General features: G+C 39.7%; 2 protein-coding genes across 2 annotated transcripts; one reads left to right on the top strand and one right to left on the bottom strand.

Annotated features, from left to right (window-relative positions):
• Nucleotides 1–17,037: 17,037 nt before the first annotated feature.
• Nucleotides 17,038–40,435, top strand: TEX9 (testis expressed 9; the record flags this gene model as incomplete). Its single annotated transcript, XM_080626436.1, has 12 exons — nt 17,038–17,082; nt 17,188–17,279; nt 18,168–18,231; nt 19,795–19,865; nt 23,248–23,296; nt 24,321–24,406; nt 25,898–26,076; nt 29,465–29,547; nt 31,784–31,957; nt 36,109–36,243; nt 36,724–36,858; nt 40,358–40,435. The coding sequence occupies 12 exons, from the start codon at nt 17,038–17,040 to the stop codon at nt 40,433–40,435; spliced, it is 1,191 nt and encodes a 396-aa protein (XP_080482562.1).
• Nucleotides 40,436–41,772: 1,337 nt separating this feature from the next.
• On the bottom strand, nt 41,773–49,032 carry MNS1 (meiosis specific nuclear structural 1). The gene is made up of 9 exons (XM_080626277.1): nt 48,909–49,032; nt 48,611–48,738; nt 47,649–47,751; nt 46,596–46,825; nt 45,648–45,864; nt 45,462–45,569; nt 44,622–44,879; nt 43,586–43,711; nt 41,773–41,991 (listed from the first exon to the last, which is right to left on the bottom strand). The coding sequence occupies exons 1-9, from the start codon at nt 48,999–49,001 to the stop codon at nt 41,893–41,895; spliced, it is 1,362 nt and encodes a 453-aa protein (XP_080482403.1). The 5' UTR covers nt 49,002–49,032; the 3' UTR covers nt 41,773–41,892.
• Nucleotides 49,033–72,089: the final 23,057 nt, after the last annotated feature.

The following is a 72,089-nucleotide window of genomic DNA, read 5'->3' as shown; positions in this document are numbered from 1 at the left end:
TATTTTTTTACACCATACATAGGTCCAGATTCTTAATGCCTTCATTCACTTGTGTAAGGAAGTTCACACTGTGTAGTCCTAAAGTCAGCAGCAAATTCAGATTTCAGGTGCAAACCAGAAGGTCTGAGTAGAATACCTCTTATATGGAACATACAGGATAATTACATTGCATGCTAAAATAAGGCAACTGGCTCAGCTGCCTGAAGGACAGGGTTTTATTCTGTTGGGCTGAAGCAATCTTCTGTGGGGTTGGAGCCAAGAACATTGAAAAGAAAATGTTGATCATAATCCATCTGGCTGAAATCTTATACTTATCCTATCTAGGCACTGGATCTAGCTCAAAGCCAAAATTAGGCTATCAGAAAAGGTACCACTGAAATGGGGATGAAGCCAGTTCCCAGTTGAGGGAACCCACTCCATGGGCAGATAACAACATGTGAATGGGGGTGGGAGGGAAAGGCTGGGTAGCAGTGTGCAATGAATGAGTCAGCAGTGGTGTTATAGTCTTCTGAGTACCCACAGGGATCTTTGTGGTCCTAATGAACGTGTTTGGGTTGAATGCTCAACTTAGCAAAAAACACTATAGCAAATGAGCTGAGATAGGAGAATAATGGCATCCTTTATCAAAAAGCTTTATCAATGTCTCAATTAGTTGAACAGTTACACTATCACTGCTTTTACAAATCAATACCACATACAGCCAAGAAACAGCCATTCCCATACTATCAGGCTTCTAAAATTTCCCGAACAATTCAAAAGCAAAACAGATCAAGGTATAAACCTCAGTAGGAGAGAGCATGTCATGTCCTCTGCTATTTTGAACAGAAACTAAGACATAATTGGTGTATTTAAATAGCTTTTTAGTAAATATTATGTGTGAACTCATGGAGATTTGGATAAAAGCTGCCATCTTACAACTGATATCTGAGGACAGGAGGAAAGTATGGGGATTATAATTGATAAAATGCTGGACTTTACTGTTTGGGATGGTGCTCAGAGTTTTCCAGCAGTTTTAATCTGAATAACCTCTAGTGGAACAGCTCACTTTACAAACCAGTGCACTTTGCAGCTGGATGTTTTATAGCACCATGAGAAGACTAAAATAAATAAATCAGTCAGTTACCTTCCTAACTTGATTTTCCTGAGGCAGATCATTTTCCTTCCTTCATGAATCAAGGAACAGATCTCCTTCAACATCAGGAAGAAAGGAAGCAGGGGCAGCTCTGCCTTTGCTTTTCATTTTCACTTTAACCACTTTAACAAATTCAACAGAATTAGTTGATCACATTCTGTTCATTAAAATTTCCCATGTTGGGGAGGATGGGGCATTTATTTGTTTGTTTGTTTGCTTCCTTTCTAAATTTCTCCCCTTTCTGTTTGAAAAAGCCCTCCCCCCGAATTCTAGCAGATCCCAAACTCAAAAATCCAACTGTCTGATCCCAGTTTAAGAAAACTGTTCTTTACACAATGCTTTAAGTGCCAAGTAGCCAAATATGACATCATCCCAGAAGTAAGGCTTTTTTCAGATACAGGCTGTGTTCTGTCAAAGTTCAGGGGGCAGGAGAAGTAACATTTAGTCCTTCTGCTAACATAGCAGGCACCCAACTCAGAGCTGTGCCTATTTAGGCTTCTAAAAACAGTTTGCACTGAACATGCCCTCTGGCTTCCTGGCAGGGCTACTCCCATACCAGTAACTTGATATATTCACTAATGGTCGCCATAACACCAGCCAAGCACAGGGAAATAAGAGCATCTTTAGAAAATACCTCAATGGGTTAAAAAACCAGCAGGGCACAACTATCAAAGCCATGACTGAGATTCTTCCCTCTGCAATGCTGAGAGGGGGCTCAGTACCTTCTGGCTGTTTGCTGCTCAAAGAGGAAAAGGATGATTGTGCATATGGCAACTTCTTGCACAGAAAATCTGTTTTCAGAATTGCAGCCGTTGACTAGCTTGAGTTGCTTTATTCCTGCTGCACTGAGGTAGGGGAGGGGGCAGAAAGGTACCAGCTCTGCTAATGGCACACAGAATGGTTAACTAAATGCTACAGGCCCAGATTCTGCCATCCTTATACTGGTGCAGTTTATGGCAGATGATGCAGTTGCACAACCATTTTAGAGGACAAACACCATCATGGGAAAGATACAGAGCTTTATTACTAGTAATTTAACTGTCAAAAAGGAAACAATATACTCCATAAGTGCCTGGTAGGTGGTTAGAAAAAAATTATGGTTTTAACCTTATCCACAGTGTATTTAATCTCAGATTACAGATACAGACATAAAACACACTGGTGTTACTTTTAAACACACCAGACTTGCCTCCCTGTGAGATACTTTTCATAGTTTTTGTTCAGAACTTTTTTCATTTTGAGGGATTTCTTGAACAGAAAATTCTACATCACAGCACACAGTTGCCTGTTGCAAGAAAATGCTACTCTGCTGTTCAAATTTCCTCCCTTCTTTTCTGAAACATAGACAAATTAACAAAGCATAATCATAGCTTAGTCATAAAAACAATCTGTCAATATTTACGTGGTTTACATCCTCTTTTGTTTCTTGGTCTTTCTTTGCTGGTTTGACACTTCAACCAAGCCCAGGATGTAACACCAAGCCCTGGATTTAATAACTTGGGAAGATGGTATTTTGAGATGCATTTGCATTAGCAAGTGAAAATCCAAAGAGGGTGAGGAAAAATGTCCTCAGCATGATTTAATTACTGAATGAGAGGTCAGGATATAATAGGATGGGGGAAAAAAGGCAATAAAAAAAAAAAGCAGGCAACAAGACTCCAACCAGTGAGTTGAGCAGCTATGTGCAGCAATGAGAATGCCTGTGGTTGCATTTGCAACTTCCTTAGACACTGACTGTGAAACTTCAAATTGATTTCTACTTCTCTTCAAATAAAGATGCAGCTAAGACATAGTTATGTCAGGTCCTTTTTAAACTCTTCTGCTCATCTGTGGTGGTTTGGTATCACTTTTTAGGAGTCTAAGGAAATCCTTTTGAGGAAGAACTGGGGATTGAAAACTCCCAGCTACAACAGCTGGTGCCCCAGGCACCGTCTGGAAGAAAGAGCAGTTTAAGATCTATCGGATTGCTTTTCCATCTTGTTGGCATTACAGCTTCATAGCTCTAAGTTACTGAGGATGAAACTTGGATATTGATAGATATTCCAGCATAAATATAATTTCTCACACCAGAAGTGGAGGCTTTTATTGCGACAGGAGTAGGCCCACTGCTTTAGCAGGGGCATCAGAGCAACGTGACTGAATGTTCTGATTCCCTTTCTTTTTAGTTGCAAGTACATAAGCACTGCTGCTTCTGAAACCCAATCGCAATAGTATTGCAAAGAATAACTCAGAGCAAGTATGAAACCAGAAGTACCACCACACAGATGCAGCATCCTCCCTCTTCATACTGAAAACTTCTCAAGATTTTTACAGTTATTGGGGCTAGTGATATTGCACAGTCAGAGAAGGTATCTGGAACACAGCACAATGCTTTCATGGGCAGCATATGTGAATTCACCTAGTCAACTAGCGTCTGAATCCTACACTTCAGAGAGCAAAAATGTGACAGAAGGCATCCCAACTCCCACAAATGGTTCCAAATAGTTTGTTTCCCAAACATTTCCAAATGGTTTGCCTATTTTGAATTTCTCAGACACTTATGGGTGACATAATCTTAGAATCAAATTATTGTGCCAAGTGTGCACAAGCCTCTTCCCAGAACATCTGACCTGGGGATGAATAATGTGCTTGGTGCATTTGCAACACAATTACTAGGCAGAGAACAGTCCTGCCCTGCTCGGCAGTTCGCCTCAATTCAGACACTCTCACTCAAGCTACTTGGGTGAAAGAAGCAGCTTTACAGTTTTCCCCACAGTACACTTCCCTCCTAAAAATCTCCCACATAAGCATTCTTTCTCCTGCAGCTCCACCAATGCTAGCGAGTGTAGGAGGGCTGGCATTTTTGGTGCAAGAATACTTGAACCCTCTCTTCAGTGTCTGCTTTGCTCCCTTGAGTACGTTTGCAATTAATCAGAGGAACATATGACAAAGGGTGGTCTGCTGTGAAAAGCACCCAGTGCATTTGGACTCAATATCCCTTCATTTCATGTGGATAATGATGCTCTCTCTTCCCCTGGACTGCCTCTTTTCCTCAAAACTGCTGAGCAAGGAACACTATAAGTTCTGTCTGAGGAAACCGAAAGCAACAAAAGCTGTGATCTACTTATGAAAAATGCTGTCAGAGAGCCAGGCTCTATATTATATTGTATAATATACTGTAGTAAAACATTATTAAAATTGAAGTTGAAGTTGAATTAAAGTTGAATTCAATTTCAAATAGATGATGTGTGAAGATGCACATTCTTCAGATTATCTTCAGTACTTTCCTATATGCTACACTGATTTTCATATAAACGTTGTATGGTCTTATGTGGCATGTAGTCAAATAGCTGGAATCCATTAAAACCATGCTCCAGCTGTGCAGTCACTGTCCTCACAAAGATACATTTCTACACGTGGTTAATGCCAGGAAGAATCCACAGCTTCAATTATGAGAACATCAAAATATGTTGTTTATTGTAGGAAAAAGCATTTGCAGCAATTTAAAATATCCAGTCGACACCACACTGCTAAATCTAGATAATAGAAATCCTGGAGAAATTTCAGCTAAATCTATCTGGATTGTAGCTGTGGGATTATCTGAATACTAAATTACTGTATATGTTTTACTCACAAACATGAGCACAGACAGTATAGGAAGATGGATGACTATGCAGATCACAATAAAACCCATCCCCAAGAGACTCTTTCATACACTAGGTAAACAGCCCCTCTCAATTTATCAAGCATTCTGGATTGAATTAATGCTGTCAGTCATTTACGCTGCTGTTGCTGTGTGGAGGAATATGGTTTAACTTGAGCAGCGCCAGAAAAATAACAAAGGTTTTCTCTGTGCATCCTTCACAACACAGAGTGCAGGAATATTAATTGGCTGCTGTATTTGTGTAAGTGAATTAAAGAAAATACAACTGCAGTTTACTGTGTTACCAAAAAACCAAATCATATGCAACACTGAAAGAAAAGATGAACCCTGGTTGTCCTGTTAAACCTTCCCTTTCCCTCCCCCATTGTTTACACACCAGTGTTTCTGGCTTTCCAAGGCTGTACAGTGAATGAACCTGGATTGACCTGACACATAGCATCTCTAAAACTTTCCCCTTGAATGATTCACAGATGTGTGAGCTGTGACCAAAAAAAGCAAAGAGGGAAAAGGCAGAGTACTGCAGAGGCTGAGTGCATTTAAAGGAGGCAATTCTGTCCAAGTGTGCCATTCCCAAGCCTCTCCTTCACTGCAAGTGCACAGCTACTGATTACAAATACACATTCCTTCAGTTGCCAGTTTAGCTCAGTTTGACAATTGCAATCAAAATTACCTTCGCTTGTGCTCATGCAGGAATTATTCTAATTTCTATACTCATGTATTAGTTTGTATTACTCTCTAGTGTTTTTTTGATGGCAAGGCTGCATGTCCATGCACCATGCATTTACATGAGGCAATTGGCAGGGCTTTTCCGGGGGAGAAGGCTAGACAGTAATTGCTGCTTCCTGTGAACAGCTACCAGCTGATGTAGATATGGCCACTTTCATTTCCTTCTTTCTCATTCAAATAACCTATGCAGCTCTGTAAACAGATTACATATAATTTTGGATCATGGGAAACTGTCAATATAATCCTCTGCTCTCTGGTGTTTGAGGTGACAAAACACGGGTTCCATCTTTCACTTTTTCTCCCTCAACCAAAGGAGTAATTTCTCACTATTTCTGCTGCTATTTTGTCTGCTTTTGTGATGAATCTGAATACTAGTTGACCTAGAACTCAAAAGCTTGGTGTTGCATGAACTGTCTGTAGACTAACATTCTCACAGAGCTGAACCAGAGGCAGTAACAATGAGATATTTTAAGAGTAAAAGGTTAAAGCCACCTAGACACAGATATCACAGCATGAGTGGAAAGTTGAGTTAACGAGCTCAGGTTTACATTTTGTCGATGACTGCAATACACTAAGACTTCAGACCACACAGCATCAGTAGCAAAGGTGGTCTCTGCATCGTGGTCTCTGCCATAAAAATCATAGGCAAAATAGAAAAGCTTGAATTTTTTTTTTTTTCCAAAATTGAGCTAAACTCATATATAACAGTAGATTCTAAAAGAACTTGGAAAGAGACAGTACACTTTCACATCATGCTACTAATTCAAAGGATAAATACTTGGGGGGGATTAAAACATTAGGAAAAGATTTAAAGAAAAAGAAGAAATCTTATTAATCTCAAACAGTACAGCCATAGATCAAACAATAAAATAGGGTGCTTCATATTACTTGTAGGAATGCTTGATATGCTTCTTCCATCACTTATATATTCATTACAAAATTCGTTCTACTGTAGCCCAGACATAATTTAAACTGTTCCCTCTGCCAGGAGAAACCAAACTTTAAAGGCAAACATTAACTAACCTAGCATGTCTTTCTGGAAAAATAAGTATGTTTTGATTAGCACGAGCAGTGTTTCAGAAGATGGATCAATTTCCATTCAAAAGGAGAGGAAACAAATTTAGAAATCTGATTCAGCAATGTAGTTAGATAACAGCTCACATGCTTAGCACTATATATGAACTTAACCACTTTCCTGAAACAGACTTCCAACATTAGAATAAACCTCCAACAAAACTCAAATCTCTGTCAAATGAGATCTACAAAAATATGCAAGTTGGGGAAAATATGCTTTCAGCTTTACACAAGTGGTGCTTTCTTCAGCGTAGCCCCCTCAGATCAACAACTGCCATTGTCACATGGGTAGCTTTGTAAAAGTCCACTGACACAAACCTGGACACTGCTCTATAAAACACTAAATGCTCGGACACACTTACCTAATAGTTGTTCAACGTGGCCCAGAAAAGAGGTAGTTTATTTTCATTTCCTATCAGACAGCTGACCACATAAGGGAAAACACAATTATACATGGCATGGAATAACATTATGTGCAGCTTTATAGTTAATGTCAACACAGTTGGAAAAGCTTCATGGAAAATAAACCACAACCTTAGTGGAGGTGGTTTCTCTACTACAGGCCAGCACTTAGTCATGATGCCAGTGTAGCACAAGGAAAGGATGCATGATTGCTGTTCATGCTGTACTGACTTCAGAGAGAAGTTAACTTATTTTTCACTGCCATTGCCTGCTTTTTTTCTCTTTCACAAGCAATATGTTACAAAGATTTTTCCAGTCCTTAATTTCCCATTGTGTGCGGGTTAAAGTGATTTCTTCTTCTCATCTTTCCATGTGCTTGATTTGAAAGACAGTCATCAGACAAATCTCCACTAACTCTGCTCATTGCTCTTTCACAGTTGATGTGCTAGATTCTTTACAGCTCTTCTCTTTGCTGTCCCAGTTTGACTTCAGAGACCTTTTCTTTAGATCATTCACCAAGGCTAAATGAGCTCTAACAACCCTTCTTAGGGATCCATTTTCCTTCTCCTCGGTTCATGTGATCTCTAGCATCATTTCCCCAATCAGCCAGAGAAAGTGCCTTCTCTGATTTCCTCCACACATGGGACAGACACTACTTTACTGTGCCTCAAGCCAGTGAATGGAGCAGAAGAACATGTGAGTTACTCAGGCCCATAGCGGATTTGTTATAGAGCAAGAGAACTGAAAACAGGAATGCTGTGAGCAAACCCCTGACAGTTTGATACCAGTGTCAGAAACCCATAGTCTTCTGCTAAGAGCTTATTAGAAAATATGATGATGATATTATTGTACTCAATATCTCCTTACTGTGATTTCAAATTGAAAGTATTTCTCTTCTAATTGAACTAATTCATCTTCTAATATTTAAAACAAGGAGAAAGCTTAATTAATAGACATCAGCAACTTCACATAACCAGCATCACACATTACTTGTAACAAGACAGTCTCTAAGAAGAGTCTCAGTATGTTTGTTGTCACTGAATGCATTAAAATTCATGTCAGAGATAATGACTTCCACTATAAATAATGTTTTTACAGTGAGTACAGCAGCTTTTCATGTTGCACAGTATCAGTTGTGTGGAGTTTTTAGTGCACTTTTGGACTTTCAGTTTGTACTAAGCTGCAATACAGCTGTTAGTTCAGCCTGGTTAAGAAATGACAGGCAGGTGATCCTCACAGAAATGAAGTCACCATTCTGGAGTGCAGGTATGACATTAGCTTATGACAATCTCAGTCTAAAATTGTATCATTTTAAGTTTTAATTCTACTTAAGTACCTTTTAAGACTCAATATACAATGAAAAGAAGCACTACAGAATCACATTTATAACCAGAGCTGTTTAATATGCTGATTTTTTATTTTAAAAAGTATTAATGTAGCTTTATACTTAATGTTTTAGTGTAAATTTTTAAATTTACTAGTATCAGCAAAAATTTTACAATTAGTATCTTCACTATTCAAACTACCTGTTTACAGTGAGAATTCAGCTTTTCTTTGATAGCAAACATTTGCTTTCATCTCCACATTCCACTTTCTCCTTCTTATGCAGTGGCATGATCTTGCAAAATCTGAGTTGCCAACACTGGAGAAGAATGTCCAAATCTAAGCAAACAAAATAGCTGTTCCAATGGATCTTTTCCTTTTGATCAGGTTTTAGGGAAAAGAACCCACAATATAGTCTTTAAACTTAAATGCCTTTGGAGTGCTCTTTTTACTCAGGACAGCCAACGGCGTAAAAGCTGATTCATTCAAAATTAACATCAGCCAGTCTTTCTTCTCTCCTACCTGGTTAACCAAAGGTTCAGAGCATTTAAAGACAAACATCCATTTAATAATGGTAATAAATAATTTCACTATAAAAAGGCATTTAAAGGAATGCACAGCCTTTTACCTGCCACTACATTACCTGTACATCTGTCCTACAACACCTAAATTAAAGTAGGGATTCAACTCTGGCAAAGAGGACATTAAGGAGTGATGGGACAGAAGCAAAGGCATTTTTCCACTTCGTTTGCACACGCAACTAATACGTTTTAATTTGTGTATTGGGTTTTGTCAGGGATTTGAAATCTTACATGTTTTGTTGGGTTCTTTCCTCAGAAGGCCTTCTCAGCTGTTAACTGTTACCTGCTGAGGCATGAATCCTGGGAAAACCTTAGCTACTCTAAGAGATACAAAACATTGTGACCACACAAGAGAAACCTTTAAATCTTTGGGAGTTTAGCACAGTATTCAGCCCAGGGTTATTTTTGCCATAATTTCTTCAAAAGATGGATGTTTCACTGTGCCTGATCATCCCACAATAGTTATGTTCAAATTTTACCCAACAATTCCCATTAGAGAAGCCTTGCTTTAGTTTAAGCTAACTGAGGCTGACTGCTGTGATGATGCCATTGCAGAGTCTATGAACACATTCAATATATGTATATTTCAAAAGACTCACTCCAATTTGAGTTCAGGTACAGAAAACGAAAGTCCCTGTGCTTTTCCTGGTGCCTATCCTTACATCACAGATGTTGCCTAATGTACTAGGATCTCAAATCCAAGGGACTCCTTAGGGTGCTGTAGGGCATCTGCAGCAAGAACCTACTTTAATGGCAATTGTTGGGGCTCAGCATGCCTAAAAGTGAGGCCTTGTGTTTTTAAAAGCTATCAAACATTGTTGTTAAAATAACATCCCTTTTTTGTGTGGCAGAACAACAAAAAGAAAACCCTTCTGAATTTCTGCTGGCTCTGCAATAACAACAATTGCTGTTGGCATTTGTTTATGAAAACAGGCAAAAGATAACAAACTAACCTTCTCCCTCAGCTACACATCTGTTACTAGAGTTAGCAAAAAAGTCTGTACCTCCCTTGAGCTGAAATAATTTTCCAATACAGTTTAACGCACTAACAAGTCAAGTGCGTTCATACTGGCAGTTTACACATGGCTGTGTAGATTGACTTTTAATCCATTTTATTACACCGAAACCAGAGAATAGGCATTAGCAGGGCAGCAAAAGGCTGAACTGACAATATAGACTGAATTAGCATTTCCTTTATCAAGCAACATAGAAAGAGCAAATGCCAAAAGATGTGTTATTCTAGTTTAAGGCTAACATTGAATGCTAACATTGACACATTTGAAATGTTAGAACTTGTTTGTGCTTGTTACATAATATTAATTTCCTTGGTGATGCCACACTATATTCACTGAATATTTTAGTACGATTATGTCTTACCCTGCACTGAATGACAAATTAATAAAAATATGCAAGTTGATAGTAAAGGCCAAATCTGTTGTGGTGGTGTCAACACAGCAGAGTACTTCTGAGAGACTTCATCTGCATTCATCCTTCATATGCATGCTCAAATACACAATGTGGCAAGCCCCACAAAAGCAACAGTATAAACCAGTGTTTTCTAAATGAATTTTACGCTATGCAGCAGAACATAATCTTCCAAGTGAAGAGGATCTGGATACAAATGACAACACACCTATGTAAATAAAATATTCATGAAAAGAGTCTCTTTGGCTCTTTCAGGCTCCAGGGTTTTGGGTTCTAAATACATGATTGGATTTTTTACTGACAACTACATGGATAGGAACAATAAATGCAGGCCAGCAATGAAGGCTGTGATGAACAGGAATAGCATGTATAGATTTGCACTTGCTCCTATTATAACTGCAGGGCTCTGCATCTAGGTGACAAGATTGATTCTTTTTCCAAATCTGTCCTGTCAACAGCATGCCTCTTTGTTGAAGAGAGAGTGATTTCTTCTCAAAAGTAGCTTGTTACCTCTCAAATTTAAGTGAGATGGGGTTGTTTCCTTTAGACAGAGCTCTAACTTGTAAAGTCACAGTCTTTAGGAGTCCTGGTGATCAAATATAGGGAAAATATTAAGCCCAATTTTATTTCTGGTTTGCAATAAGTAAAATGAAACCTGGGGAGGAGAAATCACTGATTCATCTCACTTTATTTAGTCTGTGTTTGAAATAGGATGAGGAAATGAGATTATTTAGGAAAAACAGTACACTTCCAGAACAGACCAATCAACATTTGATAAAACTATCTGGTAGTAGGGTCTAAGGGACTGATTGTGGTCTATGGATGACATGCAAAAAAGGTAGGAAATGTGATAAGAGTTCTAGTTTCACTAAAATTATTACTTTGTATCTTTGGGAACAAGATCTGAAAACAGCATTTGTATATGTTGCAGCAGGTCATTCAGGGTACCTTTCATTAGAAAATGTGTCTTAGTAGGAGGGATTTAAATCATTAGTGAAGAATATTTCCCTTTGACATTGCCATGCTCTGAAATCCTCTGAACCACTGTATTGGAGGACCGTTTTCTATTAATTTTCCATGTGACAGACTGTTGCACTGGCAAACTTGTCTGCTTTTTTCCAAAAATACCAGCTACTACTACAAGGAAAAATCATACAATTGTCATAACAACCTGGCAATATTACAGTGGCCACTTTGAAGAGTGGTCTGAAGAGTATTTGCCAAACCTTTTGATCCCTAGTAATCAGAACAGAAGTGCCCAAAATCCAGAGCTTAAAGGATTAGGCCTCAAGAAAGACTTGTGGTATTTCAAGAAAATGTGACTGATGCTCACCACTTATTTTTTACAGTGCTGATGAGATTTAGTGTTTAAGGTCCTTTCCTGTTCAGACATAAAAGCTGCTGTAATCAGAGTATTACTAGGGAAAACTACTCTGCTTGGGGATTCAATATGTTTAAATTGTTGAGCCAAGGTTATTGTTTGGATTAGATTAGGAAGAATGACACTGAAATAAGTAAGCCCCAATAGTACAGCGAAGCAGAGAAGAACAAAGAAAAATGTATTTTTAAATAGCAATCTGGATAGCCTAAGTATGCTGGTTATAGGTATAGAAAAAAATTACTTAGACTAGCCTGGAAACTAGATATTGTATATGTCTCCACAGCTATTAGAAACAGAATAAACATTTCCATTGCACTTTAATCCATATGAAAGCTAAACTGGAGACACTGGAGATGGAAGAGACTTATTAGGTCAGCTTACCCTTCCCCAAGCTGCAGAGCCCCTCAAAATCCTTATGCTTGGTTCCCATGCCCCTCCCCAAATTCTGTCACGCAAAACTTGACACAGGCAACTAACATCCATCAGGGTCATTCTGCTAGAAAACAAAAGCTACCAGGCTATACTGATGGTAAATCAGCTGTGAGTATTTGTCCAAAGGTTTTTTTCAGACTTCATATATCCAAAAAGCTAGCAGCTTTTTCATAAGAAATACATGGCTATTAATAATACTTGGTCTTTTAGGGAGCCATTAGAGATGCATGAGAAAATACCAGCACAAAAATAGGTTCCAATATACAATCATGCCATTTCAAACACCATTGGATTATTATTACTGATTAGGGAAAAAAATCCAACAGCTGTCTGGGCAATTCCCTCAATGTCTGGATTATTGATTTAATAGCTACACATTGTCTAGATCTTACCACTCCACTACTGTTTGAAAATGCTGTACTTTTTTCTTCCCTATTATTGCACAAAAAATATGTATTTTAGTCTGATTGTAGGTGAATTCAAGATTAGATATTACCTCCACTCCACATAATAGGAATATGAAATAGCAATTGTCTCTTTTGAAGTAAAACCTAAAATGAGTATTTAGAGTTAAAAAATTTCAAGCTTTCAGAAAGCTGCTAAGTATTAAATTTCACCTACAATTCATTCCAAAGTTCTGCTCTTCCCTTTCTCCCCTCCAGGAAACTGGCACTAGGAAAACGAAGCAAAAATTTAAGGTAGGGAAACTATTCAAGTGTGAAGGGACTGTAATTGTTACAGTTGCTTAGGTAACAGTGATATGTTTTGCATATGTTAGGCATCCTTTCTGCTACATTTAGAATAAATAAGTAAACAAACAAACAAACTGCCTGCTAGCTTTACATTCTTTGCCTTCATCTGTGAGTGCTGCAGTCAGCCTGTCTCTGGTTTACTTCCTGATGACTGGGTTCAGCCTGCACAGGTTTTTGTTCTGCATGGGGCTCCCTGTGCATGCTCTGCTTATGAAGCAGTGATAAGAGGCATGGTGCGAACGGCAGCTTGTGTCACATGGACCACGAGATATGGCAGCACTGCGTGGCACACACAGCTGCAATGGAGGCAGCCCGTGTACACATCTCCTTCCTTGGATTGCTTTGGATTCTTGTGACCAAACAGGGGTGTTGACAGAAAAAAGTACCAGAGTTCAGACATGAAAGTGTAAATGTGGTGTGTTAAACAGTCTCCCCATGACTGCTTAACCTGGAGCAGGGTAATCTAAGCAGTACAGACTGTCCTGGTCAAATAAACTAGCTTACATGTAAGAATGACACACTTCGTGTTATATTGCCTCAGTGAAGCATCCCTCCTTCCTAGGATGCTTCAGCATCCTAGGCAGCAGCAAGTCTGATAAAAGACTTTTTCATCTAGAGGTGGAATCAACAGACGTAATATTTTACTAAAGAGGTAATATTTTACTGAAAAATATATATGTTTTTAATCAAATTTAGGTCTACCACACATCAAAACGAATATATAACTCTTATAGTGATTCTTTACTAAATCGTGAGCATTTGTGGAGGGATATATATGATGCTATTTATTTGTTTACAATGTGCCTTATTAAAAGCAAAAAACCCCACACACGAAGAGTTGAGCAAGGGTCTCAGCTGTTGTCTGTTTGGCCTAATACATTTGCAATGATTTTTTATGGAAGAAAATGTTGTCCTAAGCTACGTTTTTTTCTCTGTTTCTGACAGGTAATAGGATATACAGTGGGATCCTGTCCCTTTCTATAATGTTGGCTGTTGGTGCTATTCTAGGTTAGTACTAAATATCACAACTTTTATGAGAAGCATGGAAAATCCTGTATAATGAATCTTTAAGCCAGTAAGATGATACTATGAACAAAAAAACATGTCTAAAAGTATAAAGATAGTAACTTAATATAAAAATATTGTGCTTTTGTATTCTTACTGGGGGAGGAAAGTGAAATCACAGAATTTGTGGCAGCAGAAAGAGGGCCACAGCTAACAAATAACACATGTTCTTTGGTCTAATCAAAAGCAAACACTGAATATTGATCCTCAGCAGTCTTCTGCAATAAACTGTTCTAACATCATACCAGCTGTGCATAACCTTTCTGTCCTGAATCACTCTGACCAGCTTCTGTGATCTACCTCCTCCTTCAATGGAAGAGCAACAGCAATGCAGTGAACCATTTAATCTCAAATCTAACATTTGTGTCAGAGCCATTTAATTCTGAGATATAATAACTCTAAAAAACCCAAACAAACAAAAAACCAAACCCGACCACCGAAAAACATCCACAACGAACCCGAAAGAAAATTGCAACACTTGGAAAATACAGAATGGTGATATACTGTTCTATAACCGTGCAGGTCCCAAGCAACAGGCCCCAAGTACAGCTCATTACGATCACAAACATCAATCTGTTTGAAATCTGCATCCAATCTGATGCACGCTTTATCTGAAAATGACAAAAACATTTTGGTTTTACAGGCACCATGTTTAGGTCAAGTTTTAAGAAATTATTTACATGGAAAATGGGAATCTGCTGACAAATAATGTTGGCTAAATCTTATATCATACCAAAGTTATGCTTTCAAATGCCTTTTTTTCTTTCTCCAGATAAATACTGAGATACATTTTCTGAGGTGCTTATGTGTCTTGCTATTGGTTGTCATCTTCAATATAAGCCTATTCTCTACCCAGTTACCAACTATGTATTAGAGAATTAACCACAACTGTTAAGGTCACATCAGGTCAACTTTAAAGGGATAAAACCTTAATGGAGTAAGGGATCAAGAACGTACCAAAATCTCTTTTTTCTGTTTTCCACATCTCTGAAGAAATACTTTAAAGTTCACTACAAAATACTTATCTAAACATCCTAGTCTTTTCATATTATTTCAAATATAGGTAGTTTAATTCTAAATCCAGTTGATATTTCAATAAAATAAATCCTATTAAATAAATGGCATTGTGAAACTTAGAAAAATTGTTCAAATCTGCAATTCTAATACATATATATGTTATTATTCCCAGAGGGCTCTAAACAATCCCCTTGTGTTGCTGTGTTTGTTAACATATTCGACAATTTATGATATAATAAATAACTCCTCTTTTGTTCATTAAGGCTTAGATAGAAGCTGGCTTGAAAACCATGGCTCTAATCTCTCTAATCTCAACCAGTGATTTTGTTGCCTCAGTATCTAACTAGCAGAGATCCTCAGCTAATACTTTTGGCATTTTTAAGGTGTTATGATCTTATAGCTATATTGGACAAGAACTTTAAATATTGAATATTGCTAAGATGATATTTTAGTTCTACAAAAAGATACAGTACTTTTCTTTTGAAAAATCCCATTTGCTGTGTAGAAAGAGCATGTTTCTCCTTGCAGCTTTCATGCTGCCAACCTTGTTTCCCTTCCTTGGCTCCTCTGTTTCTCTTAAAGTTCTCCAGAACTTCACTAAACCTCACTGAAGAGGCTTCTAAAACCTTGCTTTGATTAGGATGTTTAAATTTCTCATGGAATCTGCAACTTATTTCTTAACAAAATCTGTCTTTCTCCCTTTGGAGGTTTGGTTTCTACTACTAACCTTGCCCTTTCTTGTTTCTTCAAATCAAAAGCATAAATGATGGAGTTAAATTCTGCATATTTTCTTCTTGAAAGGCCACCATTAACCTCTTGCTATCCTTGTTAGTAAAAAAAAAAATAAACTAAAAAATAATTATAATTGACTGACTTCTTGGTTGACAATTTTTTCAAAATCTCTGTAACTTTTTTCATAGGCTTGTTCTTTTCCTCCTTTGTGTCCATACCTTTGTATCAATGTTACTGTTAAGCATTTTCATTTTCTATATTGATATTTCTATTTTTTGCCTTCCACTAATCACATTTGTACTGTCTTTCATTTCACCTCCACTTATCCCATTACACTGCATGTCTCAGTGCTCAAAGTTAATCTCCTCCAAGCATTTCCTCTGTTTTCCAACTAATACTTCTGCAGAGATCCTTCAACTACGCACAGACCTTCCACTTCTAGTCAGCCAAGCCCTTCTGATTTCTCCTGTGCAAATCTCTTCATTAAAATCATATACAGTTCATGGAACTCACGGTATAGAACCGTATTATTCTTGCTACCTAGATACCCAGGTACCTATACAGGCACAGGATGGCAGGGCTGCTGTTGCAATGTTTGGGCAGCATCTGTTAGAAACTCGGGAATGGAAACTGGAGCGAATGAGGTGAGTGGGAAAGCAACAGATGAAGGAGAAACACAGCAAAATCAAACAGTGCAGGGGTGAGCGACAAAAATAATAGAGACATTCAAAAGCATCCCAGAGGAAAAGGTGAAAAACAGACAGCAATCAAACTGGCAACAGAAAACTCAGACTACAGCATTAAATAGTAGTAAATAGGGTAGAACCGTTGTCATAATGCTGCAAACACAAAAGTTTCATACACTGAAGGGATGTTGGTGGGACAATATGTAGCCAGGCCAAAAGGCTCTGACTGAAGAGTTGTAACACATGTTTATTACAACAGTAAGTGTAATGTCCCCTCAGACCTCATCACTTCCCCTCACCTGAACCCACGGCAGCCCAGCGCCATCCCAGGAGCCAGCTGACCCCGGGGCTCTACTCAAGAGTCCCGTGCCCTGGACTGCAATGGCTGTCACACGGCTCCTGCCGTGGGGTCACCCTGGCACCAAGCCCTGCGAGGGGAAGGGGGACGCAGCGTTTCAGCTTCCCACCGCCTGCCAGCAAAGGATGAAACGTGGCTGCCCCGACCCCGTCCCCGTCCCGAACCCAACAAAGCCGGAAGAGGCCTGGCCAGGAGCGACGGCCGCGGCACAGGGGGATCGGAGGAGGGATCGAGCGAGCCACTACCCCCGGCCGCTCCCGGTTGCCCTGGCGAGGGAGACGCCACGCCGCAGCCTCCACGCGAACAAAATGGCGGCGGGCGGCGGGGTCCGGCGGGGTGGGGGTCTGGTCGGGGTAAGGGTCCGCTCGGGGTAAGGCTGCGGGGCGGGCACGGGCAGACGAGCAGGGCAGCGTAGCCGCGCCGTGCCCGCTCCGCACATTAACGCGTCCTCGCTGCAGGTGCGGAGACCGCCTGGCGGCCCCATGCCGCCCGCCGTCACGGGGACCGGCGTGCTGAGCGGCGGCCTGCTGGCCAGGGAACAGGAGTACAAGTAAGGAGGAGGCCGGGGGCGGCGGCCAGGCCCTGTCACTTCAGCCGGGTCCCGGTCCGTGTCCTAGCAGGGTTTACAGTTAACCCCTCAGTTAGATTCACCGAAGCGGAGAGTACCACAATGTTTAACTGTGCCCTTCGCGGTGCAGCCTCCCTGCTGCTGCCGCCTCACACAGGCACCTCAGGGTGGGCTGTGCGCGGAGCTAGGCCTCGCTTCGATCCCACAGCGTTGGACACTAGACTTATGCATTTAAAACACTCACATTACTTTTCAGTTATGAACGTGTAAGTGGGTAAGTCTGTTCAAAAAACACTTAAATGCCCTAAAGCATGTGACAAATTCAGTGAAAGTGATCTAAAAGCACTCAATGTTACCTGTTCTCAGGATGCACAAGGAGCCATGTCTCAACCTCAGGGACTCCCACTGCATGAAAGGCTGCGAAGCATACAAGAACACAAGATTACTTTAACATGTACATATGTAGAGCGACACATCTTAATTATGTGATCAAGAAATGTAGTTGTACAGGGTTCCTGTCCCAACCTCTGCTGCTGAGTATACTTAAATACTGTTAAAAACAGAAAGCATGGAAGAAATGAAGCTGTGAAATGTGTATTAAGCAATGATGTGGCCAAAACTCTTTACCTCTCAGAATTATAGTCTAAACCTTACTATTTAATGGGCATAGGTGATTTATTACTACTGATTTGAGAGAAACCCAGGAAATTGTTGAAACATAACTTTGTTAATACCCTCAAGTATTATTTTGGTGTTTCTTTGTAGGAGTTTATAAAATTTCACTTAGTTCAGGCAGTAGTACTTTCAGGCTTACATTTATTCCTTTTAAATCTTTCAAAGCCTCAGTGATGAACTTTCTTACTCTTTCAGGCGACTGAATGCAGAATTAGAAGCAAAAACAGAAAAACTGGTCCGTCAGGCTGAAGAAGTAATGGTGGGTAGGTTATGCAGGCTGTTATATATGATTCAGCCGTGATTCACATGTACGCAGGGTCCAGTTTCAGAAGTAATTATTTAGACCGTGACAACCAAAAGTGTTTGGTTTTGTTTTTTTCTTCTCCAAGATTGTAAACTTCTACTAAGAACACATCCAAAACCAATTTTTATATAGTTCCATCAGGTAGATCGATATCCACACAGATGCATACAGCATTTGTGCAGATATATACATAAAACCGCGTCAAAAATTTAGCTGTTTAGGAAAAGTATCTGGTTTTATGTCTTAAATACAAACAAACAAAACCCCAGGTATTTGAAAACCAAACACTGTTGTAATAACACTTTAGTGAAATAGGATCTACATTGGTCAAGCTGAAAGAAATACAAAGAACGAGCAGCATAAATAGAAAAAAAATCTGGTTAGTAAGAAGAAAACTTTCTTAAAACAGAAAAGTTTCCTGTCTTTGTCTATATTAGCTTTTAACACTGGTGTGGCTGTATACCAGATAGAGTCAAGGTTTTATAGGAAATTTGGACAAATTAAAACTACGGAATGGGGGAGGTATGGTTTATGCCCAAAACAATTTGGAGAAACTATTCTACATATTAGATACATTCGTTGTATCTAATAAATAAATAAGGCTTAAAAAGCAAATTATTAAGTCTTAAGGAAAGCTGTAGTTGTATGTACTTTTCCTACTGCTGAAACTTCATTTTTATGTTCTATGAAAACATAAGTCTTCTCTTGAGCTGTGACAAGCTGAGGCTAACTGCTTGACACTGGAACAGAAGCAGATGAAGGGGCTAAAATAGCATCTAGTCTCTTTCCTTTAAAAAACAGCAACAGCAAAACCACTTATTTGTTTGTTTTTCCTTCTCCAAATACAGCAGATCAAATATTCTTAGGACACTTAATATACCACATGGCACTGCCAGATTGCACAGATATACATTTAACAACAAAAGAAAAATACTCAAGTTAAAAATGAAACAAAAAATCCCCAAACTAAACACCCTCCCCCAAAAACCAAAACACCAAACAGGACAATTGCATTTTGTTCTGGATTATGCATTCTGATTGTAATTTAGAAGCATAGAAGCTATCTGAACATTTAGACTGAATGGTTCTCTAAAGTACATACAGCAATATCAGTGTCCAGTTATAGTCATATTGAAAGAATAAAGATTTATTTCTAAAGCTTATACAATATGGAAAACTGAAAAATTGTTCTACCTGCTGTGCATTTGCTACTTCGTGTATTTCAGAGAAAAAGGAGGGAGGGTAACAGCATCTCAGATGATGTTAAGTTGGGCAAAGTTTTACAGGCAAAAGACAATTGCATATTGTGGAGCTGGAATAAATGATGGCGTATAGCAATGGCATTTTAACTTTTCTGCATTTTTTCCTGTGTTTGAGAAGTTCTTTTACACACTAGGCTATAGTTTCCATTCTTTTCTGTAGTGGGCTGTCGTTGTGATCTGTGCTTTACAAATACACAGTAAATATTTAATGGATTATATTCCCCCAAAATTGACCTTTTTTCTTTTTTAAATAAAGAAGGGCCAACAGGAGATTCTGTCTAGACCAGTGTCAGTACAGACTGAGTCATCTCAAGATGACAAACAGAGGTATGTGCTTTACAGCTAACAGAGGTATGTGCTTTACAACTGCTGCTTATAATTCATAGGAATATTTACAGTGATCCTGCACACCCTGCCTTGCACCCTTGGTCATGCTCCCGTGGAACCTATCTTTGCAGCATACTGGATTGGTGGAGTCTAATTTTTTCTTATTAGTTGAAACAATTGATACTAAGTAAATGTTATTCCTTGTTATGTCAAGAAAATCTTCATTTTGATGACGTGTTCTACCTAGGATGCTAAGTAGACTGTAAAAAAGCAAGGTAACGCAACAGGTTTATTTGCAATACAAAACACTAGACAGCAGTAGGTGGTTTTTTAACCAGCTCAGCTGACAAAGTGAATAAATAGATACTGGTTCATATTAAACCTGGCCTAAATGTTCCTGGGATAGGGAGTGTTTGATGAAAAAAAAACATACAAACAAACAAAAAAAATCCACTCCCACCCCCACTCCCAACACAGAGAGAAACCCAAGACAGACAACCATTCAGCTGCCACCCTCTGGAACTTGAACATCATTACACTTCAGTCGTCTGACAGCTTTGGCCTATATGAACATACGCACAGCTGTGTGTTTTGGCCTGTTAAAACCTGTTAGCGCTGGAGTGGATACATAGCTGTATTTACTTAGCTGGTCAGGGGCATTATTATTTGCTTAGTTGTTCAAGAGTTTGTATATGGACGGCACAGGAAATGGGTGAATTTAAGATAGACTAATACACAGTTTATCAAGGATCTGATATGGTAGGTTCCTAAATTTCTGATGCTACTAATCTAGATAACAGAGGTACTGGGCAAGACTACAAAGTGTTTCAAAAGTAAAGCAGTTGGGAAACATAGAATAGTATATATGAAAGTCTGCTAGAGATGATGAAATAGTTACTTCTCTGCAGAGCAAAAGCGAAACCAAAAAATGAGGGTTTCTCTATGGACATGAAAGGGTTTTTCAGTACACAAAAAGTGTGACTGTGGTAGAAAGCAAATCTGTGATAGAAGCTTGGCTATACCATCAAAAGTTTGCTGCTGTAGTTAAAATTATTCCTGAGCTATTTAAAAGCTAAATTTGTCAGTTGTAGTGGGGAAAAAAACCCCCAAAACTCCATGTATTATCAGTGTCATCATGCTTTGCAAACAAATTCTGGATCTTGCTTTAGTTTTATGTTCTGTTAGATGGAGTTTGAACAGTGGAAGATTTTTAAGAACTTAAAACTGGAGTTAAGTTATGGGGCTGGTTTATAAGCTAGTGTGAGGGTTCAGCCCCACAAAGGGGGTTAATAGCTTTGATGGTATCCACTTGAAATAAATGGGAGTGCTGGAAGAATTAAAAACAAATATTGGCAATTTGCATGTCAGAGAAGCGGCTGATCTACCAATTACCTTCATAAATTAAAACAGCTTAAAAAAACCACAATCTGTGTGCTGGCAGATATTTATGTGACAGAAGAATTGAAATCCTATACTGTAGTGAAAAAAATAGAAATGCGTGCTAGGAATTAGGCATACTGATTATCCATGAGTGAACATTGATGCCATTCAATTAGATTAGTTCCAAGTATTTAATATTTAATTTAGACCATTTATTTTTTCCAAAATTGTGCAAGTAGATAGACCGTAAATCTAAAGGAAACGTTTCAGAGATTTTTGAAACATCCATTTGAAATTTCCATTGATTTCATTACAGAGAATGAACATTAAAGCAACTGAAAAGAAGGGAAGAAACTGAAGCAAAGAAAGATGTAGGACAAGGGGGAAAAAAGACAAGTTTAGAGAAAAAAATAATCATTAAGCAAAGTGAAAAAAGGGCAACAAATATAAGTCACTCAAAATCAGTGTATATTTTAAAATAAGTGGTTCTGGAGGCTTTATTGCATCATTTTTTTTCAGAGAAACTTGAATTATATAGAGACAAAGCAGCTCCAGTGACACCACACTGACATCAGCTTTTGTTTACACTTTCACTCCTCAGAGCACTGCCAGGCTCATGGCGATGGGAACTGTGCGCATGGACAAGCATGCTATAGGCTTTGAATAGGATTAGCAAACACAAAGGGTTTGCTCATGCACATGCATCTCCTGTTTACATGCAGAGATGGAATTGCTAAACATTAGCTTCTGTTTCAATGTTGCCACAATACTCTAGCTACTTATTTATATACCTTTTCAGGATTTACACATCCATTTCACTTACGACACAACTATAGAACTGTATTATGAGGTTTTAAAAATGGGTTGTCGTGTGGGGAAGTGGAAATAAATCGTTAAGGTTAAACAAGTTTGAGGAATTCAGTGAACAATGAGGGTTTATTTTGTTTCTGTTTTTTAAAGAAGGCCCTGAGACAACAGCTATAGTAGGAACAGATTAGTCTATTGATGGAAAGAACATTAGTGTTTTCTTGAGTACAGAGAGCATTGTATTTTCATATTTTTCAGAATAACATAAAACTGCTATTTCTATGGCAGCAAATCCTCACCTTCTGCATGCTCCTAATGTTAGCCAATAGGAAGGAAGCATGAGGAAAATAGGGTAAATAGACGAAAACTAATCATCCTATTCTTGAAGTCTGTTGCCAGCCACACACAGATGATTTCTCCAGTTGTGTTTTTGTTCTTCTTGTTGCTGGTTGGTTGGGGGTTTTGTTAGGATTTTTTTGGGTTGGTTTTGTTTGTTTGGGTTTTTTAATAAAATATGGAGCTTTATGCAGATAATTCTTGTTGATGAATGGATGTCTGTGAAATTTTTAAAGACAATATCTAAACATTTGCTTAAATCAGCTGGGGAAAAAAAATTGAGGTGACTTGATGTGCTTAAATTTCAATTTTATTCCAAATCTTTTATAAGCCAGCATTTTAATTGAAGTAAAAAATTACAAAGGATAGTAAAAAGGTAGCCTTTCAGTGCAATAGCACAGGTGCCCATAATTCATTCTGAAAGCAAAAAAGCGACATATATGACAAGAAACTGGACTTGAATAGTACACAGCATGCTAAAACTTTCTGCTTTTTTCCAGCAGATTTAAAAAATAATCATTTAACCTGAAGTTCAGTTACTAAGCAGCATGGTTTTCAGCCAAATAAGCAGATAAGCAGCAGTCACCTGAATTGTAAGAGATTCAGATTGTGGTACCTACATAAACTGCTGTATTAGGTGTTCTAGACTCACCAGGTGATTTAGATAGCAAATAAGGTAGAATGGAAGGGCAGAGAATGAGACTGAATTTATGGTTGAAGTACCTTAGCTATATTTATTCTAGACATATAAAATCTTATTCTCTTAATTCTGGCAGGGGAGTGTCAATTTTTATTGTAAAATGTTTATTTTGTTATATGTGCTCAGTTAATTTTTAATTATTTTAATTTTTTTCTGCAGAGATCCACTCTGTCCTCAGGTTTCTTCTCTTACACATTCACACACTAAGGTATCAAAGTTAAAACTATCCTGATTAATTTGTCTTCTAGTATGATTTCCACATACTACTTTTGATTTTGAGGCTGTTCTACACTGGGGACTTACATGGATAGGAAGCCAAAAGGAAATGATGCTCAAAACAGTGCTAGAGGAACTGTGTTACCAGGCTTTCTCAGTGCCACTGGTGGTTAAGTGGACTTACATTTCATTTTTGTGTTCCGAGTTTCCTCTTTTGTAAAGCATTCACCGAAGTGTTCAGTGTTTGGAACATCAAATTAAGTGCAAAGTATTAGAACATAATAAATTTTTTCCTTTCTCCTCTTTCCTCCCCAACCAGTATAATACTAAAGGCAGTGCTACTGTCTTTAAGGTGTAATAATAAATAAGTAGTCAAAATAACTGAGTACAGGAAGGGAAGTAGAATGGAAAAAGGAGACTGAGAATAGCAGCAAACTCAATGGTCTCTAATTACAGTTACACTGAATCTTCTAGGAGGTGAGCTAAAACTTCCAAAATATTGTCCTCATTTATGAGAATACAATAAAAACCCCTTAATTTTGGAACAATATTTGTTTGGGTGAAAGTAACAAAAATATTGTTAGATCTTCCTTCTACAGGGAATTTGTAAGATGAAAATAAAAAAATGCTTAAAAATAGCATGGCTTTGAAGGCATGAAAGTATGAAGTCCTGAAAGAAATGCACTCTTGTGACAGTTCAGTAGTTAATATCTTGATGGCCAAGAGCCTTGCTTATGCCTGAATTTGTTATTCGTATGTGCGCAACATCTCCCACAAACAAATGACCGTTGGATGTATTATAATTTGGGCCTATGGTCATAAAAGTAGCAAGATGAAGATGAGTGCAAATAAAAAATTGTGCTTCTGAAATTTTGAAAAGTATCCTTGAGTCTAAATAGATGAAGAAAACAAACAAAAATAACCCACAAGACACTAGGGGAAAAAAAAAAAAAAGAAAAAAATAATTCCTAACTAATTAAAAAAGAAAAATCACTACTTTCTGAAACAAATTCTAGCCAGCAAACAAGAAGAAATGTGCTTCCATGCCAATGGCTCAGAACAGACCATACTCTGGAAGTAAGGGGAAAAGAACACCTTCAAGGTATATTATACACCTCTTTTTGTTTGTAATAAAATATTTCAGTTGCTATTTTTGTCTATCAGGTTATTTTCATTCATGTATGGTTTTATATTTATATATACTTATGTAAATAAATGTATCAAACTTTTGGTCCTGCTCAGTGAGCTCCAGCATGTAGCGACCTCTGTTTGCTTGCAGAGAGCATACCAAAAATTATTAGGGAACATGTGTGATTAATATTACAACTGTTGCTTTCTGCTCAAGCATTCTCAAGGCTGACAGTTGAACTCTTCTAACTCTTCAAGTGAAAGGATGCCTAAGGAGCATACAGGTGGGAATTACATAATCTGAATCAACCTGAGAGAGCACTTAGCTGGTGCAGACTGATTTGTGATCAGACTTGTGATGGGAAATAACGCTCTTGAGTGTCTCCTTTATGTTGGTGAGTCTTGGACTGACAGGACAGGACAGAGTCAATAATAGTGCTACAGCTTTCAGGAGTTCCAAGCTGAAAAGCTTCAGCTCTGTCAAAAGCAAATTCAAGGTTGTAAAAGCAAGAAATGGAGATCTGGACGGAAGAAAAAAGTAGAGAAAGGCATAAAATCCTGGGAGCAAATTAAAATTGCTACAAAATATGGACAAATGCCAAAACAGGATGAAAATTGGCTGCAAAGAGACAGAACATGTAATTAGCACAGGATGAGGTTGTCTTTCATGACTTGTAAGTCACTTGTGGACCCTCTAGAGCTCTCTTGGGCAGTTCAGGGGAGACTGTCACACTAGCACCACTTCAAGAGATTTAGAGGTAGAATTGTGCAGATGCAGGGTGAACCCAAAGTTGTGGGAGAAAGCAGTGAGGAGATTGGCAGCTGCACTGGGATAAGGATATACTGGAATAAGAATTTAGAAGCTTCAGATCCTGTAGGAACTACTTTATCTTTTTATAAAAGAAAGACGAGGAGATACCCTGTGTAGCAGTTGTGTAACACACCATGTGTTTTGATTCTGTGAAAACTTCCAGGGTCAATGAAGTTTCCTAGGCCAGGCATAATGATACAGAAATTGTGGTAAGGTAGAAGCATAGCTAGAATGGACAGAGTTTTCTAAGTTAACATGGGGGGTAGGGAGAAATAGCAGAATTTAAGGCAAAGAAGAGTAGCTAAAGCCAAGCGAACATTCCTGTTTCTTACTTTTACTCTGATTTAGTTATGAAGTTGTTGGATGAGAAGATCATGCCAGAATCTTCTCAGTATAAAATGGTGCTGGCTTTTCTGCCCTCTACATTATAATATGTAAAGCCCTGTAATTGTTTATGTGGAATACAGTAAAGGCATCTTACATAAAGAAAGTGAGAAATTGCCATCAATCTGTGTTTCATATGAATGCAGGCAATGAAGTTGCATTGGGTAAATAACTTTGCATACTCTTATAAATAACAAATACACTATATTTTTGTAAATATTAAAATTATTATTATACATTTAAAATCCAAGGTCTGCTTTTTTTTTTCAGTTCAAAAGCAAGAAAACTGGAAGTACAAAGTGTTGATGCTGCTGCAGCACTGGGGGATTGCACAGATTTTTCTTTAGCAAAAACAATAAGCAAAATCGAGGAAAAACTAGAGAAAGGAGGCTTACCAGATTGTGTAGATGATGATACTATTCCAAGTGCTGGAAATGAAATTGGAGCAGGTAGGTTTCCTCCTGTGGTTAAGTAGTTTTATTCTTCCTTCCTCACTGTTAGAAATGGGTTCTCCTGCAGGAGGAAAAAAAAAAAAAAAAGGAAGAGTTTCTGTAGGAACTGCAGGGAAAGATCTAAAGATCTTTAGTTAAAGGCAAAAGAACAAGAAGGTTTTTCTTCTTTCTGTAATCCTAGAGAAAGATCAGGTCACATATGAACAATCATGTGAAAAAGTGAATTTTTATCTTGATTACTACCTTCGTAGGAAGATATTTGGGTGGTTACATGTGTCAAATTTGTGCCTGACATTTGATTAATTTCGCTGCGGGAATAGAAGTACATGATGCTAAATTTCTATTTCCAAATAGATTAACTCCGTCCTTTACAAATTCTGCCCTTAGAGGAAAAAGCCTTTCCTCAGATCAGTGCTGTGGATCTTAGTGACTTAAATGAAGTAATGGTTCAGCTGCAGTGCTTGAATGAGAATCCTCCAGCTACTTTCCCACTCCACATGGTGTGTTTCTGTTTGTCCTAGAAATAGAGTAGGAAAGGGGATTGCAGTATTTGCCAGTGAAGCTAAAGGAATGATGCACATCTGTCTTTTTGGCTCAGATGTAATAAAAGTGAGTTTATATAGTTTCTTACAATGCTAAAGTAAGCATGAAGTCAGAGATTCACTGCAGTAGTACAAAATGCCCCAAACCTCCTCTTTTAATCCAACAGTTTGAAATAAAGGTAAAAAACTAAATGGGCCCTTGTAACAGAGCAGGCTGATCCCTTAGCTGGAATCTCTCAGTAAAGTGATTCCTTGGGCTTATGTGCCTGTGATGGTTTTTAGGCTAATGGCTGATAAGGTTTGATAGCATTGTCCTTTCCCTCAGCTTCTTGCAGTGCTCATCTTGGATTTAGGTTCCATATCTTTATTTCATGATCAGAGGTTGTCACAGTGCTGCCAACACAGGATTTCACACATCATTTTTCTCAGGGCCTGTTTTTGTGGATTATAACTCAATTCTGTGGTAAGAAGCAGTGACAGAAGCACACAGACACATAGAAGGCTAAACATGAAGCTCTATTTTTATCTAATATAGCCACACACATATGAACAAAATACCTGATGGTGTTGTCACACTTCATGTTAATCTTCAGATTATCTCAGGAATTCAAGACAACTATTCATTCAATCAAGACACTAGAATCTCTCAGATACCCCTTTTCTGCCTACCGTTCTCTAAACTGCTGGTTACTTTATGAGCTAAGACCATCCTATTAAGTGATACCCCTCCCCTTGTCAGCCTCATCAGGTGATTAAAAGCAACCCATTAGGAAACTAGTTGTTTAATTATCTTTACCTCTTGTGAGAATTCAAACTAGTTTTGCATCATAGCCACCTCCAAAAGCTGATCTGGTCCTAGTTGTGCTCTAGGTTTTTCAACAAGGCTTAGTAGTAAGTGCTCTTAATGACACAGAGCTGTCTAAAATGGAAGAGATGTTGTCTGTGGACTGAGTAAAAGAGGAAACAAAATGGTAAAAAGAAACAACCATGTTTTGCAGGTACTGGTATAGCCATGGAGTGCTCTGCATGGAGCTTATATTGTTCAATATAAAGAAAAATAATCTGGAAATAAAGAATATAGCTGGTAAATTTGTATATGAAACAACGCCTTAGGCTAATTAAAACTGAAATTGACGTGTTGTAGAGGAGTCTCACTACTGAGTGAGGTGATTATATTCAGCATTAAAGAGTGCAAAGTAATGCTGAGAAACCACCTCCAGTTACACCTACTTCTGAGCTGGACTTTGTTTAGTTATTACCAGTTAAGACATCTCCAAAAGCATAAACTTAATGCTTAACGGTGGAAAAGGCAAAGTGATTGTTAGAAATCCTTCAGAAGATAACAGGAAACAAAATATTGTGCTATTAGAATTATGCTATTCTATAATTGATACTACCCCATCTTGAGTATGACACACAGTTCTGCATAGCCCATCTCAAAACCAGGATCTAGGACTAGGAAGGAATACATAGTAGCAGTTAAAAGCATGGAACAACTTGAATCTGAATCTTCAGTTTGAAAACAAAACAAATGAGGGCAATATGAAAAATTCCGCAATGAAAACAGTAATGGGAAGGGGAAAGCTTTTTTGTAATGCAAACATGGGTAAATGCCACATTAAATTGGATTTAAAGCAAGCTATACAAAGTGGTTTTCTTTCACACAATGTATAATTAAATTAGCCAACTTATTGCCACAGGATATTGTGAATGCCAAACTACAATACGTTTTATTATGAAGAAAATCAAGCAATAGTATAGAAATACATGAAAGAGCATTAGCTTGATGGCTTCAATATGGTCTCCATCTCAGAACAGCTATTTGTTACTAGAAACTAGCAAGGATGTAACAGGAGGAAAAAAGTTGGTCTGTATCTTCGTTTTTTGGTGGTGTTTTCCTAAATCCTACTTATAATTGGCCTCTGCAGAGTTACAACTTAATCTGCAATTAGCAGTTAAGGGAAGATGGGTGAAATTAAAAGAATTCCTATTCCAGCAAGTGAACACATGCAACCATCCATCCCTTTCATGCAGTTCTTGATAATCCACCTCCACTTCATTCTTTTCCCCTTGTACCTACTACTGTGAATAATGGTTATTCCTATGTTGCTCAACCTGAGCCTCATACTGTTTCCGTGCTTTGTGCCTCTGCAACTTCAGGGGGAGTTCCATGTGAGTGATCTGGGGAAAGGGTGGGGAATACAGGGTAAAAGAACATAGCTGTTCACACACAGCTTGTTTTGTCATGACAGTAGTACATTTCTTAGCTGTCCAAGAGCAATAAAGTACTTCATTTGGAAAAAACCATCTGATTAAATTAATTTTAAACTATTAATTGAATAATGTCAGCAGTGTACTTTAAAAAAGCATAGTTTACTCTGTGGGAGGGGTGTTTACCTGTTAGGAGGGTTTTGCATTCTACATTTAATTCCTTGTGAACAGTTTAAAACTACTTTGAGTGTAACTACATAAATTGCAACTACAGATTGACTGCAGTGTAGATATACCCTACAATATAGTTTTCTTTATGTCAATCTCAAGGAACGCTGTAATGTATAGCATAGTATGCCAGAAGTTTCAATTCTGAATTATGAGTCTTTTATATTTTAAAGATACTGAGTTCAGTCATTAAAAGAAAAATCTATACAAAGCTTTGCCGAAGAGTGAGAAACCTGAAATATTTATTTAGAAATCTGAGATATTTTCCTCTTAATAATTAAAACCAGTGTAGTGTGTTTTTAAAAACAAGATGATGAAAGTGAGTTCTTGTATCAGTCTTGCTTCTTTACTGCACTGAATAATGAGTACGTGTGGATATTAAATGTAACTTTTTATGTTCACAGAAGCTCAAGTAAGATTTCTTAAGGCAAAGTTACGTGTTACGCAAGAAGAGCTGGCTAGCGTAGTACGTGAATGCAGGAAAAAGGTGAGAGCTGAGTTTTCTTGGGATTAAGTTCCCCTTTAACAAATAATCACAATGGAATTCCCTTAACCTTTCCTTTTCAAGTATTAAGAGATAAGGTTCTTTTTATTTTAAGATTTCCTAAGAATTTAGAATCAAGGATAGTAATTTCTCTATCTGTGTGATCTTGGGCTAAAAGCTTGCAGGCAAGAAAGAACCACTGGGAACAAAGGTATGCCCCAGCTGTAGGAACACTGGTATTGCAGAATGCCTTAGCCATCACTGCTGGGATGGAGAGCATTAGCAGAGCCTCAGAAAAAGGAGGAGGATAAGCTAGCAGTCAAATATGAATTTTGATACACGGAGAGGAGTGGTGTCTGGAGCTGATCTGTGATCCAGTTCAAGTGGAATACTGTAATCAAAACAGAAATTTGGCTTTCTCCATTCTTCAGGTTGTACTTGATGCGGAGTATTGTATTTGGAATTACATGTTTGGGCAGATCAGGCTGAAGTTAAGGCATTGTTAAGCTACACTGATATTTTAGTGTTAGAGTGTACTACAAGTGAGTTTTATGATCTGCACTGTCTAGCAATATGTTTTTAGGTAATGCTTAAACATCTTTTGAACTGTAAAACCTTAAATAGTTTGTGTCTGCCTGCCAGAGGGATCACCTCTTTTTCATGTATTTGTAATCAAGGAAGATTTTTGAACTAACTTTCCATTTTCCAGTATTAGATCATTCTTAGTTGTAGTCTCTCAACTTCAGAATGCTTTTTTGTGCCTATTCCTCAGGTCCAAACGTGATGATGGCATTCAGAACATATGGCAAACCACCTATATTTTTTCTCTCAAGCTTTTAGTTTAGAGTTAAGGAGAAGGATGGTATTAAATAAGTTTTGTGAGATAAGTACCTGGAGAAAATCTTTGGAAGGAGTTAGTTTTTGATATTTTATATCTGTACTTTATCCTTTATTTCACTTGTATCAATACAGGTGCTTCTGCATCTCAGTACTTTCATGCTGTGGTCAGGAGAACATTGTTATTAGATTTTAAAGACATTTTCATTTTCAAATAAAATATAATTTTGTCAGTAGCTATTGAACTTCATAATTTCATGCCAAAAATACCACAGAATTCTGTTACTATAGCAGGTGACAGATGGTGACCCGATACTTATTCTTGTCCTGGTCCCATAGCACTCTGTATCTAAACATATCGTCTTGGATTCTGGTTTCTCTGGTCTGAAAATATCTTAATTACATTCAGAAGGTCACAAAAATTTCAGATACACAAAGCCTTGCGGTGGATTCTGGTTTTGTTCCAATTCACAGTCTAGTTGTTCTAAGGAAGCAGTAAATCTGTTTTAAGTCTAAAGAACTAAGAACTTCTGAGGTGCATGTGGGCACATGAAACTTAGAATAAAGCACATATATTTCCCAGGTGAGAAGCACGTATTCCTAGTTGCTGGGAGAACAGGAGAGGAAGATCTGTTTTCATGGAAATTCCATTTCTCTGTGTGCCTTGATTTCTTTTTCTTAAAGAAATGAAGGGCATAATGTACCTCTGAAAGAACTTAACATTAATATTCACTTATCATGTTTAAAAGGTTAGAAAAGAAAAATGCATTGAAATTATAATGCCTAATGTGGGATGTAATTGCCAGTAAGGTCATGAATCTAATACAGGATTTACTTGATGTTAAGAGAATCTTGAACTTGAATACTTGATGTATCCTGGATCATTAGCTTGCTTTTAAGTCAAAACCACATAATCTCCTAAAACATAATGGATTGGTTTATCAGTAGTTATATTCTGTTCTTTTTCCAAGAATTTTTCCTAATGAGTGCATTGAGCTATTCTCACAAAAGTGTCACAAAATATCTGTGCGCCTTTGTTATTCACACTATTCTGTAACATTTTCATAGTTCTCAAAACCTTTGAACTAGGAGAAATTAAATGTTTTACATACTGCTATAAGACACTTCCAATTAAAAGCCTGCAGAAAATTAAAAAAGGAGGAAAGCGTTCCTATCTTTTGAATTGTTGTCCTGGTAAATCTGTGTTTTGTTTTCTTAGTTTCTCATAGTTCCTTCCTCTCTTTGAAATTGTTGTGAAATCCATCATGAAGGATCTCGTGATCTCCATATGTATAATACATATATATTTACTGTCTTTTATTTACAAAATGTTACTATTGCATTATCCTCCTGCTTCCTTGCAATAATTGAGTTGGGGTTTCTGTTAATTACTGTGAAACAGGATGATGAAAATCGGAATTTAAAGTCTCGGCTTAAAGAAACTGAAGCAGAAATTGCCCGACTGCAACGAACCATCAGTGTGCAGTGTTCTCAGAGCGAGAAGTACAAAGCGTTGTCACAAGAAGCAAGCAGAAAAAGTCAAGGGTTACAACAAGAAGTCACTGCGCTAGAAAAGGTAGTGCAGATGTTAGTCTCATTTATCTCACAAAAGGGGAAAAGTACTGCATCACATCCCCCTAGCATGATAGATACGTTTCCACTGATCTCATTAGTGTTTCAATCTCTGATAATAGTTTCAGAAATTGTAATTTAAATGATCTAATCACTTTTTGAAAGGAGGAAATAATGTATTTTACAAATTGCTTTTCTTCTGCTTCCATCACCATACATTATTTCTGTATTTTAAAATAATTAAGTTCTTGTGTAAAAGACCCACAAGAGACAAAACAACTGTTTCAGAAACCACTGTCAAATTCACAGAGGAATCTTGAAAAATATAGGGAAATTTTATTTCTCTGGTTTTAATTATAATGGTCAAAAATGACTTCTGGTGGTAAGAGTTTTATTGTCAACTGTGGAACCTGGTGAACTTTAAAAAAAACAAACCAAAACCTCACCTGTGGCTTACATGTGTCTCTGCAGGTAGAGGAAAGGATGTGTCTTTGGTCTTGAAAATTAAATAATCAAAATTAACCTGTCTCCTGCTGTAGGCCACATATGCAAAATTGTATATGTGCCTAGTTGTATCAGATGGCTGCATACACAGCTTTGCTTGTTTGGGCACATGTAGTATAACTAGGAGAACGTTTCTCTTAAAAGACTGGGGAAAACAGAACACAACTCAGCCTGACACAGTCTTGTTATACTTCCATTAAATCATATTACACATTTGTATAGGCATGCTTTCATCTTAAGCTTTGTAGTTCTAGCATTGTAACTTACCATTTAAGTTGTGTAGTTCTAGTGTTTTTAAACTAAAATGTTTAAAGTTTGTGTGTTCTTTTGTGCAGATTCTTGGAGGTTTTAAGTTCCCTCAAATAAGTACCCTGATGGTTGATTCTGTCAGCAAAAAAATGTTCAATAGAAGTACTTATACTGTTCATCAACTCACAGTAAATAGGACTAAGAGATTTACAAAGTCATTTAGGCCATTCTCTTAAACCAAGACAGGACAGATGATATCCAAACCCTCCTGGAAATAAGTTCAGCCTATACTTAAAGCCTTCTGTGATGGTAATTTCCATAATTTCTTTAGACAATCTATGTTGGTTCTTATACACAGCCACAGTTAGAAAGTTTATCCCAGTATTTAGATGTCTGTTGTGATGAAAAGTTTATTCGCTTCTGCTGTACTGCTACTATATCCAAAATATGGTCACTTTGCTCTGCATTTACCATCCTCAGTTGCTTCAGTTGTTCCTAATAGGTTTTGTTTTCTAGAATTTCTCAAGGTTACTGATCAGACATGGTCATGACAAATACTGGTACTTGTTTAAAATGCTAATAAGGCATAAAAAAGCAAGTGGATGTAATGAATGGTTCTCTGCTAATTCAGAAATTATTTTTTTTTTTTCTGATATTAAAAAATATCTACCAAACCCATGCATTTAAAAATAATTTTGCAGAAACTGGTTAAATCTTGTATGGACTTGGAAATCTGAAAACTGGTTTATTCTTTAGTTATGAAGTATTATTCAACACCATATAATTAATGTAGCTGTAGATTAATTCTATACATATGCGTAAAGATAATTTCCTGTGAACATGGGCCTGAATTTGTACTGCTGTGCCTGTAGACTCTCAAAACTCATACTTTCAGTATGGAGAAAGCATAGTTGAGATAGCACAAATATAATCTCTGATTTTTGGGCTTTTATTGCTTTTGTTGTGATTCCCGCTGCAACATAAATGATTGACGACTCTGATTGTGATATGTGCTTTCCCAAGCTTCCTCAGATTTTCCACAATTTCTGCAATTTCATTAATGCCCCAGCTACTTTTTCTTTCGTGTGCCTCGGCACAGATTATCACCTAGTTTTCACAATTTACCTAAAACATGGTAATGAGTTTATTTTTAATTCTCATTCTTCTGGTGATTGGTCTCTGTGAATATTTCTGCTGGAACACCCACCTCGGGCAGCAGTTGAGTGCTGATGCTGCACGAATCTTCCACCTTCTTCTTTCCCACATCTTCTTTTTCCCCATCTCATTGATCTAATAAATGACATCACCTTTTCTGTCTTTTTTCACTGCCTGTCTACAAGAACATTCTTTCCTCTGTGTTCTCTCTCACTTGTTAGTTCAATCTGCCATAGTGTTAGATAAAGATCAGGGAAACACTAATGTTGTTCTCTTACTCCTTTTAAGGCTTCATGCAAGGGTTTTATAATTTGCCTTGAAGGAGGGCTTGACATTAAGCAAACATCATCTCTCGAATGTTTTTTGGGGTGGACAGGTGTTGCTGAGCTTTCTAAAGATAGAAGTGCTGTATATGCTTGCTACTGGGAGAAAAGCAAGCCTGCTGGGCGGGTTACTTGTGGACGAGCCCTCTGGTATCACAATCCCTACTGATATTTAAGTGCTTCAGCCATGCTAGAACAGGGGAGACAATCCAGGGATGGAAATGGGATGCAGTTTTAAAACACAGTAATGTGCTTCCCCCCCCAACTTAGAGAAACATTATATGAGAAAATTAATCCAGCTTTTACTTCAAGTATTGAAGAATTGGCAGAAACCTGGCCTACTTACAAAGTTAAATACTTATTTCAGGTATTTTTAAGATTAAAAACATCCTCACTAGATGACTTGCAAAAAAAAAAAAAAAACCTTGATAAGGTATTATGTATGACAGTAAATGTCAAAAGGCCCTGAAAGAAAGATTAGAATTCTTTCAGTAAATGATATGGTTAGCTGATACGTAATTTGCATTGCATGGAGACTGTGGTTTTGGTCATTAAATGTTTGGAAGGCTGCATACCAAAGCTTTTCATATTAATGCAGAATAAAGTACATAGCACAAAAGGTTTTGTTGACTCTTTAGAGCTTCATCCTCTTGATACAAGACAGATTGGTTTGCAGGCTGTGCAGCTTGTTTTCTTGGGGTCGGTCTCCAGCAAATGGATTTGTATTCCCTGATGATGCAGGTGCTGCAGGGGTGACTCTGCTGCTCTACTGGCCGGGCTCTTTCCCATGTGGTTTGTAATCAGTCAGATGGACAGGTTAGCGACAAAATAAAAACCTTGAAGCCACATCTGGTTTTGTGCACTCTTAGAGGAGGCACAGTCACCAACAGATTTTGAAGGGTCAGTGAGATGCGTCTTACTCTCCCATTTTCTTCATCCATTTTGGAGAAAACTGTGAGCTTCCTAAAAATACCTGTTCCCATCATAACTTTACCAAAATGTCTTTACTGCACACACTCGTCCCTTAGGATGTATTTCTTGGATAAGTAATGTGGAAGTCATAAGTAACCACTACAAGAGGTGGTGTGAAATAGAGAAAATATAACAGTTACTCAGAAATATGGCAGTCTGAGGATAAAAAGTTAACAACAAGCCCCATATCTACCCTGATTTGCTTAAAAGAATCTTTCTGTGCCCATTACTAATAATTTGATAAGACTTTAAAAGGTCTTGTGTCTTTTTCACAAATGACAAGATGTTCTCTTTCTGCCAGAATTGTTTATTTCTTCTACTTTGTCTTTTATCTATATTCCCTGATCTTTAATCTCATTATTCTGTTCCTCAGCTTGGTCTCTTTTTCTCATTTCCCCACATACAGCACTATGAAATACTATCATCAGAGACAAGAGAGAACTGTTCTGATTGTTGCCATAATCGCTTGATGAGCTATTTTCTGCTAGATGAAATAGTTCCTACCCTTAGCCACCTTCAGGAGGCTGTTTTAACTTTTTGGCATGCAGTGATCTCTGGGAAAAAGAGGTAAAAGGAACATGTAAGAGAGAGCAGCTGAGGATACCAACCACCCTTCCAGAGTCTGCCATAGAGGGCACATACTGATGGCTTTTTTCTGACTGAGCATACAGGTTTTCCAGTCAATCCCGTGGTCTTACTTGATAAGCTCCACAACTCTTCTGAGAGAACTTTGAAACAAAGATTATAAAGGTCCCTTTTCAAGATTTCAAAGGAGAAGGGGATGTTTTGATGGTGTAATTGTCTTTGAGACAGATTCTATCTGCAGGTCAAAGAAGCCCACAGGCTCTGCAGTTTTTAAGAGTGAGCCTTGCTGTAAATGTGATGTCTGTATGGGATTCAGTAAAATAACATTATTCATAATGTTTGTTTTTATTCTTTCCTTCTTAAATAGGAACTGGAGAATCTAAAGCGTGTACAAAAGCAGGCCACAAGCAGTCAGAGTGCAACAGAGGTTCGCTTAAACAGGGCCCTTGAAGAAGCAGAAAAGTATAAAGTGGAGCTGAGTAAACTGAAGCAAAGTAACAAGGTACAGTGGCTTAGGAAAACACGTTCTGATCTGTAATTGATCAGTAATGCTAAAAAGAGACAAATGGCTCAATCAGCTTTGGGAGCATCATATCTCTTACAGTCTTGAATTAACTTGGAGCAAGTCACCAGAGGGCTTGATGAGTTATCTCAGACACTACTGCAACCTATGCAGGAGGAAGAAATGCCCAGAATAAAGTTACCACTTTTCTAATTTTCCCCATTTGTGTGAAAATTAGATGTGTTCAGAAGAAGGGACAAGTACCCCCCCACACCTGATACATACACAGGCAAACCACAGCTTTATCTTTGATATTTCTGTTTTTTAAGTTTTGATGTGGAAATATTTTGATTTATCCTATTTCTTTTCAGGAATGTCATGTGTGGCTACTGTTTGTCATTTTGTGATGTAATGCCAAGTTTCATTGGTTAAAGCACCACTTCCACAAATTATGCATTTCTCCTTTCCTTCTCATGGTAGGATGCAACTAACCAAGAACTCAAAATAATTGAAGAATTAAAAGCAGAGAAAAAGAAACTGCAGAAGCAAAAAGAAGAGCTAATGACGGGTTTTAAAAAGCAGTTAAAGTTAATTGATATCTTAAAGAGACAAAAGGTAAGGACCAGGTATTGCTGTATTTCAGTTAACAGTCTCTAGCTAAACGTGTCTGTTGTTAGGTAAGGTTAGGGTTGTAAACTGGAGCCCCAAGACTGGGAGGTTTCAATGCGAGGCAGCAGCAGCCTCACTTCTTTTAGTGCATATTGCTAACATTTTGCTTTATAGCAGAGGCTGGTCTCCTTTTGAATTGACTCCATTCCTAACTTGAAGCATATCCTGTCATGGTGAAAGATTACTGCTGACAAACTTTAGGACTGAGAGTGTCTGTCCCAGAATAAATACTGTTCAGGTAATAGCAGCAGCTCCCTTTGCTGCTGTGTCAGTAGAATCCACTTTAGTGATTGAGGTTTTCTTTTTAGTTCCCCCACCCCAGCATATTACTTGTCATAGCCGCAGCTGTAACAGCGTGCCCTTTCAGGAGTGAGCCATTACATTTTAGACCTACATTCTTCCTAGGTCCTCAAAGTGTGTCCTTCTCTATCAACACTGTTTATTTATATTCTGAGGCATTCTGTACATGTACAACTCTGCCCAGGTGCAGATCTCCTTGTGTGTCAGACGAAAAAGAAATAGGTGAGAGTAGAGAGTACTTATATCCCAGGTGTGAATTTACTAGACTGGACGAGGGGAGTTGATCTCCTTTTGTAGTTCCTGGAATATCATGCATACTTTGAATCACAGAGGATGTAGTAACATCTACATGGCTGCATGGCTGTTCCCATCCACCCTGACTTGCAGCTAGCCTTATTTTGAAAAGCATTTGAGTCTACATTCGTATCTCCCTCCATCCCTCTCCTCAGAGCGTAAGAGGGCAGGGGTGAGTGCCTTTCAGTTTCTTTAGCAGCTGAAGCTGCAATTAGAAAGAAGATAGGCAGTAGAATACTTGCTGACAATTCATGCTGAACAATCAGTGATAACGGCTTTCATAGAAAAGGTATTTCAGCAAAAAGTGGATTAATACTTCAGATAGAATATAGCTAAAGAGGTGTTTACTATCGCATTCAATAAAGCTATACTGATGTCCCAAAAAGGAGGGGTGTTTTACTTGGAAAGGGAAACCTGGGACACTACAGAGTGGGTAAGTACCTTGTATTTCTCAAAATACATTTTCAGCATAGACCTGTAAAATGTGCTTTGCTGATACGAACTGAAAGAACCTATGAGTTTACATGAAAGAAAATTAAACTGAGGGGAATGCATACATGTTGCCCAAATCAGTTTTCCACTTACTGGTGCACTTAGGCCTTACTAGTTCCATCACACCTTTCACGTACCCAATACTTGGGATTGTATGCTGTCATTTCTGTCAGCTTTTCCCTCTGAGGCTGAACAAGACACATGCAGAGATAGAGGCTTCACAACGGACTGCACAAGATCTGAACACCGCAGAGTGTTTCACTGCTAATTGCTTACTCTGTTGAATCTAATAAGATTCATTTTGGGGTGGAGTTAACTGCTTTTCTTTCTGCACTCTCAAAACGAAGCAGTTGGAGAGTTAATACAGCAATGTCTGGTGACTTGTTGAGCAGAAGCACCTTAGAATGGCCAGCCTCTGAGATAAGAAAACTGAACATTTTATTTACCCTTTGAGCACTGCAGTGATCACCAGACATTTTGTAAACACTCTGGAAGCTGTTGAGCCCCTACCAAGGAAGAATAGTTCTGTATGAAGTAGCAAGCTTCATGTAACAAAATACACATACTTATCCTAAGAATGGGAACTAATATGGAAATACACCCTTGAAGCTGGAACGCCTCTCCAACAGGGGATGAGGGAGGGGAAGTAACTGGAACAAGAAAAACTGGGGCTGCGTGTGCATTTCCAGTGGAACTTTTCTGGCAGTAATAGGATGCAGGGGAGATCTTGGGGATTAATCTAACAAAAATTGTGCTAGCTTAGCTTTTGGCCAGCCCTTCTAGCTCTTCGTGTTTATTTTGAGAATTCCCTCAAACTCTGCTCTATGCATGAGGTAGCACATTATCCTATGGAACATGAACTCATTGAAATGCGTGTCAAAGAGCTGAATTTGTTTGACCATGAACCAAAACCACAGTCTCAGATCAACACCACAAAACTTCATTAGATATATTTTTTAAAAAAATTATGAAAACTGTATCAGAACAGCAAAGTAGAGGAAGGCACTTACCTTTTCTTACAGAAATTGTCATTTACTCACAGAAGGATGTTAGTTGCCTTTCCAGACCAGGCTATGACTGAAGAACCTGAAGAGAATGGTGCTGACTCTGCTTCCTGTACCTTCTAGCAGTAGGCACAGGGGAGGAGCTGCTGAAGCTCCCATGTGCTCTACTTGTGTAACTACCCAGAGAACTTCGAATCTGCTTCACACAAGCCTTTTGTTGAATTAATGAGGAAAACCTGGTTTGGGCCTTTTGTGCAGTGTTTGTGTGGCAAATTCAGATGCATGTAGCAGATACAGCGAGCCTAAAGGTTAGGATAAGAAGAATGGCAAGAGGGAAAAATCCTCAAAGGGTGTTAAGTAGCGGGGGTAGATGAGCAGCAGCTGGCAGCAGGGAGCTGTGGGTGCTCCAGGTGGTCTCTGCAGACCACTCTCTGCTTGTCTTGAGAATTTAACAGGAAGTCTTGGTTTTAAAAAGGATTAAGGGAAGTTAGTCTGAGCTTTACAGAGCTGGAGCGTATGACGCTGCCCGTGGGAACAGTAATACTCATTGTTATCCTTTTGAACTGACAATAGGTCTATATATTAGACTATGTATGTCTAGTTCTGTTTGTTCTTTTCAGTTTGCTTTTCATGTGGTATATTCTGTGTAGTAGAAATAAAAATCAGACTACTGAATGATTTTTAAACATGCACATGTGTCCATGTGTGTGGGATGTGTGTATGTGCCATAATGGACCACAGATGTATGGTGTGATACGTGGCAACACAGCCACCAGTGGTCAGTTCCAGGCATTTCTTGTTAAGGTGCAGTACAGTCACTCTTCGTTTTATGCTGATGGCTAATTTTTAATGGTGGTATTTTGTTAAAATCCTCAGTTAACATTCAGTCATGCATATTAGAAGCACTAGCATGCTGAATCTTAGTGATGCATTTGATTTGTAATAAAGTGCAGCTGTGTATCAATCAGCTTGAAAAAACATATACCAGTTTTCTTACACGTGTTCTTCAGAGGTCACAGGAGCTGGCAGATTTTCAGGCCTCTCCAGTACCTCACTAAAAAAGAGAGATTTGTAAAGCACTATAAGGAACCAGGAAAGGCTGTTGGTCCTGTTTTACTAGAGCTGCAGGTGCAAGGTTTAGCATAAGTTTATCACATTATCCCTACACTATAAATTTTTGCAGGAAAAGTACAAGTAGCAGCTTCAGCTGGAACAGGGGAACATCTACCCAAACCATAGTACAAAACCAAAAGGAATGATTGATTGGAGCCCCCTTTCAGCTGTTAGGCAGGATTTTGTATCCGTCACTCACACTGTTTTACCTTCTGCTCCTATTTTCTGTTTTTCCTTTTAAGATGCACATTGAAGCTGCTAAGATGCTTTCTTTTACTGAAGAGGAATTCATGAAAGCTCTTGAGTGGGGAAATCATTGATTCCATAAAAACACAACTTCTGTTTGAAATACAAGTTAGATGGTACAGTATTTTGGCACCATATAGGAATGCTTGTTAATTGTTACTACCTGTATATCCCAGTGAATTGATTTTGTTGATTTTGCTTATGTTTAAATTGTTTAATTCCTAAAAGCCTGAGAGCTTGTGTTGTATTATCATATGAAATACAAGCCTTTACTGTCCATTCTGTAATGAGTAGAAAAGCGCAGACTGCACAAGGAATATTCCAATACGTGAACTTTGTTATCAGTTTGCTGTTTTAGCATTTTAAACTGTACCTTACCTAAGGTAATATTCTGTCCAAAGAAGTCAGGGCTTAGTCTCAGAAAATTCCTTGTTGGAACAGAAATAAATTACCCAGTGATCCAGTTGAGAAGAAAATGTCATGTCCTTTTTAAAACACGTGGTTGGAAAATTGGCCTTGTCTGTTCTCTGTAACAGATCCCCCCTTGGAGCTGGTTGGTCTGGCATCTAATTTAAGCACCACCAGCTCTTTTATAGAAATGACCATAACTTGTTTTAGCTGTTACATCTTGCACCCTGGCTGGCAAAACCACCCCTGAGACTGCCCCTCACACCTCAGACAGGCTGCAGAACCTGCTGCAGTCCTGTTCTGTAGAGCTGACACCTGAGTCAAGGTAAAAATACTAAATCTCTACCTGGGCAGCAGCTGCTGCTTTGGGATGCAGTCAGAGTGTTCACAGGTGCTCCACAAGCAGAAGATTTCATTGTGTCATCATTATAATTAAGAACTAGATAAAAATTTAAGTGTAGATGAGCTAAGAATATCATGTGAACGTTAATGCACAGGAACAAGAAAAGCTGGTGCTGCTTGAATGAGCTTTGGCCAAGTCTCAGCTATTTTAGCAGATTCCTCCCTCAGAGTAACTGAATAGGAAGGTGCCAGATAAACAGTAGGTTTATGCACTGAAAGAAAGGTATAAACGGTGTTTCTGACCTCAAAATGGAAAAATGTCTCTGCATAGATCCTACCAGCCAAGTAACAGGACCTAACAGTGAAACAACTAACTCAGATATACCCCTCTGAGATGAGATGTAGCTACATCTAGATGAGTATTTTAATAGCATTTTTTAATAGCATAATGCCAGTGTAGATAAATCTTCTAAGTTACAAACAGAAATAGTGCATTAATAGAACCTTATGTGAATTTGCACTAGCTTATGTTTCTGCAGAGTTGCTGGAGAAAACATTTTTAGTATTGCTACAGCACTGACTAAGACTACTTGAGTACTCTGTAACAGTTTATTGATGGAAAATGCAGAGCTAAATGCTCGTCAGTTTAGAGCCCCAGCCTTAAAATGGAGACTTGTTATGATGTTAAAAAGGAGTTCCTCAATGTTAACAGCAAATGGAAGTTTTCATTAGAAATCCGGTGACACCTAGTGGCAAACCCGGAGATGAGATGGGGGAAGTTTCAGCTCTCTTGTGGAAGTGCATTGTCTCTTCTCTTCTGATACGCCAGTCTAAAATCCTCTCCAAGCATATTGATGTCACCTTCATCTCTGAGTATTCCCTGCAGTGAGGGGAAACAAACACACGTTGGAAGGTAAAACACAGAGAGATCTCTGAAATTTTCCAGGGAAGAGAGTGCCGTAGCTTGTATCCTGGTTCCGGTGTCACCTTTGAAACAAACAGCCCTGAGAACTGTCACAAAACTTCACAGATGAGTCTGAATTCAAACGGGTGTGCTGGGTGCTGACCTAGAACTGCCTCTTTTTTGTTTCACACAAACGATGGCAAGAACTGCATAAAGATTTCAGCATGTGCAATGCGCAAAAGACAACATTCATCTGCATTCTCTTAATGGAAGCATTCATAGTCGGCACAGGTCAGTGAAATCAAGAGGAGAGGCGCTGGTTGAGGCAAGGCTCTGTCTCCACCTTTAGTTGTACTGAACTAGCCCATACAAAGACATCATTCTGGAAATCAACTGATACTGAACAACTTCATCAGAAATTACGTTTTGGGGAAGGGAAGCAAGGGAACCTGGGAATCAGGATCTCTAATTCTAAATTAATTTTAGGGCTAAAAATGTGTATGACCCACAGAACACACTTAAGGCAGCACTTAAGGAAAAAAATAAACTACAAATTGCATTTATATTGGATACTTTAGAATTAGCACTTTTCTATTTAACCATTTTGAGCAAAGTAACATATGTATGACTACAGGATTCAGATACAGTGTTGAAGCAGAGGAAAGAACAAAGCAGAACATCAATATCATGGAGCAGGCATGAGCCCTGGACACTGACATCACCAAGACTTCCTACAGCAACAAATTCAAACCAGAAAACTATACCAGAATATTGCCCATTAGGGTTATCTTTTATTAAATCTACATCAGAAAATAATTCACTCCAAATTTTACAAATTCATGACCAAATCAGTGTATTAATATTTGAATAAAAATTACACTCCACTACATTTACAGTGCTTTCCAGTATTGAAGAATTTCTTTAAAAAGTAAGAAATGTAAACACATTTCCAGATCCCTACAGCAGCTCCTTGTTCATTTGTGTCCCACTAGGTGATCCTTCTGATTACAAAGTGTAATACAAAATAAATGGCAGTTTGTTCCTGTTACAGTGACTGCTTCCATCTTTTTAACTCTTAACAAACACATGGATGGATGGATGCAGTGAGCTTTGAAACACAGCAGAGTCAATGCCTTGTTCCTTTGGGAACAGAAGACTGGGAGGAGAAGGCAACACTGTAAGAAATTGCTCTCCAGACCCCAACTGAGAAGCATGGTGGAAATGGGGTTTAAGATACAGCAGACCCCTTTCCAGCTAGCAGAGCCCTGCTCTAGAACTTGCATGCCGTACTCCAAAAACTGGACATGCAAAACACGGTAGGAGCTTTCAGCAAGCTCTGTACAAGGCATCCGCACTGCAGTAGAGCCCAAAGCCCCTCTTACAGAAAGAGTATTTTGGTAAATTGCTTCCCAAACCATATAGACACAAAAAAGAAAGGAAAAAGGAAAGGGTGAGCTCAGGACAGCTGACGCAATAAAGGACACCCACTGACTCCAGGAATTGACACAGCTCTGCAACTTCACCTTAAACAGGGCAAACATTTAAAGCACTGAAAATACAATTCACTTACTGGAGGAAGATAACCCAGTAATTTAGATGCATGCTCCTTCAAGAGTTTCTGTCTCTCTTCTTCAACAATTGCCCGGAATTTCTCTTCTCTCTTTGCCTCCAACTGTCTGTCTTCAAGTTCCCGCTCCTACAGTAAAGAAGTTCTCGTAACAGTGCAGTTTCAGCTCTCTAAACATTTGCTTCCACCAATATCCACCACAGTATAAAGAGAAAAGTTTTTTAGTGGAGTAAATTCTGAACTTCCACTTACTAACTCCTGGTCACAGGAAATTCATTTGAAAAGGGTGGAAAAGTTTATGTAAAAAACCCCAAAGCACTGTTTAAACAATATGGATTTGGTAACGAGAAAAAAATGTCAGAGAAAAGAGAAGACTGAATGGCAAGACACAAGGCCGGTCTGCTGGGTAAGCATGTGGTCTCACACTGGAAGCCTTTTTTGAGGTAGTTAAGTTTTGGTTGCTTCCTGGCTCTCAGACAAGTTAGGCTGTTCCTGCCCTTCTGTGCTACTCCAAGAAAAGGAGAAACAGGCATGCAGTCTCATGCTGATAAGTAGAAATCGCAATTCACACTGCACATGTGGCTTATACCCTACAAATGGGTCCAAAAACCACAGCAGAGGATTCTGTGACTTGTTTTCAGTTCACGCTTTTCCTCCTCAGATGATAATTCAAGAGACTTAATCTAAAGCCAAGGCTGGGACTGCCCCTTTTCATGCATCATTATCAGCATAGTACACCAGCTGACTGCTGTCAGTACGCCACTGACCCCCCATGGCTCCTGAGGAGGGATTTGCAGAGCCTGTCAAGTATTCAGGGCTTTAGGGATGTTGTTGACTTGAGCTACAAAAAAAAGTTAGCTTGAAGAAGACATTTTGCACTTGTCAGCAAACCAAACCAAAAGCCTGCTTCCCCTGCACATTTCTCTGCAAGTCCCCTGTCACCTTTCCCTAGTAACAACAGCCTTGTCACTTCAGATAGCAGGAGTGTCCTCATTGAAACCCTTTGGCTCCAACCTAAGGCGAATATGAAAACTCTTACTTTATCTGCAACAAACTGTTGGCGACGGTCTTGAATAAGTTTCTCCACAGCCCTTCCGTGTTCAAGCTGTTTCATTCTTCGTTTCTGAGCATTCAGTTGGTCAAGGCGATCATCCTCTGCCAACTTGGCCAACATCTGTTGTCTGAAGGCTTGCTCCTCTTCTTGCATAGTTTGTCGCACAGCTGCCTTCAGAGCCAACTGCTCTTCGTATGCTTGCCGCAAGTCTAGGCGCTGCCTTAGTCTCTTTTCCATTTCTGCCTGTAAAGGAAATGTAATCAAAGGCTCTGCTACTGAACATACTTTGGGAAACTCTCAACTCAATGTTCTTAAAGCATCACAACTCCAGTGACATGTGCAAAAGCTGAAGGAGCAACGCTCCATCACAAAGATGTCAGAAGAAGCGAAGGGATGTAAAATACTGCCCTTGCATTCACTTTATTACATATCGTCTAGATCAGCGATTCAAAGTTTTCATTTTCTCTTTACATTTTGTATCTGGTCTGTTTAGACTTGTCTGCCCATAGCTACAAGTGTTCCATAAACTACACATTTTCCTGCATAACCACTAATTTTATTTTATAGAAGTTTCACCCAGACCAGTTCTATTAGCCTGAATGTTCTGGAGGAATTACAGCAAAGCTGCAATAATCCTCTCTCCACTTGCATTTTCCCTTAACAGGTTATGCACAGGTACACATTAACATACATACAGCATATTAAAAAAACTGGTATCTGACAAGTACGACAATATCCGTGTATCCGCAGAAGCCCGGTGAAAGTGAAATATTCCCCTTCCTTCCCACTGCACAGGTTCTACTTCACCTACCTGCCAGCACTTACCATCTCCTTCTTCCTTTCTGCCTCCGCTTGTTCTTCCAGATATAGCTCTTGGAGAATTTGTTCTTGTTCTTCACGCTTCTGTTGTTCTTTTTCCAGATTCTGGGCAATCTACCACAAGAAGGAAAGATTTCTAAATAAAGACAAGAATGTACAAGAATCTTATTTCTACAATGTAAATTTTTGTACCATGCTTTGAACTCTTTGTTTTCTCTCCTCAGCATGTCGAACTTTAGCAATCCAATCTTCTTCTCTTTGTTGCTGAATGTTGGCAAATTCCATAATTTTCCTATTTTCTTCTTCCATCTCTTCCTGTTTCCTTCTCACCCAGATAGCTTGATCTTTTTTATATTCTTCAATATGTGCCTGAGTTTCCCTCATTTTAGCTAACTTCAGTTGTTTTTCTCTGTAGAAGATGGAAAAAAATGTTTATTTAACATGGTGCAGAGTCATGTTAAACAGACCATATGCTCATCGCTAACAGCATTCCAAAGACTAAGATTTAATGATTCTCCATATCTATTTACATACCTAAACTGAACATACTTATTTATTTATGAATTGCCCCAAAAAAGGAATCTTATGTCTAACCCCTTTCTTCAGGAGGACAGACTGCACATATGGGTACTCACTACTACTGCATTTCATACACGCTCTGTCAAATCAAAACCAGGAGGAAGCCCAATAGCCTAATGGCACCAGCATCTCCTACACTTTTTATTTATACTAACTGCTACCCCACCACAGAGACACTACCACCCTGCCCTCAGGAACCTCCTTTCCTCTCCCTGTTCCTAAGACAGACACACAACATCTCTCACAAACAGGCTGGGACAGGAGGAGAGGCGGAAATCAGTGACACGCAGCAATTTCCAGCACAATGGGCCCAATGGAAGCACGCCTTGAAATCAGCTGGATTTTGTGTTTGGGGAACAAGGACGCAAGGCTGGCTGGAACACTCTGATGTTTATACAGCAAAATCCAACAAGTCAGTCTCTTGTCAGTAAAATGTGACCAAGGAAAACTAAAATGGGCCTTAGTCTATGAAATAAATGTATAAGAATTAGTTTTCTACACAGAAGTACATGAATTGTTTTGCTTCAAACTAATAAATAATAAAAATTAAAAGTAACTAACATTTGATCTTCCTCATTGATCTTTCTTAAAATTTCATCAATCATGAGTTTCTCTCTTAGAAACTGTTCATAAGCATCCTGCTTCTTCCTCTCTTGTTCCTCAACCTGTTTCTCCAGTTCTCTGTGATATGTTATTTTCTCCTCCTTTCGCCTCAGTTCTGCAGTACTTTCTTCTCTTATTGCCCTTTCATGCTCTTCCTTCATCTTTTGAGCTATTTCACCCTCACGTATCTATAGGGAGAAAAGCAAAGCAAGATTCCTTTTTACTCCCACTAATACCACTTGTTATGAAAATACACACAATATAAAAAGGAATTACACAGCACTACAAAAAAAGGAATGTTTTCCACCTCAGTCTATAAATGCAGTGCTGAACATGCCTAATAGCTTAATTCAGTAAGCAGAACCCTTGAAGAGAACCCTCAATATCTAAACAACTTAAGGGAACAAACAATACTTTAAGGAAGCTGCATGTTGAACGAAGACCAAGCAGGACATTCAGCACAAGCAAAACTATGATCAGCTTAATGACTGGATGTGGGTTAACGCCACAGAACATCCTCAGTCAACTCTTGTCTTTAGTACAATCTGCGTAAACTGAATTGTGTATAAAACATTTGTGGAATCAGAATCATCTGCCTGATCACCAGTGTTATTCTACACATAAATACAAGTTCACAATTCTCTCTGAAGTTCTTCAGATAGATGTGTAGTAACACCATTTCCAACAATCTGCTTCTGAGGTAATGATTCACTACAACAAGCACTTGCTCTACACGTGCCACAGTTTTAACTTCGATAAATATTACAAAGCCAGTAAAATAAAAACTCTCCATTCACACAGCTTTATTCTGCTACTTTGATTGCAATAACAAAGCAAACCTTTTCTATAGCTGGTTATTGATAGATAATTAGTCCTTCATTAACACCCCATTTTCAACACACCCCCCATGCCCACATCGAACACTGTTTTAGATAGCAAGTTCAGTGGCAAAGGAAAGGTGCTCAGCACCATCCCTACAACGAGCCCCTGCACTTGGGTGCAGCTCATTACCATGTTCTCATACTGCAGAGCTGCCTTCTCAGCGATCTGTGCAGCTCGCTCCTTGTTCATGTAAGCGAATTTCAGCTTCTTGTCCAGCTCCCGAAGTTCAAGACTGGGGAGATGAAGAGATAAGACATTTATCCTGTTACAAGGAAGTACCTATAGGAAAAAATGGAATTTCCATCACTGCTTAAACACAATTTAAAAAAATATTTTTCAGGCAAAAATACTGCTCTAGAAAAAGCACGAAAAGAACGCTTGTTTTAAAAAAAGAGTTATCTGTATTTCTACATATGCTGTCAATAGTCGGGCATACTTTACATCTAACTACATAAATACACACATACTATGAATATGCATGCTTACAGAAATGTGTAACTTTAAGTATATACGTAAGCATATATTCAAAACATTCATAGCAATCTTTATTGACAAAATTTGCTTAAAATTAACTTATCAAACCTTACTCTTAAAATAACTTTTCCTCCCAGCTCAAATTCATTTTTGCTTCTGCTACAACTTTCGGTGTCTCACCCCACTGAGGGCACAGCCTTGTCACACCTCCCCTGTCCCACCTCCGCTTCCACTGCTCTTCTCTGACACCTCTGGCATTTGCAGACACAGCTCTGGCCACAGCCTTCTCCCAACCACTGCTCAAAATCAACCTTTTCCCATGTTTTTTTTCCAGTTATGATCTTCTCTATTGCACAAATTTAGGAAGTTAAAGCCTATTGTAAAGAAAAAGTTATGCATCTGATTGGAGCACACTAGAACTGCCTCTGTGGCTTGAAAAGATCCCGTCCTACAATCTCACTGCATCTAAGGCTCAGTCAAAACGCAATCAAGAGAAATAAAAAGCAAACAGGAGGTACACGACAGGCTGCATGCTTCTGTAAGCACACTTTTCAGCGTTGGGAATGATTTACAGCAGCAGCTAGTTAAATAAAGTACTGAGCTCTGTAAAGCGTTACCTGTTCTGTCTTATTTGTTGCCTTATCCTCTCATCTTTAAGTTTCTCGCGGTTCAACCTCGCCAGCTCTGCCGCCTGCCTCTCCTCCTGCTCCAGCTGCAGCTGCCTCCGGGCTCTGCTCTCTTCGGCCTGACCAGAACAAACAGTCCCCGTAACGCCTCTCCCCCCGCAGCTGCACCCACAGCTGGAACCAGGCAAACTGCAGGACTGCGCATTCGGAAGGCGACCTGCCAGGGCAGCGGCACCACCTCTCCGTGCTCTCCGCCGAGCGCCGACCCCAGCGCCCCGGTCCCCCTCACCTGCCGCACGGCCTCCTCCATTCGCTGCTCCTGCTCCAGCGCCGCCCACAGCCTGACAGCCCGCCGCCGCCCGCTCCGCTCCTCCGCGTCCATCGAGGCCTCTACCCGCCCCGCATCCCGCTCCACGAACGCCTGCGGGCGAGAAGACCGAGTGGGTGACACAGGACTGAACAGGAACAGCCCCAGGCCCGGCTCCCCTCTCCCGACACCCACCATGGCTGCCGCCCGCCAGCGCCGCCGCTGTCATGGCAACGAGCGACGCGGCCGGGAGGAAGGGCAGGGAACAGGTTTAACTTCCGGGAAGCCCGCCGCGCTGATTGGTGGAAAGGGCAGGCCGGCCCTATACGTACCAGGTGGGCGCGGCCGCGGCAGGAGCTGGGCGGTCCGCGGAGCTGAGGCAAGCGGCCAGGGCGTCCGGGCGCCGGCTGCTCTCACCGGTAACCGCGGCTCGTACCGGGCAGCGTTCGGCTCAGTGTTTCTGTCCCTCACAACTGCTGTGCTGGATCCCAACCAGGCGGGGGGGGGGGCAACCACACAGGGGAGAAACCGGCAGCCAGCGGCATGCAGAAGGTGGATGTGGGTGACGTTGATTGGAGCAAGACGGTGGCTGAGAGAGCCGTTACACCGCACACAAGTGCGCACCCCAGAGGGATGCTCTGGGATGGCTTTGCTCCCAGAAGGATTCATCCCCAAACCCTGCCCAAGCACTTCTACCGCTTTTCACACCACTGTTTTCCTTTCTGCCTAGTGATGTGAAACTAAGGCCACAAAAGCTTAGGCGAAGCAGTATTTAAAATTCATTAATGTTAACCTACTTTACCAAATGAATAAAGCTTAAGAGAACATCACCTCTCAGAACTGGGTAAAAATAAGTCTGCATATTTCTATTAATTCAGTACTAGATATACCTATATCTAGATACATAAGAATAGTCATTGTTTTAAATTGATTCTTAATCTTCTATAAAATCTCCCAAATGAGTGGAATTCTTTCTGAAGCTTTAGCTGTTTTTTGCCTTTTTCATGACAAAGGTTTTCCCACAATGCTGTGGGGGGAGTAAACTATAGGAGACCATGTCTTTAACTAAAAGCATACCGATAGAGATGAGAGAAAAAGCTCATGAACTTTCTCTACCAGTATCCCCCAGTGACTCCAATGTGCTGACTTACTTAGAAAGAAGGAAGCTTTTAACTGCACTGTGCCAGCACTGACTTCCAGTGCTCAAGGTTTGGAGGTGTCATGGGGTGAAAGGATAAAGGTTCGAAAGATACTTTTGCTGTCCCATCTCCTCAGTGAAGAGCTAACATGACACACTGGAAATAAATGGAGTTCTCTTTCTTACCAACAAAGAAACAAAATGAGGACCCCTCACGTCTGGAAATAACAGCAAATAACTGCCAGGTGCAAAAAATCTCATCCTTGCTCACATGATGTCCTCAGCTGGGAACAGCAGCACTCTAAGATGAGAACAGAAGTATACCTGGATTCAGTCTCCAGGGCAGCAAGGCTCTCAGACACAAAGGCGGGAGTAAAAATGCTTGAAAACACACACACACACACATAGGAGACAAACAGACCATTCAAAAGGTATTTTTTAATATTAAGAGGTTGCTTGTATTTGCATGTAAAGTGTTTGTGAGCAGCATATCCACAGAACGAAAAAACCACAGCACTAATATCCAGTGAGATCCCAAAGGAATAACATTTTGATGTTTCCAGGCCTTGGTGCCTCATTGTTCTTTTCTTTCCCATGCATCTCAGATGAGCTGCAGTGTGTTTAAAATGCAAAGAAAAAGCAACCAGAGAATTACTGTATCCTCAATACGTTATGGCAGTTTGTGCTCAGAAACTCTTCAACTTTAATGCTGTGATTATTTTCCTGACTATAAATTAAGCCACAGGGACAGTTCAGTACTGTGTGTGCAGATTTCCAAAGGAAGGCAAGTACAGTGTTCCACGGTGAGAACAAGGAAGGGAAAACACTCCAGAGAAACACCCAATATATCCTTGCCCTGTTCCTTTTGTTACACTGAATACTTAGAAGATGGAAAACAGTAATTTCTTCCATTTCAAATACAACCGCTGGTCCCATCTCTTCTTGAGACCTCCCCCAGGAACTACAGGCTCCCGTCCTAAAGCTTTGCTGTCTTAATGTCTACTTTTCAATTCCTTACATTGAGCCACAACTTCCCCATTTCCAGTTTGTGACCACTGGCTGCTCAGACTCACACTGTGCCTCTCGGCAGGAGCCCAGCTTAGTTCCTGGTGCACTCCCCACAGCACCCAGAGGATGCTCTCCGGTCCCCAGGCACTGGCTGCACCCCCGTGTCCAGGTTATCCGCAAACACGAGGGGTGCAGGCACATGGGTAGTGCACCTGCACCTGGGCAAGCGCTTCTGTCCTGTGTCCTTCTTCTCCTCCAAGCACATCCTGTTCTCCTCAGCAAGGTCACCTCCGCTGCAAGATCTACCTCCACCTGAGGAGCAAGCATCTGCTTTTGCTATTCCTCTCAGCTGTGCCATCACAGCAGGTCACTGCTCCAGGTAGGGGCCCCCCATGTATGTTCCTATCTGGGAAGAAGTCGAGCACTGTGTTGAAGGCAGACCTACCTTTTCTTCATGTCAAAAAGCAGACCTCCTTGATGGCACCAGCTAATTTCACAGTTAAAGACCTAAGAATTTCACACTTGCAGAACAGAGTTCAGCCCAGAGTTGCTCAGCTTGCTTGAGTAAGAATGTAGCTTTTGCAACCAGCTGGATCAGGCTCCTTACAAGTGTGTTTATGTTTAAGCTTTCTTTCCATAATATAGTTTATGAAGTTTTTAGAATAACAGATAATGAAATATCCACTTTACTATAGTTCGGAAAAGAATGAGTCCCAGCTGCATAATTGCTATCACACTCCTGTTTCATAGAGCATTTCTTCTGGCAGCAGCATGGTTACAGCTTAGTCGTCAGTGACCTGCATCTCATTCCTTTTTCCTAACAGCATTAAACACTCCCAGGTCCTGACAAGCTTCAGGTAAGCAGCACCCAACTGTACAAATGTAGGATTAAACTCAGCAGTCCTTTCTGAGGGTTAACGTAGGATATTGATAAATGATTCAGTTCTCAGACTCAAATATCACCACATACAGATCAACTTATGACAGCAGAAGTGAAGTCTGCTGAGGCATGAACATTTTTGCTAATGATAAAAGTGATTAAATGGAGCATTAAAGGGAAAAAAGAACCTTCCCTTTACTTTAGCAGTTTAAATAGAGGGTGGTACAGGAGCACATAGCAGAAAAGGTCATTAAATGAAAATGGTGAAGCTATTTTGCAGGTTTACCTCTTTTCTAGGGTGTTTTACCAGATGATCATAACATGAGACAGTGACAAATGCATTCCAGCTGAGATAAGATACGTGGGTCATGCTGATTTTGCAACATTATAAACCGCTATTGGGGATAACACAGCTTCTCTGTGAGGTAATTTACCTTCTTTGGATGAAAAGATAAATGTGAACTAACAGGGAAGAGTCTGAAACATCTGAGCTGTGCTATTGATCTACTAAAGACCTAGATAAGCCACAGAGAAACTAATGCTTGCTTTGCTTGAGATCAGTGATGGATGGGATAGCAGATTTAGCAGCTAAGGGGCTATCACTGTCAAGAAAATCTTAGCACTAACTTGTTGGGTTTTTAATTATCCTGCAGCAGTAGGGAAAAAGCATGTCCCATGGCAGCAGCAGAGATCTTTTACTTATGACATTATGGGCTGTAAACAAAAATACTACAAGGAACAAAAATAGTGCCTCAAATGCGTTAAACAAAAATACAGCTGTTCATAATGAGAAAAACATGGTTTAATGGGTATTTAGCTGTAGTACTGAGTTTCCAAAGATTAAACAGTGTCTCTGGCCAGAAAGGATGTTTGTGCAAAGGACACGAACAGAAATCAGTCTCTTTTAGGGGCACCATGGTCTTTGGTTTTTGTTCTTTCACCTCTGCTCAGTTCTTCTGGTCACGAGTAAAAGCTGTGAGCTGTGTGTCTAAAGCCTGACATGACAAACTACTGGAATGCATTTATATCCACAGCTTTGTACAGCATGTATTCCTGTGTAAACAGCGTTCTCAACATTTCCTGATAGTATTTATTACTGATGCATTCAGGTTTATAAAGCACCCACCTGCTCCTCTGAGGAGACACACGGTTTTTAACAACTGAATACGTAAGTTCCAAAGACCACAGATGAATTTTACGCCACAGTGATCTTACTCTCCAGTGTTTCTCACAGAAGGTATTTTTGCTGCTTGGACATGAAATAATTGTTACTGTAGTTAAAAGGTTGGGATAACACCAAAACAGAGTCCTTAAGTAGTCTGTAGAGAGCATCTTAAAAGATAAAAATTGCAGTGTAGTGCAGCTACACCAGGTTCAGCTTCCTTGTAGGCAGAAGGATTAGACAGTCCCTTCCAGGCTTATGTGTTGACAAAATCACTTTTCATCCCCCAGTCTCTTACCCCTACACAATCCTTGTCATTTCTTTGTTTCCACATTAGCAATGCCAGAAAACGAAGTGCTTCTTGAAACTTGCAGCCCAAACTTGTTTGATGCTGTAAAACAGAAGCAGGGGATTAGGACACTATTTTGTCACTCATTTTCAAGTCTTTCTCTCCAGCCAGTGTTCAGCCTTTCAAGATTTGTTCATGGTCAAGATGGGAGCCTGCCTGAGGCTCTCTGACTCTTTCTTTCCTTTCGCTTAAACCACGACATTTTCTTTGGGTTCTTCTGTTTCTCTGCAGTTTCTGTTCCATTCCTATTATTCCAACCGATAACAACTTGGTGGTTTTCTGCATCTCTCCCATCAACCAACATTATTTACATTATTTAGTAGTTTTTAAGTGTCCTGTGTATTCTATAGTTTCTTATTATTTCCCTACTTTATACTGCAGTTTAATTGCTTCTTGTAAGTAACCTGAAAAAAGGCAGCGGTTACAGCATGAACATCGGCCAGGTTTTGTACATCATCCAACATCCATTCAGTGAGCTGGGAAATGAGCTTTTATAGCACACAGCAAAGTCTGAGCTTTTTTGCCACCTGGCTGCCTGGCCAGTAGATCTGTTTGGGTTATGGAACAGGGCATTTGTCCTGTGCATTTGGCACAACTTTACCAGCATTCAGTGATTAAAGAACAGTTAGAGAGCCATGTCCACCATGCTCTTTTTAATCCAAGTAGCAAACACTCAGGAGAATACAAGTTGCAATTACCAGGTTTTCTGCTTCACCTGGTATCTTCTTTTTTTTCCTTTCTTTTTTTTAATCAAATATTCTAGGCAGAGCAAATATAGTTCTTCTATGTAAAGAATGTTGTAAAACCACTGCTACAATGACACCTCTGGTTTGTGCAGTGAGATCTTTATCCACCTACCTGTCTTAACCAAACTCCTGTCCCCTGTGAAAAAGAATAGAGAACATAGGTTCAAGCAAAAGGACTGAGTTTTTTAAGAGAATCAGCAGCGATGATTTTTTAGCTGAGATTTAAATGTTTATGGGTACGAAGGTTCTGTTTGTAAAAGCTTTTCAAAAAAGTTCTCTCTGTTTAATCAGGTTTTTACATGTGAGTTCCAATTTAATTATTTGTCACAAAGTGCCCCTCAAGATAATGAGTTCCATCTATAGCTTTTCATTTGGAAGCAGGAAGATGAAATACCAGACTTACATTTTTCCATCTCTATCCTTTCCTTGTCTTTCCTGTGCAGGGTTTAGAGGAGGCATTTGAGTAACCAGGCTGCAATGAGCTCATCTGCCAAAGTGCCCATCTGAATGGGCAGAGGGAGCATCTCGGAGGGAAACCCATCACTGCCTCCAGCCCAGTGATCATCCCAGCTGATTCTGGGTGTCATGGAAGCACTTGACAAGGTTGTGGTTTCCATTTCAGTATTTTGCGTGCAATGCTATGAGAACATACACCTTTGGATGGAAGATTCATAATTCCCAAGGCCAAAGGAGATATTGAGAAAGAACTGTTAAGTACTACGATTTAGTACTTTTCTCCCTGTAGCAGCATAGAAAAGTATGCACTAAGTAAAGGGTGAGATGGCGTATGCTTTCTATTCTATTGACTGCCTATTCCCTTGGAAACACCAGCTCCAAGTGTAAGTATATATTCTAACTGGAGTGCAAAAGAGAGCACTAAGAAACATATTTAAAAGAAAGCAGAACCCCTTTCATTCCTGCAAGATACCACCAAACACAATTAATTCTAAAGAGTTTGGTTTAACATTTGTAAATAATTACAAAGCTGAAGAACTCCAAAGGGGAGCTTAGCAAGGAGGGGAAAACTAGGAAGATAGATGCCATTTGCAAACAACAAAGTATTTAACAAACTAATCCATAACCATAACCTTAAGCCAAGCAACGGAAAGGGCAACTGAAGGGCAATTATAGAAAACAAACATCAGTCCCAGAAAGAGCTGAAAGCAATGTGAAAGTAATTCTGCTGCCTGTGTACATCTCTACACTGGCATTTCATCCTGCCCGTCAGGCTTGGCAGAGCCCCATGATGAGCCTCGGGCTGGCAAAGGCTCTGCTTCCCTGCCCCATATGGGGATGTGTCTGCAGGAGTCCTGGGGCATGTTTAGTAAAATCCCTGATGTTTTATTCAAGAACCTTTAGAGAGGAGAAGAGCACGCAGTGGTTACTGATACATTTCACTGCTGATAAAACGGCAATTTTGTGCTCAAAAAAATACGAGTGAGGTGGTGAATTGCCTCTGTATTGGTGTGGACCAGACAAAGCCCACGGATTTCTGTCTGCCAGGTGCTCCCAGTCTCTCACCTCTCAGCATGATCCCTGTGCTGGGACTCTGCATGCCAGGTCTGTCCAAAAGGCACCCTGATGTAGGGCACTGCATAGCTGGGGGGATCACAGCACTGCCAGCAGCTGCACAGAGGGACCATGAGGCCTTTTTCAGTGGCAGGAGGGTCAGTGCCATGCTCCCTGCCTTGCACCATGCTGCTCTGCACGCTACCATGCTGCTCTGCACGCTACGATCCACAGCCCAGAAATGGGGCTCACCCAGCCCCAAAAGCTGTGTTTGCTCTGCCGCCTCACAGCTGGACTCTCAGTAGCCCCTTCCCTCAGTCAAAGGCTTTCACTTTGAGCAGGATGGTACTCATCTATGCAGGAACGTTTGGCAACTGTTCCCAAAAGCAGCGTGTGCTCCTGCTCACACCTGCCACTCAGCACTTGTTCTAGCAGCAGCAAGGGCAACCAGAGGAGCAAATGGTAAGCAGGCAGTTCAACTCATCCGATCTCCCTCTGATTGTCATCATTATATTGCTATACACTCTCTTCCTCTGACCTCAGCAGCATCCTGCAGAAACCTGATAAAGTGCCTGCAGGCTGTGAGCATGGGGCCCATGCCACGCTGAAAGCAGCTGCCCGCTCAGGGGCAGGACTGGCACAGTCTTGCCCAAATGTCTTCCTATGCCTCAGTCCCTGTGCCTGCTTCAGAAAGTGCTCGTGTAAGACAAGCTCATTGTTAGTACTGAGATGATCACAGAGTTGGTACAGAGGCACCAGCAGTGTCTCCCTCCAAGCGCAAGTCTTACGAGGAGTGGCTGAGGGAACTGCGGTTGTTTAGTCTGGAGAAAAGGAGGCTCGGGGGGGACCTTATTGCTCTCTTACAGCTACCTGAAAGGAGGATGGAGCCAGGAGGTGGCTGGTCTCTTCTTCCAAGTAACAAGTGATGGGACAAGAGGTAACAGCCTCAAGCTGTGGCAGGGGAGATTTAGACTGGATATTAGGAAAAATTTCTTTACTGAAACAGTGATCAGGCATTGGAACAGGGCAGTGGTGGAATCACCATCCCTGGAAGTATTCAAAAGCCATGTAGATGAGGGTCTTAGTGACATGGTTTAGTGGTGAACTTAGCAGTCCTGGGGTAAAGGTTGGATGTGATGATCTTAAAGGTCTTTTCCAACCTAGTTGATTCTGTGATCTGTAGAGAAGATCTAATGACACTGTAACTACTATTTTGTTTGGAAGGAAACAGGAGGATGAGAGAGAAAGTCCTCTTGTTTCACTGTAAAAATTTCAGGTCATCATACAGAACTGGAAAAAGTGAAAAAGACAGGATTATAAAAAGACTTCCACCAGTAAGCAACATTTGCTTCCCATATGATATCTTGAGACAAGTTGCTTACTTGAAATCAGAAAACAATGCACACACATGTACTGTAACAAGTAACTACAGAGTTCTGCTGTGCGTTTATACCTTGCACAATGAGCAGACGTAGTTTTGAAATAAACAGTTACACTGAAATTATATTTCTACAATTCAGAAATCAAACCTTATCTAATTTGCTCCAGCTGGACACCACCTGCAGAGTGCTGTTTAAGTACTCTGAACATTACGCACTTATCTTTTAAATATTGATAATGCCATTTTTCATTTATGTGACATGAAGTCCCACAGGGAATAATTATGCTAATAAACCTTAATGATTCTTGCAAATAAATGATCAAACAAAATTGCTACTGTTGATTTATATTAATGGATGCCTTTAGGAGGAGATTTGTCAGGATGTGCTGCTTCTTGAATCCCAATTCATCTTATTTAGCAGAAGAATGTATATAGTTTGTAAAACAGATTAAGTGTTTAAAATATAATGTGTTCATGGAGTTTCTGCAGTTCATAACGTTCAAGCATTATTATCTTGCCTTATGGCAAATCTGCATTAAATGGCTTCTTTGTATACAACTTTCTTCAATCCTTCCCTTCCCCCCCGTCTTTTGTCCCTTTTAGCTAAATAAGTTCTCCCTTTCAAGATCTTTAAGTTAACCTTTCTGGTACTCATGTCAGAATCAGTGATCATTTTGGTGTCCCAATAGACGACACAACTGTCGAACAATTTTGCCTTCACTGCAGTGAGTCTAGAAACGTTTCTGATGTTCTAATAAGGGTGCATCACCTGAAGCTGGTGTCCTGGTTGTGGGATACGTGAAGATAAGCAGTTTCCGCTTTCCTCCTAATGTTGGATATACTGGGAATTCCCACTCCCCATCCATCTGTACTCTTGAAATTTTAACCAAGTTCATTTGGAAAACATTTTACTTGGGCTTGCCTTTTTGATAATGCATATGTTTGACAGCAGTATCGACATGCTGTTTTTACTGCAGATTATAGGGCAGGACACGGGAGAGGAAGCTAAGGAAATAAAAGGAGAAGGAACTTGTAAGTTTATAAACTTAAGCTTTAGTGGAGCTAGAATAAGCACATGCTTTGTCTGTTCAGCAAAACCCATACATACAAGTGCAAGGTGGTGGTGGGTCAGGGTTAGAAGCAGGCAGGCAGGAGAAGCAGCAATGTGCTTTCTCTGCCTCTGCAATACTCAGTGCCCAGTGGTGAGAGTTGGACCAGTCATAACAACTTTGTTAAACTGATTGACTCCAGCAGGGTAACAGCAGAACAAAGGTACAGGATGTATTTGCCTTTGAGGCAAATAATAGAGCTAAGTAAAGAGACATTTGCTGAAAATTCCACCCATCCAGAGGTTTTTCAGGATTTTTTTTCCTTTTTACTTCCTCCCGCTTGTCCAAAAGTTCAGTTTCAAAGAAGAGCTAAATAGCCTCCTATGCAGACATTTGCTCTCTCTCATAACGTAACCTGCTCTCATGAAACATGACATTGCATCCACAACAGGTTGGTATTTCAAAATGTTGAATGGATTTTACTACTGACTGGTTAACACAATCATGAAATCCAGCTGAAACATGGCACTAATTCACTCCATGCACAAGGAAACCAATAACTGCAGCACAGGCATGAAGGTCTCTAATAAAGCTCTAGAATGAACTGGTGGTTTGAATTATATCTTCAAAGAAGAACATTACTCAAAAGCCTGTCAGATAAGGTGTTTCCTTTGTAAACTGGGGGCTAATCTTGCAGGTCCTGAAAGCAGTGGAACTTCCAAACACTGAAAGGCTGCAATAGTTAGATTAACTTTCTTACAGTTTTTGGACTGATAATCCTCAGATTTGTCAATTGTACTTTAAACACTGCTATGAAAGTCTTTCTCCTGGCATTTGGAGCACTCATCCTACATGTTATGGGGGAGTTTGGCATTCCTGCATTTCAGTTAAACAGTGAGAAACTTGCACTCTTGTTCTGTTCATCCCTTGCATGTGGGTTCTTGAATAGCTCTCCATACAACTCGTGAGGGAACATTTTCAAATATGTAATTACATTTTGTATGTGACAACAGCAAAGAGACTGAGCAATTAGAAGGGGGCAGACCAAGGATGAGGCGTGCCTGAATTCTGGATTTATCTGTTATTTGCCACATAGCTTTCAGAAAACTACTTGCTGCCTTTTTGCATGGCTGCAACAATGCTTGTCATACTTAGACCAGAGGAGCATCATGCAGATTAGTACATTTATACCTGTTCTGCACCTGACTGTGTGCATCACTACCTACTGAAGGCTATCACTGCAGTGCCAGGAGTCAAACTTCCCCAGATGCACGACTGCCATTCACATCAGCCTCTCTGCTCATTGTAAATCATAAAGCAGCACTGGCCTCATGCTCTGAGTGATACAAGTTTTCCAGGAACAGATGATACCCCGTTTTCCCAGGAGGTCTCTAGAGCAGGCTGGGCTCTCAGGGACACCCAGAACCACCATGCTACCTGCCATGAAGTGCTGTGCTGCAAGTCAGGAGCCTTACGCCTGTCCCCCGCTCTCTGTGCCTACATTTTTCTAACAATAAATGGGAGACAGCCATGTACACTTCTCTGTACAAAACGTACAGCATGTGCATATGTGTGTACATAACTTTGCACGCAACTTAAGGCCTGGTACTGACGTCTAACACCTAGGTAAGTGCTAATGTGACATGGTGAGGAGTGACCAGAAACTGCAAGTAAAAAGCCCTGATTGTGACTTGGAGTCAAAGGGATTTTGCCACTGGCTTAAACAGCGTCCTGGTCTCACTCGTGTTTCATGCATGTCAGTCTTGGCTTAAAAAAAACCCCAAAACCAACAACAAACACAACCAACAAAACAACCCCCCCAACCAATCAACCCTCTCACATTACTTTTTGTTTTATCTTATAGATAAAACATTTCCTGTCCCCATATCTATTCATGCATGTACTACAGAGATAGAACTGTAGGTTAAGAAGTTCATTTTAGTATTTTCAGATGGATTCTCTCTACCTCCTTTCTTGTCTCCGTTACCTGCTTGGCATTTTCTTAGCATCCCACAGGCAGCTGCTCTTCAAAGTGCTCTTTTGGGCACTCCCAATTCCTGGCCTCATTTTTCCTCTTGTTTGAAGCATTTTTTCTGGCACTGCCTCACCTCATTTACATGTAATGACTATTACTCCTGTTCCTCTCTCTGGGTGACTTCTCTGTTGGTGGGTTTGGAATGACATCTCTCATCAGGCTTCTCCAGCATCTAAGAGCTCTGTTGGGACCTCACTTCTGCAGACAGAATAAGCAAAAAGTGTGAATGACAGAGTGTCTGTGTTAAATGAGACTTTCTCGTTGCCCCTTCAACAAAGACTCCTCTCTGCTTGGTTTTGTTTGGCTATGGGTGCTTGATCTGAGATAATTTCTAAATGATCACTTATAGCCTCAAAGAAGCATTTGATGTCTAGCAGAGTAAATTACCTGAATCAGTCTGTCTCTTGTGTATTGCTATTTCTACTACAGGGTGGTCTTTTTTCCTCCACCTTGGTATGGTGTTAAAACCTTCTCTCTACAGAGTTGCACAGGGACTTGCACAGGGAAAGCAGTCACTCCTAAACTGTCTCTTCCTTCCAGGTTATTTTACAATGTGGTGGTCAGCTGAATCCCTCTGCATTCCAAGTACTTGTTACTTACTTGAAATGCAGTCACTTCTTATTCTCACACCACCTGGCCAGACACATCTGCTGTTATATACTGTATTATGTACTGTTTTAACTTGAGATACTTGACCCTTAACAGTTAGTTCACACAGTTTAATTAGAATTTATATATAATTTATTTACATTTAGATAATGAAATATTCACTTACACTTGTTTTTATGCATGCAAACTGAGATTCCAAATAGATATCACTATCATTTTGCTAAGAATTCATACACATTCCTTAGTGCTTATATAGTGGATTAATCCTGCTTTAACACTTGCTCATTTTTATCCTGTGTTTCCTAAATAATTCAGGGTTATTGATTACCACTTACAAGTCCCACTGCATTTTGACACCAGACTCTTCACTGGCAGCTACATAAAACAAGACTGCTGATCTCTAGGCTGCAAGATTCACTTTTTAAATATTTTCCTCTTTTAACAACCGACTCGAAAGGAACAATTAATTCTTTCCTCCTCATGATGCAATGTGCCAGTTCCCTGAGGGACTGTAAGTTTTTATTTCAGATCTAGTTGGGGGTAAGAGGCAAACCCCTTTTTCTTAAAAAACCCCAGTATTTCACTATTTCAGTATTTAAAAAACTGATTCGTTTTGCCTTCCAGGCAGCTTGGCAGCTAACACTCACCTTGCTTGGCTCCCGAGCTGGATTAGCAAATCATGGAAAGCGTTCTGTTACTTTGCACACATTTTGGGATGTGAATGGTGTCCAACCAGTCCAGATCTAGGGTGTAGAAGGGAGCTCCCTGCACAAGTCCTTCACGAGCGTAAGTCCTTGTAGCAGCTTGTCCCCAGCTGAAAGCAAGAAAACAAATAAACCACAGTGTGGTTTCAGAGAGGGATGTGGAAATCGAGATGATAAAGTGAGATATAGCTTAAATAGTATATAACCCTAAACACCCACTACTCTTAGATGCAGAAGATCCACCTTCCGTGCCCTCAGCTACATCAGATAAAGAATTTGTCTCTTCTTTCCTCAAGAAGCAATGAAAAAAAACTTTCTCATTTCAAAATGTATGCAGACCTCCATAAATATTAACATATGGCAGTCCTAGTCAGTGCTAAATGACTGTTAGGTATAGACAGACTCTACTAAGTTGTATTGTATCTCAGATTTGAACAGTTTAATTTAAACTGGTCTGTGTAAAACCAGAAAAAATCCTAGACAGCTGTTGACATTTCTAAATAATATTGCTAAACAATTGTAATTCAGCAATAAAACAGGCAGAGCTTACAAGAAAGTGATATAATAATAATAATGGTAAACATAAGCTTACTCATGTCATCCTGTAAAGGCGAGGCTGCTGTAATCAACTCATAATAAGGTATGGTAGAAACATTAAAGAAAAGACAAGAACAGCAATACCAATACACAATAAATATCAAACCGCACATTTTTGTCATCTCTAGCTACATCCAAAGATGCTTACTGTGAATTCTTTTTATGCCATGTAGATTTCATTTAAACAAAGTCTCCAACTCATTCTAGTTGGTAATCTTTGAAGTGTAAGTTGATGCTGTAATTAAGATGGCTTAAACGTAACGCCATGAAATAACACGACATTCATGACATGCTTCCAAGCTCTTCTGTAGGTATCTCTCAGGTATTGTTTTTATTGTTGATACCCTGGAAACAGCAACATTTTTTAAATAGGTCAAGTATGTTTTAGCCTTAATAAGTTAAAGAATTCACATATTTAGAGCATGCCATGATGTTGTTCAGGTGCCTCTCTCATAACCTCTTCAGAACTGCCAGAGGAAAGGAGAGGTTATCCCCAGGGCCCCAGAGCTGCAGGAAGGTTCAGTTCTGTTCTCACAGGGGTCACATGGAGCAGCCACGTTTTTGCTGCGCTTTGTCCAGGGATTGAAAGCCCCACAGTGCAGACACTGGCTTTCCCAAGGACAGAAAAGGAAAATCAGTTTCTGCACCTGTTTGCATCAGATCATGTCCAGCCTTGGGAGAAGATCTCACCCTGGGGAGGGCCGTGTCCACTGATACAGACCAAAGCACTCACAGCACAATGACGTTTCTAGATACCATGCTCATGACTACAGTTGCACATGATGACCTGGTCCCTGGCTGTGTAACAACCTGCTTTCCTAACCATAGCAGAGCATGCTTTTACAGACACTTGTCATTTACAGATCTGAAGGCAGAAGGCTGCACTGATTACAGCTGTCTGCATTCAGTACTGCTTAGGTTTGCCTGAAGATGACAAAAGTGAGTATTTTTCTACATAGTTTATTTTAAAAGATGACTTTTGAAGTACAGTTAAAAGACACTAATACACACTGTAGGCTTTGGCTTAATTTAAGGGTTTGCTACACTCTGCTCTTCGTTTAGCTTCCAAATAGAAGTGCCTTGTTTCCCAGGACAAGTGTCTGTGTGACTCCCCATTTCTGGAACTTTGGCCTCACATTCCCAAATCCACCAAAGCTGCTGAATATTTATCAGATTTTGGACATGTTTTTCTTTTCTTTTTTTTTTTTTTTTTCTGATGAATTTGCATTTAAATAAACAACAACAAAAGAAAGAGCTGAAAAGAGTCTTCCAGAGCTCCCTTTCCCTCACATCACCTCTTTCAGTTTTTGTACCATCACTGCAGTCATTGTCTACCAAATCTTCCCAGGCAGACAGAGAATATATTACTGCTGCTAAAACCAAGATGCACATTAGGAACAATAACTGCATGCGATTACATGAGTTTACAGCATGCATATTGTTATGATACTTGTAGCTTTTTATTACTATTATTAAAAAGCCTACAATATTTGCCTAGTACTACATTAGAACTAATGTTGACTTTGATGTTTATTACTTTTATGCTGTTTTATTTGATTTCTTTTCCTAAAAGATGCTCCACCAGAAAATGTGAATTTATCTTCCTTTAATTCATTTCAAATTAGCTTCTCAGCATAATCTTTCCTATGCTGTCCCTGGGCGATAGCCACTCTTCACACAACAGTGTCTTCTGGCAGCACTGCCTCCCCGTTTTGGTACAAATGACACCAGTGAGGACCTGCCACCCTCTTCAGTGCCAGCAGAACAGAGATATTTCTGTTGGACTGGCTCCAACAAGGGTGAAAATCAGAGCTTTTCATGTTAGTCCCTGCACACAGCAGAAAAAGCAGCACCAAGGTCTCATATGCATACTCTTCGCATAGGCTTCCCCTTTCCCACAGGCACTCCTCCAAACCTGAAACATCCACAAAGTGGTGAATAAGCTCAAGACTAGAGAAATGGAGACTTCTGCTGCTAATGGAAATGGCTGTTCAGGACACAGAGGTGTGAGGGAAGGCTCTGACTCAGTTTTCCCTTCATCCTCAGTCAGTGATGCAGAGAAAAGGAAGATGTTACACACTGAAGGAAAAAAAAACATTAAAAACAAAGAGAAAGAAAGCTAAAAAAAGAAGGCAGCAGCAACCTTGGGAGCTCAAAGCTGCTTCTCAGGGTCTGGAGGGGGGCAGAGCCAATCTCTGCTAAATGTCCACCAGCCTCAGAAACAACTGAGCTCATTGTCCTCTCCCTAGAACTTCCTGAACTCCACAAAGAAACCAACAGGAGCAACCCAAGCTCCCATCCCCATGCTCTGCCTGAGGAAACCTGCACCAAGGAAAGGCAGCACCACATGATGAACCAGAGGCATTTGGGTGTGTGATCCCTTGTACTAAATCACACTTGTAAACAAAGAGTTTCAAGGGCAGGTTTTCCATTTGTAAGGCATTTTTTGCCTTACTGTTACCATGATGTGTTTGGAGGGTTAAGGACAGTGCAGCAATGACTTACAGTGCCACAGCTGGGGGGACAGGATGTCTGCAAGAACAAGAAGTTCCCTCTCTTTGCTGGAGGTTTGTTGGTCATTATGCTGGTGCCACTAACACACCTTCTAAACTGCACTACAAGAATACTAACTGCTGTTTTAGCACTGCTCTGCCATGCTAGCAATTGCTGTAGTTACAGAAAGGTATTATTATTACTCAGTTCCCAAGGCACCATAAGGAAGTTGAGCAACTTCCAGACCATCACACTGCACCCGTTCTGGTGGCAAGTGCTCACACTAAGAGTTTTCACTTGATATGTTTACTAGAACTAATCTGTACCTTTCTAAACTCAGAGCAATTTCCTGTCCTGAGGAAAAAGTGCCTTCTCATTCTAAATCCGCTTTAATGATCATGCCTCCTCCATTCCACTGAGACTGTTCAGAGGGAAGAGACTCTAATCTATTTAGCTTCACAGAGGGTTTCTCTCTGACACGTGCTCTCCTAATAGACCATTTATCAGGATGAAGGGTGATCCCTAGAGAGTGCAGACAGCAGGACAGGCTTAGCCTGAGTGACAGTCCATCCAGCAGAGATTGACTTTAATGAAGCACAGAAGAAACAGGAAGATTAAGAGAGTGCAAAAATCAGTGACAAGTTTTGAGTTCACCTGGGCAGCTTACTGTGCAGCACGAATCAGTCACTGAGTTATAAATGTTATATATCTATTTGGTTGCCAAGGATCACCCGTAACACACAGAAATCCCACACACATTACAAGAGAAAGTTTTCGCCCTTGATTCTCACCCTTGAGAGGAAGAACCTGCTTTAAAGCTAAAAGCACAAGTTGTAGGTGTACAGGACTTTGGCAGTTGTCTGGTCCGACCCTCTGCCCAGAGCTGGGCCAGTTTCCAGCATGTTACTCAGGGTTTCAAGGCTCTGGGATTTTCTAAGCAATTTCTTTCCAGCTGACAACCTTTGGTAGATATTCATCATGAAGCTGCTTTCTCTGCAGTGGAAACCTGGTCACAGTGTGGATATATTGTATGGGATCCATCTTAGCAAAGTGTAAACTGCAGCATCTCCAGTTGAGTCTGAAGTCCTGTTAATGGCAATGGATAGAAGCAGGTATGCCTGCCAGGTATCAATGTCTACCTTAGGGTGTGATCATGTCAGCATCTCTCTCCACTAGCTTTTAATGGAAAAAGAAACAGACACAGACATCTCTGGACAATGACTTTCACCCACAAACATGAGGCACACACCCCTGAGGTGTAGCCAAGTCTTGCTCTTCATTCTCAAAAATGTGGCTCTTACACCAGACATCTCTCCAACATCATCTTATTTATTTCTTTTGCTGGATCTGATCGAAATTGTTAAATGGAGGCTGAAGCTATGAACAGAGAGTTTTTCCATGCAGTGATAATGAGCTACAAATGTGGAAAGAAATATTAATACTACAACACCTCACAGCCAGAAAAGCCTGATTACAGTGTAGGCATCTACTACCAGCAAGTAAGCCTCATATTAAATCTTTCTGTCTGTCGATGATCTGCTGGATTTAAATACACCATTCTGGTAAAGCAAAGAAACCAATCATTCTTCTTTCCACAGATGCTAGTATTGAAGAGAACACAGAATACCAGCAGGATACTTTATTCCCAGGAAAGTGAATGGGAGTTTTAGCTCCAATTTCTACAGCAGCAGAATTAAGTCAGTGTTTACTGCTTCCAAACAGTTTTCTTTATGCTGGTCAAACTCTTTACCAAAACAAACAGCAGAAGTTTCCAAACAGAAAAACAACTACAGCACACAATCTTGCTGCAAAAGCTCAGGAGCATTTGCAGGTGTTGACGTAAAACAGCTACATAAAATCAGCTTTACAGATGCTTGTCTAGAGTTCACACGGCCCAGTTTGTTTCCCTGTAAAATTTCTGCTTTGTCTGCACTAAAATTCACATGAAAGATCCAGCCCAACAGGAAACGGCTGCTCCACTACATAGACTTTTGTGGGGGGTGTTTTTGATTTTTCTTTAAATCAGCATCTATATATATAAGGTTCTTCTGTGAGTACAAGAATTGAAGTTATATGTGAAACAAGCAATACTAAAAGTGTAACCTTAGATGTTTTAGGATCCCAACTTCTCCAGGTTGCAATTATAAACTGTAACAGATGATGGCACCAAAATTCAGTCTGTAAGCAAATGCTACTCAACCACTGACAGATTGCTTGGACAAATACAACAAATGTACTGAAATTTATCTAATTTAAACTGTATAAAATAGGCATAAACTAAGTAAAGGCTGGAATGCACCTATTAAAACAAACCATCACTTTTCCCTTACTCCCTTTCCCCCGTGTCTCAGACTTCAATGCTTAACCAATAAACAAAGATTTTGCCTTTCAAAGCATGTACAGCAAAATGAGACACGGAGTCAGACTCTTAGTTCCGAGGGATGCTGTGGATAGATATTCATGTTACTTGAGTCATCGTACTTTCAGCATTTGCTAATCTTGTGCTATGTACAGCAGTAATCATTCTCTTAAAAGCACAGGCTAACTACAGGATCAGATGCACAATCAAGGACGTGAAGCTCAAGAAGGTGTCAGCAGCAGGCAAGCTGTATGTCCAAATCCTTAAACAATTTGGCTGCTAGAAGTCAAAAATGTACTACACCTCCATAGTACTCCATGGAGTAGTTTCCTACTCCAATCTTTGTCAATTGCTCCGGTTTAAACACCATCAGTTTTGGCTAGCACTCGAAAAACCATCTGGTATACAAATATTCATCAATTAATTTATGAGCAATATAGCCGCCTTTCACTGCTTCTCAGGTAAACTTCACGTACCCTTTTAAAATAGCAGGAACAGTATAGATGATTTAAGACTTTATAACCTGATTAGGAATAGTATTTCTAATGCAGATTATACTTTAAAGCAGGAAGGAGGATGGTGTTAAATAATTCAACATAAAGTACAACAAATGAACACTTAGGTGGGCAACAATATAGTGGCTTTTAGTCCTTGCAGAGGTTTAATGGAAGCTATGTTGCTTAATCCATGGAAAGCGCTTTCTATTTGCCATATGTTAGCAGAACTATCATTAAAACTGTAATTTACTATTGGAATGAGCCTCAAAAATACTATGCCCCAGCACCATGTGGAATCAATGGTCAGGTCATCATTTTGTTCATAGTATTATGCTCTGATACGCCTTGAGCAAGAAGAAGAGGCCCATTAATTCTGAAAGGCCAAAACCCCAGCAACTATACTTGTTAGAAGTTTAACTAGTAGCTTGAATTCTACAGCAGAGAATAATGCTAGTGGCTAAATAATTTTTAAAAGATAGAATGCACGGATATTTCACAAAAGGTATTTAAAACTAAAAAATACTCCAAAGCCTATCTACGGAGTATAAAGAGTAGAAGGTTTTTGACACCTAAGACATCCATATGTTGTTATTGCCAAAACAACTGCATTGAAATGTGAAGGCTTAAAACTGCATCTTCTGTGTTCAGAGATCACTGTGAAAGCAATTTCTATAAGCTGTCCATTTATTCTTTCTAGCTCATTCATTCACTGATAGGACTGTCATTTTTTGACAGACAGTAATGAAGGTATCAGTAGCTGGTTCACCCTGCTTTGTACATTTTATATACCTTTTCTCATTAAAGAATATTTTGACACATTATAGGAAGATAACATTATTCTTTATGCTTGATGGCACAGGTAACATCTTTATGCTAGCATGTTTCTTAGAGCAAAGATTATTATTATTAGAAACTGTACACTCTCTTTGCTTTTAAGATATGATAAGAGAAAGCTTTGTATAAGACATCAAAAATCTTCCTGTTCAAATATGGAAATAGGATTTTTACACCACTGAAAATAAAAACAAGATTCAAAACATACCGTTATTCTTCATACAAAGTATGTTGTAGGGCTTTGTTGTAGGGCTTTGTTTTTGGTTTATGGTATGGTAACACTAAAGTGCTCTGCCCTGTTCCAAAGTACAGTTCTATCTGACTGATGTTTCTCCCTGTGTATGTTGAGTATTACACTTCGATCGCTTGCCTGAGAAAGGCCTGTAAATGGAAACACTGGAATGAAATAAAGGAAATACTTTGTTTCTAGCTCTATTGAAAGTGCTATATGTGCTTTGCTTAATCTGATTTTCACTTAAGGCTAATTTGAGAAAGTTCCTTATTCTCCGTATTTCTGACTTGGATCCATTAAAATCCTTCCTTTCTCCGAACTCCCACTGGAAAATTTTACAGGATTTTTTTTTTTTGTTAGGTAGGTAACAAAAAATCCCAGCCATATTTACACCACATATACCAAAATTATAAATCTGGGTTGGGCTTCTGTGTGCAGCTGTAGAAGTGAAAAATGGCAATAAGGGTTGGAGTTAAAAGGCCAAAGTTGCACAGTTCAAATAGCAGCATGTAATTCCTAGTTCACTAAGTAGCTAAAAATCAAAAGTCAGGGCAGACTAGAACTGATGTTGCTCAAATTAAGTATTTTACATCTTTCATTTGCATTACTGCTTTTGCTCACAAGATCATTAGACCAATTACTAAAGTCTAACCGCCATCCTAGTCAACAGCTACAAGGACCACAGCTTCATCTAAGTGCTGAAGTATCACTTAAACCCCAAAAGCCACTCTTGACTGATGACAGCCTACCACCCTCATATACAGGCTGTAAAAGCAAATATGATAGCCAGAGTCATCACACCAGAAGGCCTTTCTTCGAGCTACATGGGCAACACTGCTGGTATGGAAAGAGTATTTGCAGAGCATTAAGTAACACTGACTCATCTATATTCAGTTATTCTTTTGCTCCCTGCTCATTGAGGAAAGGAATTAAATAAGATACATACAAGCCTGACTTCCTACTACAATTTAATTTAACCAGCACTGCAGCATGTATCTTCTGCAGATTAGATGCATAATGATTACATCTCAGCTGATACCATACTTTTAATTGGTGTGCTAGATCTATTCTGTAACGATCCCTGTTGGGACCACAATACAGTGAAGACTCACCAGTAAGACTTCACACTGGCTCAGTGAGGTGTCTCAAGCAGCATAGCTGTGGCAGCAGAAAACTTTTATGGTTTAACAGCTCCGTCTCAGACTGCTCAGCCATCCCTCCCCTCAGCTTTACCAGCCATTGTACTCCAGCTATTTTTGAGTTAACTGAAGTGCAAATATAAGGCTGGCATCCTGAATTGCCTGCACTGTAGGTGAATCTAGGCAGACAAAATGGGTTTAATAGGAATCTCAATCAGACATCAGGTTAAAACAGCCATTATCACATGCCATTAACATCATTTGCAAAACAAAGACTCTGGAAATGAACAATCCGTGAAGAAATGCAACACCCACCCCACCGGATACCAGGCTAACCCTTCCCAGGAAAAAAATAGCAAAGCCATGATTCCAGCTAATGCAAATCAGAAGAGATGGACTGCAGGAGCAGGGGAGGAGCCTGTAACTGATAGTAAGACAACAGAATATCAATGGAATCAGTTCCTCCACTCCTGGAACATCTCTCAGTGATAAGGGATAGGGAAGATGGAAATCTCAGGAGGAGCTTCAAAAGGCTGCACCTTATGGAGCATGTAGTAAAAAAATCTCTGTTGTTTTAAAGAAAGGCAAGAGGATTACAGTACTGTATTTGTCTTTGGCCAGCTTTACATTCAAAACCAAAACACACTTCTCTGCTCTTCTGGGACAAATATGAGTGTCTGTGTATTTTAGTAGATGAAAGTTAATCCAGTGGTGTGATGAGAAATGCGCCTTACATTTAAATGAGCGGAGGGAATAACGAAGAAAACAGATGAATCCCATTATAGGTGTCTGTGAGGAAGAGAAGACCGATGTGAAGCTCCTGTTTGGGAATTTTAACAACTGTCAACATCAAAATACCCCAGTGGGAATTAGAAGAGTAAAGCCTTTAACAAATCTTGCAGGTTACTCACGTTTGGCCTGGGCATCCACAGATGGAGCAAGGTTTAAACTCAGCCAATGTTTTTAGGACAATTCTGTGTTCTGGTGAATGTTGTCTTCATCATGCAGAATGAATTTCTGTCTTTTACTAATTGAAATCTATTAAACATTTTTAACCTTCTGACTTTTCAGACCAATATATGAAACCAAAGAGCTAACAGTACTCTCACTCTAAAAAGTAGCACAAGCAGGATTTAAATTGTAAGCTACGTGAACTTACAGCTTGCTTTTCACTTGCTTTTAGTTACAGCACTAGAAGGGTGAGCTAGGCTCAGCAACAGACCATACAACAAAGTACAATCAACTTAATTTCTGTTAATTTTAAAAAAAGCAGACCCTCCTTAAAAAACAGGTATTTGCCTTATTGATAGAAATCCTCCCCACTACTATGAAAGCAGCACTTTTCCACTATGATTACTAGATCCAAAACTATGACATCTGCAGTAGGATGGGCTTGAAGTTGCTCCTTCCACTGGCTGCCCAAGCTACTCCAGAGGTAGAAGTGGAGAGGTGCCAGAGGGAGCTTGGCAGGCACAAAGCACAAGGAAGCCTAGAGCAACAGTTAACTGTTTCTTACATTAGTAACCCTCCCTTCTTCTAAATCCAGTCTTTTACTTTTGAAAGAGACAGATATCTTTGGTTTAATCAAGTCACAAAATTAAGCAAAACATTCTGCATAGAAAGCTTAAAAGCCACCAGCCTGTTCCTATATTATAGGGACATTATAAGAATAATATAGCATGGTATATAGTTGCCTTTTGATTGGCCTAAGGACTTAGCTTTGCAAATCTGTGTTCACATAAATAGTCTACTCAAACCTTAGGGTGAGCAGAGACTTTCCTGCCCTCCCTGACAAGAAGGGCAAGGTTGACATAAAGAATCATAAAGCGTATACCTGGGCATCACTACCTATAAAGAAATCCAAACTAACAGAAACCCCACGGGCACAGCAGCCTACCACATACCACAGTCTTGTCTACTGTCTATTTACTCTTCAACAGATGATAATCCCAGACCAGTAAAAATGAGCAGTTCTACTGCCATCCACAGTATCCAGTGTCCTCCCAGTACCACCCTTCCAACTTCTATTGCAGGAAGACATTGAGGCTTATGGATGAGCCCATAACCAACAAAACAACCCTCCTCTATTTTAACCTACTTGTGCAAGACAAGTAGAACATGAGAATCCATAATTCTAAAAGTTACTATGAGATATTTAGCATAACCGAGACCTTCTCTTCATGGGAAGATTGAAGATACTTGAAAATCAGGAATCAATACAGTATGCAAAGTAACAGTTCAGCCGACCTGAACGCAAGACCCCTTACGTCTGAACATGTTAGGCAGCATTTCTTGTACAAGCTCTTCAGAAAAGTCAAATTTATATCTTGCCATGTATAAAGAACAAGTTGCAGACAGGGGTACAATGCTTCTTTCAAAGGGCTGCAGTATAAATGGAATCACTATAACTTGGTTTGTTAAATCAGATACTAGCCCTTGATC

Source organism: Psittacula echo (genome assembly GCF_963264785.1).
Source record: "Psittacula echo genome assembly, chromosome: 10".
NCBI classification, from domain to species: Eukaryota; Metazoa; Chordata; class Aves; order Psittaciformes; family Psittacidae; genus Psittacula; species Psittacula echo.
The sequence above is the reverse complement of the archived record's forward strand: the minus strand, read 5'-3'. Positions and strand labels throughout refer to the sequence as shown.

What these genes read in the sequence shown, in the direction of transcription:
- MNS1 (XM_080626277.1), bottom strand. Translation starts at nt 49,001, where the DNA reads ATGGACGCGGAGGAGCGGAGCGGGCGGCGGCGGGCTGTCAGGCTGTGG. An exon ending in CTCTGCAGTATGAGAACATG is followed by an intron (nt 46,826 to 47,648) that starts GTAATGAGCTGC and finishes TTCTCCCTATAG; the next exon opens with ATACGTGAGGGTGAAATAGC. An exon ending in CAGAAAGGAAGAAGGAGATG is followed by an intron (nt 44,880 to 45,461) that starts GTAAGTGCTGGC and finishes TTTCCTTTACAG; the next exon opens with GCAGAAATGGAAAAGAGACT.